The sequence below is a fragment of the Astyanax mexicanus genome, chromosome 6 (assembly GCF_023375975.1).
Source record: "Astyanax mexicanus isolate ESR-SI-001 chromosome 6, AstMex3_surface, whole genome shotgun sequence".
Taxonomy (NCBI): domain Eukaryota; kingdom Metazoa; phylum Chordata; class Actinopteri; order Characiformes; family Acestrorhamphidae; genus Astyanax; species Astyanax mexicanus.
In genome coordinates this window covers 31896078-31963519 of record NC_064413.1, presented here as the reverse complement: position 1 = coordinate 31963519, position 67442 = coordinate 31896078, and the positions used below count along the sequence as shown (strand labels likewise).

The 67442-nt window shown below is 37.0% G+C and overlaps 1 protein-coding gene and 1 long non-coding RNA gene across 2 annotated transcripts; one reads left to right on the top strand and one right to left on the bottom strand.

Annotated features, from left to right (window-relative positions):
• Positions 1–11730: 11730 nt before the first annotated feature.
• pou3f1 (POU class 3 homeobox 1) lies at positions 11731–15069 on the bottom strand. The gene has a single exon (XM_007243165.4). The coding sequence runs from the start codon at positions 14973–14975 to the stop codon at positions 13806–13808; it is 1170 nt and encodes a 389-aa protein (XP_007243227.3). The 5' UTR covers positions 14976–15069; the 3' UTR covers positions 11731–13805.
• A 634-nt stretch (positions 15070–15703) lies between these two features.
• On the top strand, positions 15704–28458 carry LOC107197683 (uncharacterized). Its single transcript, XR_001518706.3, has 3 exons — positions 15704–16195; positions 16296–16385; positions 27893–28458. It is a non-coding gene; the product is annotated as an uncharacterized LOC107197683 (long non-coding RNA).
• The last annotated feature ends 38984 nt before the right edge of the window (positions 28459–67442 follow it).

Genomic DNA, 67442 nt, shown 5'->3' with positions numbered 1-67442 from the left:
TGGGACACCCAAGCTGCAATGTATGTGTATGTATAGTTGCACAAGCAGTGGGAATGCAGCTTGGGAATGTGTCTGAGCCAAGATCTAGAGTTCCTCCAGCAGTGAGCCAGGAAACACATCCAAGTCTAAATGTAAAGCCACTTCAGCAGAGGGCCTGGGAAAACGCCCAAGCTGCGATGTACAGTCACTCCAGTGGTGGGCCAGGAAACACATCCACAATGTACTGATGATGTCCTGTATAGTCTTAGTACATATATTTCAATATATACTGTATAGGTAGGTCTGAGTACATTCAAACCAAGATGTAGAGTCACTCCAGTAAAGAGCATGAGAACAACAATGTTCATTTTACTTAAACATATACCTATAAATAGCAAAATCAGAGAAACTGAATCAGAAACTGAAGTGGTCTCTTTATTTTTTTTTTTCAGCGCTGTATTATACATGTACATTCAACAGTGCAATAGTGTATGTTCATAGTGTGAGTTAATGTGTATAGTGTAAGGTAAGTGTATTCTATTTTTATTTTACTTTGTATCATATATATATATATATATATATATATATATATATATATATATATATATATAATATTGTGTTCTTTCTTTATTCTAAGTGGAATCATGCCTTCAAGGTTTTCACTCCTCTGTACACCTGTACTCATGTGATGTGACAATAAATCTGATTTGATTTAATAATCTGATATGTGGATATGTAAAAAACAATCACATATACAGTGCATCATGTTTTTTTTAATTAAAGGTGTGCAGACCAACATATCATTTAATTAGTCTTAACTTGTCTTGAATATAAGTAGTGGATTTGTGCTATTGATCGAAAGGCTCTGAATATACCCAACACACATAACCTTCCCATTGTCTAGCAGTTTCTCTTCAGAAGCCGTGGCAGTTTTTATTTTCCTATCTTTATTCAAGAGTCAACCTTGTAATTTAAGTCTTGAAAGAGCAGTCCCCCAAGCTGGCCATGATACAAAGGCAAGGTTTGAAGGTGAAGTACTGGGCAGCCTATGGCATTGACTTCACATTACCTTTAAGATGTAGGCCTTCTGGGTGAGCTATTAACTCTGCAACCTTGAGCATCTTCCTGGAAAAGGCCTTCAGTGCTGGAGAATGGTGCAGGAGAGATCAGAAAGAAAGCAGGCACACACACACACACACAGCAATGACAGAGAAAAAAAACAAAAGATTGGCAACAGGGATGTGAGAAGAAAACAGGAAAAGATTTTAGCAGATTTATCTATTGGACACTAACTTGGTGTTAGTAGGTTAAAATAAACAATACTTCAAAACACTTGAGAAAAAAAAATAAAAGACCACTTCAGTTTCTAAATCAGTTTCTCTGATTTTGCTATTTATAGGTATCTGTTTGAGTAAAATGAATATTGTTGTTATATTCTGTAAACTACGGAGAACATTTCTACCAAATTCCAAATAAAAATATTGTTATTTAGAGCATTTATTTGCATTTATATAAGAAATGTCTGAAATAACTTTCAGACCTCAAATAATGCAAAGAAAACAAGTTCATATTCATAAAGTTGTAAGAGTTCAGGAATCAATATTTTATGAAATAACCCTGGTTTTTAATTTCAGTTTTTATGCATCTTGGCATGTTTCTTCTCCACCAGTCTTACACACTGCTTTTGGATAACTTTCTGCCACTCCTGGTGCAAAAATTCAAGGAGTTCAGCTTGGTTTGTTGGCTTGTGATCATCCATCTTCCTCTTGATTATTTTCCAGAGGTTTTCAAAGTAACTAATAGTTTTTTAAGTGGTCTCTTATTTTACTCTAGAGCTGTATATTCCCCTAATATATTTTTTAATCGTAAAAAGATAATGAAATTTGTGCTTTGTGTTTTTAAAACTGTAATATTATTACCCATTCATTTGGTTGAAATATACTAAATAGGGTGCAAACAAATGTAATTAGAAGGTTCGTTTTTGAGGTTATTTTTATCAGCATTTCTTTCAAAGATTTTCTTGGAAGACGTCTTATTTTACTTATTTTTATTTTTTCTGTATTTAAAGGTACCAGTTTAGCCTGTATTTCTTAATTCAACACAGGGAATTTGGTTACTGACAAATGTGTGAATGAAACATTAAAATCCATAAATATTGAGACTTGTTATTAATGAGCTTATGGAATAACCTTAAAATCACTGTAATATATTTTGGTTTGTTTGGTTATTGTATTGTGCAAAAAAATACACAAGATACTTATTTGCTTAAATGTACAGCAGCATTAGACTTGTGTAGATGTTCTGTAAACTTCTTTTAAACGTTTTGTATACTTACATATCTTATTTGAACAATTGTTCTTTATGGAACATCCATTGAAATTGGTTCTTGTATGACAAGGGTCTTTAATTCAATTCCTCAAAAGCTCTTGATGACTTTCTTGCTGAAAAAAGCCTACTTACAGTGTCACTTAATGAGTTTTTTTTAGACTTATTGATCAGTGATTGATTAATGACTACTATACATAGTTTAGTATTACTGTGCAGCTTATGTTGTTTAAGGTCAAGGATTTGAAGTATGAACACACACAACTTAAGTGTTAAGAGTTCATTAAAGCAGTTCTATTCTATTCTATTCTATTCTATTCTATTTAAGAGCATTTTGTCACTGTCCAATGAAAAACAAGTATCTCCTTTTTTGTTGATTAGTTTATGTAGTGTATTACATAATCTGAACACAAAACTGTACCTTATAAGGTCTCAACAACTCTTTCTAGATTGACTTAATTTTTTTTTCATTCAGTGTAGACTTCTCCATCAAATGATGATACCAGTGATGAAAGCTAGCATGTTGTTGCTGTCACACAAAAAATTCTAATCTCTAAAACATGGACTTTACAGGAGCAGAAAAAATCTTCTTAATTTTTAATCGAAGTCAAAGTACAAGCATTTTATTACAGGTCATTTAATGTTCATATTTATATTGATTCATTAAATGTGAAAGGTTCATACAGTGTAACTGCTACATTTAAATTATGTCAAAATGACATAATTTACAAAATGAGATACAAGAATTTGGCAAGACAGAGACAATGTGCTATGCCACATGAAGAGACACCACTTTTTATCAAACTGCCTTTTGACTCAACTGCATTGAACGGCTGAGCATGACTGGAGGAGAGAGCTAGCTTCCAGTTCTAACTGGTAATTAGCTAGCATCACACTGAGTGAATGCTTTCTGAAAGAGCAGAGTTGCCAGGTTCACAGTTTTTTCCGCCAAATTGGGATTGTTTGAATAATCAGGGCTGGCGGGTGCGTTTTATTGTGCTACTTTTTTAAAAATTACTCTGGCCACCAGAAAAACAAAAAAGTCACAAAAAACAACAACAAAAAATATCACAATGTAACCAGAAATCACCAGGCGATGAAAGAAAAAAGTTAAAGAGGAGAGAAGAGAGTTCAGAAGGGACAAGAACAGAAAATATTAAATAAACATCTTTTTTTGAAACTATTAAATGTTCCTCACTGGAATATACAACTGCTTTAAAATAACCAATAAAAACATTAATATTACAATATTATTTACTTTAAGGTAAATAGCAATATAGATACTAAATCCTGTATAAACAAAACACTAAGTCGTACACTCAGTTGTTTTGCCATTTGCTTTAAAAGTGAGACAGACATATATTTTGGGCTATTTTAAGCTTCTGAAGGGCAGCTTTTAAACTGATTTTGGGATAGATATTTTTGTTGGACCTGGCAACCCTGTGAAAAAGACTGAATAGGCTAATAATGCTTCTGTAGAAGTCACTAGATCTCCTGATGATATGGCTAGTGCTTATCAGCTGCACCACTTGCTGGGGAAATGCGACAGAACTGTTTTGGACATGTAACATTTGTATTCTGTGTGTATTTAAATAGGACATGTTTATATATTTGAGCCAGTTGTTCAGGGCTTCCAGAGTACTTGATCTCAGATGTTCTGGGTGGAATAAAACAACCTACATATGTATTTTCTGGAGGTTCCTCGGTTCTATACACAAAACACTGCACAAATATTAATAGGCTTCATGGTAGTAGCTTTTGTCATTTTGAAATGTTATTTTTCAAGAGTATAAGGTGGTGACTGCTTCCCACCACATTCAAAAGCCAGAAACAGAAGAAAGAACTGGGGGAAGTTTCCAAACCTGCACTTCTAACCTGTATATTTAGGTCCACACCTTAGAGTGTACTTGAAGGAGAAGGCATATACCTACAGTGCCCTGTATCATAAATAACACAGCATTCTCCCCTTCCTGTTCTCTGTTGAAGCTTTTCATATGGTAAATAGCTGATCACTGTGTGGCCACATTGTTGCCTATCTTTCATGTAGCTCTGAGGGAAACCTTGAGGTGTGGAAGAGAAGGAATTTTTGATGAAAAAAGAAAAATCTTTTTCTCTTCCTTCTCCTCCAACCCCCCACTCTGCCCTTCGCTGTTGGGGTCAGGTATTTACTACATAAATGAGAGAGGCAGAGAGAGAGAGGTTGAGTGAGTGGGCGTGAAGGAAGCAGTAAGAAAAGACCTGAAGATAGAGAGTGCTTACCCACCTGCTGATGACCATGTTAATGGCAAACTGGCATTGCTGCCTCAGCCTCCCTAACTCAGAGAGTAACCCTAGTATTGGAGTATGCAGCATTCAGAATTGAGATTTTCCATTGAAAGGAAAGGATAGTCTATGGCTAGGCTTAACCCCTGTCCAGCAAACTGCCCCTCTGTCTATTTTATATCTTACAGAATTCCAAGCAAATACTGATAACTTTTTTTATTCATACTATGAGTTATTAAACCACTCTTTCCTTACTTTAATGAACATGTATTTTGCAACAACACCATTAATGAGTCTAAACATAGTATCAAACATGTTACATTTGAGTTAGGATAGTTCTTATATAGTGGAATATTGATGTGAGGAGCTTATGTCTGATTAAATTCAGACATAAGAGCATCGCTGAAATCAGGTACTGATGTTGGATGTTTAGTTCTGGAAGGTTAAATCAGTGATTCATATTTATAGGTATATCTTTTAAAATATGAACATAGTTGTTTCATTCTAACAACTATGGACAACATTTCTCCCAAATTTCAAATATTTCTTTTGTCATTTAGAGCATTTATTTGCAGAAATAATGGCTGAAATTACAAAAAAATACAGAGCTTTTAGACTTTAATTAATGCAAAGAAAATATATTTATAAAGTTCCCCCAGTTCTTTCTTCTATTGAGTTTAGAAATCAATATTTGGTGGAAAACCCCTGGTTTTTAATCACAGTTTTAATCACAATCATCTTGGCATGTTCTCCCCCACCAGTCTTACACACTGCTTTTACATAACGTTATGCCTCTCCTGGTGCAAGAATTCAAGCAGTTCAGTTTGGTTTGATGGTTTGAGATCATCCATCTTCTTCTTGATTATATTCCAGATGTTTTCAATTTGGTAAAATCAAAGAAACCCATCATTTTTAGGTGGTCTTATATTTTTTAGAGCTGTATGGTGGGGGTGGGATTTTGACCTCTGGTTTAAACCTGGCATTGGACATGGTAACCTTAGACCCACATTTTTTGCAATGTTTTTCTGTGGAAATTACACAAGCTGTGTGAGGTATTACTGCACTTCATTGCAGAGGGTTCTGGAGGACCAACTGTAGGACCCCCTGCCCTGTAGAATGCAATAGTGGTTTCCTATTCAAATACACTACATTTACTCAGGAAGGGCTTGATAATTAGCTGATTAGCTGGATTAGGTGTGTTGGGAACAGTGTAATGACTAAACTTTGGGAGCATTGGAAACACATGCTCTACAGAATGTAAACTACTCAATATGCAGTATTGCATATGTCTACAAACCTTTGAAAAAATAGAGCATGATGTACAGTAGTTAATTTGATGTTGGATTCTAGATCCGGCTAAATACCATTGCTTTATGATGAGTAGTTTAATTATCTAAAACAGTTTCCTTATTTTGAATGCTTTCTGTATTGCTTATGATTATTGACTGGCTATAGATATTGCTACTGCACTTAAGTGATGAATGGCATCTCTGAGAGTTTAGGGCCATATGGCGAATGCAGTTCTCATGAGCAGTAATCTTTATATGGCTTTGTATGTGAATTGGATCTAATAATAAAATCCATAATCCATCTAATGGAGTGCACCAGAGTGGTGCTACCAGCTGTAAATCTAAATGATCTCAATCTTGATCTTGTCTATGAGGCCTTGATTTCGAGCAGTTGATTACTGATTACTAGGCCTGGGTCTGAATGATGGTTGACTCTTAAAAAAGGCTTTAGGAAATGTGTTTGTTGATAACACTCTTTCTAGTGTTGAACTATTTTAACACATTTGTGTCAGACCAGGAGTTAAAAAGTACTTACCTTTGTTGAGTAGCCCAGTATTTTGTGCACTTTGCCCAGACAGGCTTTTAGAATGAGTGAGATGGGGCATATTTTGCCCCTACAGATAAATCACTTTTTCCACAGTTACTCAGACTCAAAGTAGCTTCACACTTTGTTGGTAGAATCTGGAAAGACCTGACATTTAAAACGAGGCATTTAGAACTTTACTACTGCACAAGAAGTTTATTAAAAGCCACTGTTTACATCCCATAGCATAGGTAAATCTCTGGGCACCACTATCTTAAATTTAAGTCACAATATGTCAACCATTGGGCACGAATAGTAAAACATTTTAAGCAATGTCTATCTAATTTGTTGTTGGTTCTTTGGGATCTAATATCGACAGTGACTGCGGGAATTCATTAATTTCCAAGAAATTAATTTTGCAATCTGCTCAACTATCCTACCTTATTGTGACTTAAATTTAAGGTGGCGGCGCCCAGATATTTATCTATGCTACTTTTTGTAAACAGTGGCTTTTAATAAACTGCTTGTGCAGTTTTAAAGTTCTTAAATGCCTCCTTTTAAATGTCAGGGCTCTCCAGATTCTACCAATGAAGTGTTGAGCTATTTTGAGCCTGAATAACAGTGGAAAAAGCGAATTATCTGCAGGGTCAAAATATGCCCCATCTCACTCATTTTAAAAGCCTGTTTGGGCAAAGTGCACAAAATACTGGCTCTCAGAAAGTTGTGGGAGAACAGAGGTGGGCTATTCAACAAAGCTAAGCATTTTCATCATGTTTTAATACACCCAAAGTCCATTTTACTTTAAGTAGACACTGGACACACAACTGTACCACAAAGAACACACTAGAAATTGTTTTCAACATTTTAACATTTGTATAGTACAGCATATTTGAGAGATACAGATGCTAATAACTGCTATTGAGGAGTCTTACAGTGCGTTTCAGTGGTGTGATTTCATCAGGCTCCTCAGCATCATTGCGCACAGTTAAAAGAAAAGTACAAGAGTTTAAAAATAGCAATAAATGCATTATTCAGGCATAATTACCAGCATTGTTGTAGTGTTTGTAATGTCATTAATAACAGCTCGTGCCCAAATAATGCGCTTAATGTTATTTATCTGTTGGCAGATAGATGTGGCTAATCCTCATTCATTTGCTGTGGATCAATGCAAATCCGCTAGCGTGAGCGAAATCCCACCCCCCCTTGAGCCTGTGGCTTCTAATGTATTTTCCCACCATTAACCAGCTATAATCCCTGCTAATCATCACTAATCCACATCTCCTGTGTTTGATGATACTCTCCTGATGAAGGAGGTGGTGTCGGGGCCCGAACGCCCGAGTGCAGCACAGAGCCGTGGCTGTGCAGGCAGGCAGGCGCTGGCAGGGGCTGGCCGTGGATAATGTGGCGAAGAGGGAAAGCTAAAGCAGCCCGGCTCCTGCTTCTCATGCAAGCCTGATGGCACCAGCCTCCTCTGAACGGCTCTCCCTGTGGCTGAGCGTAATTATGCATAGATAACCAATCTGCAGTTATCACACATGCACATCTGCTTTATGCTTTCCGTGGAGAATCAATGAGCCATCCCATGCTCTGTTGTTCACCTTTTCATCTTTATTATATCCATACAGTCTCCCATAAGGCATTCTATATTAACCTTAGTCTTGTCCTTTTGCAGAAAAGCTTACTGAATCTCTGCAAGCAATTCAAGCAGATCTAAAGTACCCCCTCCCACACCACCCTTAAGAAAGGCTGTCGAATATTCGAGGATGCTTGGAGTGACTATTGCTGTATTATGGATGCATAAATGGATAGTGCTTGTTTTCTATCGTTTTTCTGTTTTTTATAAAGTTTAACGTCTATTTTGTAGCATTTTATAAAATAGAGACTGTGTTATAAGATACAATGAGGTTTGAGAAATTGTTTAAAGGTTACAACATGGTTATAATGTTCTTTAATTTAATATTGTTCTGACTTAAACCAAAATGAACCAAAAACTGATAGCTTAAAGTGCAGAAGGTCAGCTGTAATTGAAGGCTATTGAAACTAAGTAAAATGATTAAACAAACAAAAAATAATTCATGAATTTTCTCTGCACTACAAGTTATACATTGGAGAGCTCATTGTCATTGTGTTTTTAGTTCATGCACAAGAACTGATGCTGCTGATTTTAGCAGATGTAAACTTTATGCGAGACTACAGAAGGCAAAAGTAATGATAGAATGAAGATCATTTAGATCAAATAAAGATAACAGGCCCAACATATATGCACACTTGTCTCAAGAGTGTCATTCACCAATATCTTCCTATAAGAAAAAAAAATGTTTTTAATAATAGTCCTGAATTGCTGAATTGTTCACAATGCTGCTCCTGTGATGAATCACAGTGTCCTTGTAAAATAAACAAACGCGAATAAGAAAACTTTGTTGAATATTAGATTTTAGGAAGATTTTAGGAAGACATTTAATTTCCTATTAAGAGGGTTGTACAGGGGGTGTACAGACTAGTGAATATATCCCTTGCATGAGGAAAGTATTGTATGTTATATACTGTTCTTTACTATTTTCCTGTAGTCCAACATTGTGCTTGTAGAAGTTTCTAGAAAGAGCTGCCTTTTCTGCTCTTCGGGTCAAGAAATCTAGGCACAAATCCCACGTTTCCTGCCCTTTTATATGTCCGTACTTGCAGGCATTGCTCAGGCTCTGCTGTCCGGCGTCCTGCTCTCCTGCTGTGTGTGCGTGCTGTGAGAAAACCTGTCAGGTAATTGCTGGCTTTCATGCAAATAGCTCAGCACAGCAGTGGCTTGTATGATTTACTCTCGAGGTAATTGGTAAATGGATATAAGAGGTTTACTCTAGAGGTGTCCCTCTATTACTCTTTTTCATGCACGCCAGCAACAGAGGCTTTAGGGTTACCCTAAATTCATATTGTTTCCTTTTTGTACAATATTGTATCTCACATCCCAAACTTCCAGGCCTGCTGGGCTAGTACTGGTTCCCTTATGGGTAATAGGATAGTAAAAAGGCAAATTTAAGCTTTAATTCAGATCACATTCATCTACATCCTTGCCCCAAATGTAAAGGATTCCCATGATGATGTTAAAAATATATACTGTTTTTTTTCTTGTGTAAACGTCATATATCTAGAGTAATATACAAAGGCGGTTTGAGTCAGGGGATCAATAAACCATGTTATCATCAGAGATTAAATTAAGTAATTGAGATAAATTTCACATTTAAAGGCTGATTTAACATTTTAATTGTGAAATACAGTAACTGGGCATCTGACTACAGAACTTATTGGGAACTAAATACCAGGAATTACATTTAGTTGAACACAGGGAATTGAATTCAGTCAGAAATTCAAAAGTTTAGACGTATAATTATAGAAAAGAGAGAGAGAGAGAGAGAGAGAGAGAGAGAGAGAGAGAGAGAGAGAGAGAGAGAGAGAGAGAGAGAGAGAGAGAGAGAGAGAAAGATAGAGGGCTTATTTTGCATTAACTATAACCGCCGTTGGGGGGCGCTAAAGACTTGCTGTTCTTCTTTAGACTCGAGAAGATTTTTGACTCTTTAACGCTTTTGTGATGCTTTACGTTCATCAAAGATTTTTTGTAATAGTTTGAAAATACAAACACGTTTTTCATATTTGTTTTAGTAGTGTACATTAATTTATTATGTGTTGAGAACATCTTTCTATGATTTATATTTTGATTTTAATTAAATAAAGAGGAGCATTTATACCCATTGTTGTGTACACCTATCTGTCTTAGCCCTACCACCTGTAATATGGTGAACTTTATATATTTTGTAATGAAAAGAAAAGTGTTGCGTTAATTTAATTCTGTTTAATTCTGATACCACGTCTTGGTCTAATCACACAGAATGCAGTTAAAGTCACAAGTAAAGTCGCAACGTAGTGTTTAATACATTCACTTTTAGACAGCTTCATTAAAATGTTTCTAATGTAACTGTTTATTTAAATATTTAGTCATATTTTTTACGTGTAAAAAAATAAGAGCTCTTGCCTTTTTTAAAGTATTGAGAAGTGTTCCTCTTTATATCCTGAAGCTGTATTTCATACACACTGGTGCTGAAGGTGTATTATTTTGTTTACCGTGTTCAGGGTTCAAGCTATAGGCCAATAATGTCGCATAGTTTTTTTTTGTTGTTGTTGTTTAACATACTTTACAAGGCTAAATGAAAGAAAATACATATATCTTTTTAATTCACACGGTAACGACCCTGAAATAATCCGTCTGAAAAAAAGTGTGCAAAGGGTTTACTGTTTACCAAGCCGCTGTTTAAGAAAACTCCAGAATCGAATAATATCAGTTCGGTGTCAAAACGTGACAAAGATTTAAATCAAATCACGTTTAGAACATTTTATTTTCATTTATAAACTCATGTTTTGAAACGTTCTTGTCGTGTTTGTATGTTAACACGTCATTTGTTAATGTACGCTCATTCACATTTTAATAACTACTAAATTAAACGTAATTGTTGTGCTCAATATAATGAAATGTCATGTTTGATATGAATAGCATTAAACTAACCGTGCGAAATATTTTTAATTTTTATGAAAGTTTTAGAAAAACAGCTTTTGGGAAATCGTCAGAAACTAGCGGACGAACCTCCTGCAGGAGAATAGTGTTCATTTAGACGCTTTTCAGTAATGCTGTAAATAAATTATATTAACAGTAAATACTTAAAGTTATAATGTTCAACGACAAACTTGAGCAGAATCAGTCAAATAATTAGTAAACTAATATAAAAATATAATGTAAGATCGGTTAAAGAACAGAAATGTGCTGTATTTGATTTTTATTTTCCAACTTTACAGCCAATGCTTTAAGAAAAATACTTTTAAACTATAGAACCACTTATTTAAGTCTATCATACAACAGTTAATTTTTCATCAGCTGATATTTGTTTCAAAACGGTGAGAAGAGATTATTCACACAAAGAAATGTTTATGTGATGTATTTTTTTATCATATGTATTCAATTCCCTGACTGTATGTTTTGTACTTGTGCACAATTAAGCGGTAAAGCAAGAATTTGCGATATTTTATGCATATAGAATAAAGAACAAACTAAGGATTATTTAACCAAGTAAAGCGTTTGAGATCAAATCTTATCTCATGCTAAACCTGAACGAATAAAGTTGTTTATCAGAGGCAGAGACATTATAAACTGTTGGGAATGCTGCAAACATACGGTGCCTGCTGAATTATTTTGCATTGATTATTATGGTTAAAATTAGTTTATTTTTTCTTTCCGTGATGACTAAATGGATTGAAAAATGAAAGCAGGATAGAGATAGAGAGTAAATGTGTGTTTTAAAAAAGACAGAAGGCAAGTTCTTGTATATACGTTTTATGTAAGTAATAAAATATTACTATAACATAAATATAAATGTGACTTTGCAGTCTACATTTCGCAATCAACATACAACCAAATGTAGTAAACAAAACATTTGTAATCCACTGCAACATAATTAACAGAGCCCAACAAAAAAGCTCCAAACACATTTAAGAAATAAATATATAGATATATAAACGGTCAAATTCATAAATGAAATATTAAAATATCTTCTTGGAATTAGTAAGTGTACAAAACTGCTCGGAATAAACAAGAAAAGAAACAAAAGAAAAAAACCAAAACAAACTTAGAACAAATACATATGTTTACATATTGGACATATTTACACATTGGAAATAATCATGACAACTATTTATTTAAAATCTTTTCATTTTTTTCTGTTTTTTGGAAAAGTTGTATATCCACACCGTTTCAAATAACAGGATTGCAAAAGAAAAGAAAAGAAAGAAAAAAGAGAACACCTGCTCCAAGCTGCTCACACACAGATGCCTTTTTGAGGAAAGACACGAAACGCATGAGTCAATCCGGATCTCTCGGTTTATGTGCTGCTCACAGACAGATAAAGAAAGAACAAAAAAAGAAATGACAGAAAAGAAAGGAATAAAAGAAATGGAAATAGTCCCACAGCAGCTGCTTTCCCCCCATGATATCTCCCTTTATCCGGCGGGGGTGAGTCAGGAGGACAGTGGGACAGTTAGGGGCTCAGTAGAGAGTGGAGGTCCACAGTGGGCTGGAGAGGAGTGGAGCTGGACAGGCGCTGGGATTTTACCTGAGATTGAGCACTTCTGCATTTTAGCCCTCTCACCCTCAGCACGCTTTAAACCGGGGAGATAAACCTACCCAGTAGAGATAGAGCTCCGCCGTTTGGGGTAATATCTGGAGAATGTAAACAAGAAGAATAAGAAGAAGAAGAAGAAGAAGAAGAAGAAGAAGAAGAAGAAGAAGAAGAAGAAGAAGAAGAAGAAGAAAAGACATTTCCCAAGGCCTGACTTTAAACAAGCACGCTTTCCCTCAGCATGGACACGATCTCACAGCCACATTACAACGCCAGATTAAGTGCTCGTGAAAACAAGATGACAAGTAAAAAAGAACAGAATTCAGGAACAAAATAAAGTCCAAATTAAAGTCTAAAATAAACGTACAAAATAAGATGCTCGTGCGTGTGCAATGGCTGTTACTCGTGTGTGCTGTATTTCTGCCCCATGGCTGGTGTGTCTGTGTGTGTGTTGTGTTGTGTGGAGACAAAGCTCGTGCTCCACTTCTTCACATCATGGCTCAGCGGCTCGGACACAGACACGGTGCTCGAGCTATTGTTTCCTCGAAAGACAAATGAAGAGTGACAAGAAGTGCACATCAAAACCCCCAGAGGCGAATAAACACCTACAGCTCTTACAATTCACTCTTACAGCGTGCCATCTGAAACTGATTCACACTTTGCAGGTGGTCATTCAGCACTGGAGACTTTGCTGTGTGTAGAATTGAGATACAAACACAAAATGTTCAACAAAAGCCAGAAAAATCCCTGAAATGTCCCCACATCCCAAAGATAAGGTTAACTAAATCTAAAGAATAGATCAAGTAAAACAGCACAGGTGATCGAGGAGAAGCAGTGTGAGAGTGGATGATGGCCAATGTATGATCCATCCAGCTTCTGTTCATCTAAAATAAGACTAACACCAGCCACACAGACACACTTTCTTCTTTGTGGATTATGGGCTCGATTAAAAACAACCAGACTTCTTTTCTCCACACGCACCCCAACTAATTAAGAATTTAGTGAAAACATGTATTTGTTTTTTTGTCTGAACGCATAAGAAACCGACTCTTTCAGTCACTCCACTCACACCCAACTTCTGCTCTAAAGTGAGTGTGTGAGTGTGTTGCCTCTCGGGGTAAACAACGCAAAGGAAGAGATGAAACACCAATCCATTTAGTCCTTTTCTAAACGCTCATTTTGCTGCTGTTGCTGGTCTGTTTCTCTCTGTCTTTTTCACTGTGACTCTCAGTAGTTTGGAAATGAGTGCACGTAGCAGTCAGTCAGTCGGTCAGTCGGTCATGGAACGGGACTCTGAAGTGTGTGGTGCAGCGGGGGCGTCTCGGCCTGCGCGTAAACGTCCTCCATGCTGGGGTGCGGGACCCCCACAGGCGTCATCCTCTTCTCTTTCTGCCTGCGGTTGCAGAACCACACGCGCACCACCTCCTTCTCCAGCTGCAGCGTGCCGGCTAGCGTGGTGATCTCGTGCGCCGAGGGTTTTGGGCACTTGAGGAAGTGGTTCTCCAGCGCGCCTTTCACGCCCACCTCGATGCTCGTGCGCTTCTTGCGCTTGCGGCCTTGCGCCGCGATCTTGTCCAGGTTGGTGGGGCTGCCGCTGTTCGAGTCCGTCTCCTCGAGCCACTTGTTCAGCAGCGGCTTGAGCTTGCACATGTTCTTGAAGCTCAGCTGCAGCGCCTCGAAGCGGCAGATGGTGGTCTGCGAGAAAACGTTGCCATACAGCGTGCCGAGCGCGAGGCCCACGTCCGCCTGCGTGAAGCCCAGTTTGATGCGCCGCTGCTTGAACTGCTTGGCGAACTGCTCGAGGTCGTCCGAGCTGGGCGCATCCTCGTCCGAGTGCAGCTCGTGCTGCTGCTGCTGGTGGCCGTAAGGCCCGTGTGGGGACGCCTCGAGTGCGCCTTCGCTGCCCGTCCCGGCTCCCGTTCCACCTCCTCCGCCACCTCCACCGCCACCTCCACCGCCCGCGTCCTCGTGCAGCGGCGCGCTCAACATGCCGTAGCCCGTCTGCGAGTAGAGGAGTGATGGTTGGTGCGCGCCCGTGCCCGGCGACAAAGGGGGCAGGTGGTGCGCTGTGGCCGCCGCCCACGAGGCGCCGTGGTGGTGCTGGTGATGCTGGTGGTGGTGGTTGTGGTGGTGATGGTGCGGATGGTGGGCGCTCTGGCTCGGCTGGTGCGCGAGGTGCGCGCGCTGGTACGCCGCAGGCAGGTCCTCGCGGCCGCTCTTGTGCTCCGTCTGGCCGGTCCACTCACTGGGCAGCCACTGGTTCTGCGTGACGCTCATGGGGTGACCCGCGTTGGACGCCGCAAGCCCCTGCAGGTAGTCGTGGTGCATGATCATCTTCTGCATCTCGCGGTACGTGGTGCCCTGGTGCATGCGGTCCGAGTCTGGGTGCACGAGCGGGGTGGAGGGCAGCGCGTTAGTCCGCGGGATGTACTGTGCCGTCGTGGCCATGGCCGCTCAGGCTGTAAAGGCTTCTAATGTTGTTGCTGCTTCTCTCACTTTCGGGAAAACACTGACGGCCCCTCGGAAGGCGCTGATGGGCTTTAGAGCGAAGGAAGGCGACGACCTGCCGAAGGGAGGGGCGAGGGGCAGGAGGACACGCCCCCGGAGCGCGATGATTGGTCGAGACGCACGACGGGCCTCCAGTGATTCCCTCCGGTCAGAGTCCGTGATCGCACTCACTGGCAATTGGCCGTCCCTCCCTCCCTCTCTCTCTCTCTCTCTCTCACTTCGTTTTCTACCAAACGAGGCGTTGTGGGTTGTTTTGCACCTAAACCACGTGGGGGAGTGCGGTCCTCTTAGCTGGGGTAGAAGAAAAAAAGCCCCCTCCCTTTCACCTTTCTTTAAATTAGTATGGTTAGTAACTGTATCCCTCCCTTTTCAAGTACATTACTACTCTAAAATATGCCACACACCCACCCACCTCCACATCACTTGACTCTATTAACGCACAGTAGTTTTAATATTGCTACAGGAGCCACACAATCCGACTTTCCAGGTACAAATGGAAGAAACACAAACGTCATGAAACACCGGCAGAAAGTGTTTGACATCACAGCAGTTATTCTGGACTTCAGTATTGGCACTGCAGTTAATATACACGTTCCTGACGTAATAGCTCAGTTTGTCAAACGTGCCCCCCAAAACACACAGAAAGACATCCTGCCACGTTCCAACGCCCTTTCTTTTTTTGTGTTTGAATTTCTCCGCCTTTGAATTTGGGCTTTCACTCGAGCGCAGAGAGTTCAGCCTATTTCCATAAAAAATCCTTTCCATGCATTTTTTTTCTCTTTTTTTCTCTCCCTCTCTCTCTTTCTCTCTTTTTCTAAACAGCAACTTGGAGAAATCCTGCGTTTTTCCCTCCTGGTTTCTCCTCGCGCTGCTTTCCCGGCTGATCTGATTATTTTTCCCTTCACGTTTTGTCCCAATAGCAAATTACCAATTCTATGAATTGCAAAGCAGCCTCGGAGACGCTGAGGGCTGGAGAGGGGGAGATGCCAAGATTGAAAGGGATCTTTGCAAACACAATCACGTTCTTAAATGGAAATGTGGGGCTTTAAACAAATCTTACATCTCTCCTGTTTCAGTCGTGTAAAAGTCTGCAATCAGGCGCGCGCGCTCCTTCCAACCACCACAGCTGTTTACAGGACTTTTTCCGTTCTCTTTTTTGGGTAGCAGTCCTATTTCAATTATTTATTCTAATGCATTTTTATTTGGCCACCCCTCGTGTTTGTGCATTTGTCTTGCTCTCATTTCGGGCTGTTTCCGCAGGCTTTTGGAAGAGGAAAAAACAAACAAAAAAGAAACCAATGTGATGCTGTGGGAAAGAAGTCGGGCGCGAGAGCGAAAGACTTCCCATTGGTGAGTTTGCACTCTTCCTATTCCATCTGTCTTTCTGTGGTAGTGAATGAAGGAGTGGACGGGGATGCTCTCAGGGTCACAGGTGCTCGTCACCACTCTGTCAAAGGCGTGGTTATGTCCAGCAATCATTTATTTATTTAACTCAGTCGCACGAGGAGATAAAAACCCTGGATCCTGATGCGCGGCTATATATTGTTTTAAGGTGGCTAATAACGGTTGAGGGAAAACGTTTTTAAAATGTATTTATATATTTTAATTCATTTTAACATGCATCATTGTACTCATGCTTATATAGATGTTCGCCTATAGTGTGTAACATATTTTGCTTTATAAACCTGTATTCATTTGTATTTAAGCGTTTACTACGTTTTGTCTTAATCAAAATACGAAAAATAGAGGTGTTCGCCGGTCACACATATTATTAACATTTTAATTCTAATTCCTAACCTCAATCCTAATAATAACGCTGGTGATATGAATTACATTATATAATTTTGTGTTGTTACGTCGCTGATCAATATCATATTTATTATCGTTTGATATTAAACCATTAGTGGGGCTATTATGTACAAAATCAGTGGCAATGTATGGATGAATATGTTGGCTATAAAGCACAAGTGTATGTGTGTGTGTGTGTGTGTCTATGTGTGTGATGAGGGCTGAGTGCGATGTACCCGTTTTTCCGAGACGGACTTAATGAGGATGTTGCTTTACTGTACACTTTCTCTCTCTCTCTCTCTCTCTCTCTCTCTCTCTCTCTCTCTCTCTCTCTCTCTCTCTCTCTCTCGTGTGAGAGGGAATAAAGAGTAGAGGGAGGCAAAATCCCGACAGAACACACACACACTAGCTCTTGTACTTGGGACAGAGGGGGCTACAAAGCAGCCAGATGCTCGTGCTGCCTCCTCTTCCAGTCCCACTGCCCTGTGTTGTGGGGGGCGAGAGGGGGGATTTTTGCCGGGATGCACGAGGTTGCTATGGAGAGAGAAGTGAAAGGAGCGCACTGATCTTCCTCATGAATGATCGTCCATACAGGAAAAGACGAATAACAGGCCTTCTTCTGTATGGTCTTAGTAGGACAGTAGAGGACAAGTGTGGTCTTTGACCACTGAGGACGCACTAAATTTGGCTGCAGCCTTTTTGACAACGTACAGTTTTTTAAGGGACTTTATGGTGTTTAATGGTCATTTATCTTTAATTTGCTGTTTCTCTTCACTGTGCATGATTTCAGCTCGTTTTCATATTTCGATTCGTTTTAATATTAGCCGCAGTTTTAACAGCGTGAATCTTTCCCTCACCACAATTAAAACAGATTAATCAAAACGGCTATGTTTAATGCTAATTCCAGAGTGCAGTGTTTTACTTTTTATGAAGCAGTTTATAAAGTTTTTAATTACGATGTTACAGGATGTGCTATTACCAGGCGTTTTCGTTCATCTAGTCCCTTTAAGTTATCTGAATGTAATTAGACACAAACGCGCTTCAGCTGCTCTGACAAATCTGCAGCTCATCAACACAGGGCAGAAATGAACGCCGCGGCCAGTTACAACTACAGCATATTATCTCAGTTGTTTAAGTTGTGCAAAAACTAAAAAATAAACAAAACTAAAAAATACAAAGTATTTAAATAATGTCGATTATTTTCAATATGTAAAAGAAAACTTATTTAAAAATCTAATAAACTAGATCTAAAAGTTTTTCTACAATTTTTCTGAAATATTTCCCTTCAAAATACCGATGCATTTATACAGTTTGCGAGCATTTCTATTCTGCAAAATCATACTTTTACAGTTTCTCAAACAGCCCAACATTTTAAACGAAAAAAAAAGTCATTAAAGCTTGTGTTTCTAAATAGCCGCTTAAAAAAATCATATTTTAGTATATTTATAATGACCTTCGTCAGTAATAATAAGCTTTAACTACACACGGTAACGTTTAATTTAACATTAAACTGTCGTGATAAAACAGTCAAATGCATTTACAGGCATTATTCAATCCGCTGAGCGCTAAGGTACATGATCTGAAATTAACATTTTATTAAAATGTTAAATATGTAATGAGATTTTAACAGGACAAACAAGACGAAACAGCAACGAATATTGAAGAAGAAAAAAGAAAAAACACTTTAAAACAGGGATGAGGTTTAATGTATGGAGAGAGAGAAAGAGAGTGAGTGAGAGTGAAGAAAGTGAAGTATTGGATTAGTTTTGTCGCGGTGCCAGACACACACTCACACTTCACATGTGTTTATGTAGCGTTTCTCTAGACACTCTAGTCTTAATGAAAAGCTTCACCTCCCTGAAGTTAAGGGAAAGTCTGTTGTGTTTTTGGAGCATTCCTTTCCGTGTGGCCGTTTGTTTTTTTGCAGCCCTGTTTGACAGGCATGGGGCATGTCCTCTCTCTCTCTCTCTCTCTCTCTCTCTCTCTCTCTCTCTCTCTCTCTCTTTCTATGTCTCTCGCTCTCTTTTGCATAACGAACTGAGCCCAGTCGGCCGGTCTCCCGGTCCCGGGGGAGACGCGCAGGGGAACGGCTCTCTTTCGGAGGAAAAAGAAGAAGAGAGAGAAAAAAGAAAGGTGTGAGCCATCTTTCTCCATCTTTCTCCATCTCTCCACTTATCTTTGGGCTAATTAGGCGGGGCTCTGAAGGCGCCCGCATGAATATTCATGACGGGCAGCAGCGCGCAATTAACCATGGGAAGAGGATGAGAGAGCGCGCGCAAAAGAGAAGAGTGTGTTTCAGTGTGTGGGAAACGACATTTATACTCACTTCACTCCCTTCACAATAAGGAAGGGTGTACTTTTACCCTCCTCTTTCTTGCTATAGTATATAAATGTTGCCCAAGTTCCATTTTAATTGCCAGTGTGTGTGAGTGTATCTGTGTGCACTCTGGACACAATTTCTGAGAGAAAACTTTTTAAATTGCCATACTGACATGAAGAATATTTTTTATTAGAAATGGAAATTATTCAAATTGCCTAAAAAGGTCAAAAGAACATGTAGCCCTAGGTATAACCTCAATTTCAATTTGCACTCCAAAAATGTGTGCTAAGGCTTTGTGGCAGTTTCTACACATATGAAACAGAGTAGCTTATTTGAATGCAAGAAGTGGAAAAAATAAAAGGTTTAACACTTCAGGCTGCAGTTACTTAAAACCCATAAAACAAACACAAACAATACAATATAACTTATCGTTTTATTAATAGTATTTAAAATGAATAATATAAAATGTTAAAAACATATCACTGTCAGATAAACGCATTTTTTTAAATATAACCTTATGTTGCATTTCTATTAGTTAATGTATCTCATCATTATCACAATGCAAATACAAATTTCTAGATTCCACACTTTAAAAAAGGTGCTACATAGGGCTTTTTCAGTAGTGCCATCAACGAAAGTGCCTTTTGGCTGTCTGAACTTGGTGTAATAGTTCTTTACCAATTTCTATCTATTTAAAAAAAAAAACATATTTTAAGTGTGCAAAAATAATTATCTGGACAGCTATGCAAATTAGACTTTAGCACTAAATGACTAAAATTAGAACCTGACTCATACATTTGTATTATTGATGTAAACATAAAAAAGAGAACTTTATTTTAAACAGGCCCTCATGTCAATTACAATCATAGCTGAGCAAGTTGGAATAACATTAAATTTACACAGTAAACTCAATTATAAAACTGACTACATATTTATAAAACTAAGAAAACCAGAATAAGACTAAAATTAGTGACTAAGCTCAATTTATAAATAAAAAAATGCAAAAATAGACAAATTAAGATGATATGACATTTTAACTGGACTTATGTGTCTCTCAATATATAGTCTAGTCTAGCCACATATAATAGGACTATGTTTCTTCAGGTCAAAAGACAACCCGACACACACACACACACACACACACACACACACACACACACAGACACTTTGTTTGGTGCCCTAACCTGTGTGGCTGCTGCTCTGTCCACTGAGGCCTCAATCCTCTACTTTGAATTCAAGGTGATCTTTATCCTGTCCCCCCTCCTGGGTGTGCACTTGCCACTGGCTTCCATAAAGATGCGTTTATGTATGTATGTATGTGCGGAGGGGAACACGGGGAGCTTTTGGAGAGGGCTGCTGCGATAAGCAGTGGAATTTGTGCCGCCTGAATATGGATGGCGGGCCGGCTCTTAGTAAGCAGCTGATAGAGAGGTAAACAGCTTGTGGGCTGAAGGGGTTAGAAGCATGCACCTGAATACATTGGGCCTCTCTCCTCTGTCTATCACCTCAATAGCTGATCAAGTCTAAGTCACTATTATGTCTTTCCCTTCCCATAATGTAGTTTGCTTGCAAACGTTGCAGGGACAATGACCACAGAGACCAACTTGCTCTGATGCCAATTGAGATACACTCAAACCAGGCTCAAGGGAAGACTGCGTTTGCAAACATTTTCACAACACTTTTACCAGATACAAAATTTGTCAGCTTTCAAGACTGAAACTATGGATGGATTGTGTTGCATCAGTATGCATTCACATCGAGTGTAATCAGTCAGAAAGGTGCCCCCCACCACACTTCTTTAATCCTTCAAATGCTTCAGCAGTGCTTTTTGAATGCTAATTTTGGGTGTGTATCTGCTCTGTGGTAATCACAGCCCAGGTAGAAACAATGCAGGATGCTGTACTTTTTAGAGTTTTTTCTTTAGATTTGAATCAAAATCTTTGCATCCTAGGTTTTTATTTGTGATAATAAAATCAACTCTGTTTGTTGAAGTTTATGTTTAACATTTCTAATAAGTTAATAACAGAATCTTAATGGTTAATGCTCACTTGTACAACCTGAGACAACAGCCAAGAAAACAATATACATTTTGCTATTAACATTGTTATTTCCTGGGCTGCTCTCAAGAAATACATTTTTATTTTGTTATTCAAAAACTACATTACAACACAGCATATCTTTGATTTGTTCACTGTGCATGACAGCATTTAATTTAGCACAGAGAAAGCCTGATTGGGGAAAGAAAACATAACCAAAAGACGGAACAATAAATTTGTTTTATTAGGGGAGCTGTTCTACCTCATTCATGCACATTTATTTAAAAATAACAACAACAACAAAAAAAGGAAATTCAAAAATGATACTTTTTGGGGTCAGTGTCAATAAGCTCTATTTGGTAGCGTTTTGAAAAGGTTGCTTTTGTTATTTAAAATGTGAAATTGTTGCTTTTTTAAAAATTATTGGTTAATATTACCCGTAATAACGTTATTACTATGTAATTAACCTCTAATTACAAGCACAACGTATATGAAACTGCATTGCACTGCATCTTTGCTCTTCAGCCAAGAAGTAATGAGATGATTTACTATGTAGGCAGTCAGCTGGGCTACTTTAAATATTTAACTACTGATGTCGAACACCTCTGTGGATTAACATGTTTCTTTTTGAGCCACATAGAAAGAGCTATGAAGACTCATAGCATAGCATTCCACTCATTACCATACACACATCCGCGTAAGATGTCCAGAGGCCTTCTCCAAAGTTATTAATGAGGTGCTTCCTTTTAATTAGATAGTAATTCATGTTAATGCATGCTTAATGGAGCCCTGTTGTCCCCTTCGGTCACACCGTGTGCCTCTGTAACGTATACCGAGATGTATCTTTTTCTTACTTTTGTGTTCTCATTATGTTTCCAAAGGCCTTAAGGACTGGGTGGCTGGCTTTTGCTCTTGTGTAAACTGGAGCTGACCAGTCAGGGAGCTGGATGGTGTAAGTTTGTAGAGGTCTTAGAGTTTAGTGTATTGTATTTAGCAGAGGACAGATAGGTCAGTTGTGCTGATTGGCTGATTGACCGGAAGAAAACACCCTGACCCCATCATAATAAGCCATTAGCAATGTCAGTGGTCAGTCATGCTGCTTACTTACAGGAATTACCAGCGGAAGGGTCCATATTGTTCCTGTCTGCTCAGGCCGTGCACATATGTGACCCGGTCTTTTACACAAGACAGTGACCATGGCGAAGCAGATTTTTTCCCGAAGAGAGGTCACGACCAGACGCTGACCGCCTGTGTCTTAGCGCTGTCTGCAGTCAAGCACTTGCAAGGCAGACGCAATTGAGTTAGACTGCTTTTAATTGTGCATTGACCGGTCTGAGAGCTGCTCGGGCTTGGGTCACTCGCCAGAGCAGAGGTGGAGTCCCCAAAGCCCAGCAGCAATTTCAACCAACCAGCCAGAAGCAGGCTGGAGGAGAGTGGGCAGTGCATGAATGATGATTATAGGCTAAGAGTTTATAAGGGTTGAGTGGTATTGGAGGGGTTAGATAAGATTTACTTTCTTAGCTTGTTTGAGTGAGTGAGATAGTATTGAAACACAAAAGAAGAAAAAAAATGTATCACTTCAATTTCGGATGGTCCTTTAAAGATGCCTTAACTATAACATTAATCTTAGACTCAATTGCATGTCTAATAAATGCAACTAAACTCTAAGGTGGATGTGAATGATTCTCTGTTGAATGTAACCCGTCACCCAACTTTAACCCAAGCTTTAATGATAACATTTTATGGTTAGGTTTAGAGTGATTCAAAGCTTAGGTTAAGGTTTGGGTTAGGGCTGGGTTTTAGGGTTGATTCATGGTTGAGGTTAGGTTTAGGGTTAGGGTTAGATGTAGGTTTAGGTTATGTAGATAATACTTTTGATTTAACTAAGAGTTAAATTGCATTTAATAAGACTAAAATAGTTAGTTGAAGGGTTGTTGAGTATCTAGGAGTTGTCTTTTATGGACCATCCAAATAAAAATAAAAATCCAAGTGTTAGGAAAAAAAATATTTCACACACACTCTACACACACACACACACACACACGCTGAGGGAGCAAGCAGTGTGTAAAGTCTGGAGCAAATCGGCTTAGACTTTGCACCTCACTGACAACATCCTTACGCAGCCGGTCACGAAAATTAATCGCTTCATTTGCTAACGATCACTGTGTCAATACTTCAATACTACATCCGGGCAAAATGACTGACTTACTTTTTTTTTAACAAGCCGTTTTTTAACTAGTCTTCCTGTATCCTATACTTTCCATCCCTTTTTTTACCTTCTCTACCTAAAAGCTCTTTTTTTTTATCTCTTCTTCTTCTTTTCCTCCTCCCGCTCTTTTTTATTCATCCTCTCGTAACCGTCACATAAGCTCACTGCTGTTATAGTGGATGGTGCGCGCGCTCCAGAAAGTGAGCGACAAGAAGCGCGCGCACCTTTTACTCTCGGCAAGCAGGTCAGAGCTCCGCACTAACATTTGTTATCTGTAATCCTGCAGCTTCCTCACGCAAAACGAGCATAGTAAACTCCCTCTCACACCTAATCCCTCCATAGCTCTCTCTCTCTCTCTCTCTCTCTCTCGTTCTATATTGGCAGGCCAGTCTGAGATGATGGTGAGAGTAAGGAGGAGAGGCATGCATGCATCTCTGATTGCGCTAGACTTATCTTATTCAGCCCTTATGAATCACGAGGGCCTTCTTGCCTTCTTTTACCCCAGACCCCCCACTCCCCCTCCACACAACCCCCCCCCCCACCCCCCCCCCCCCCCCCACACACACACACCTCCTCTCCTATCCTATCGTTTACACTCATTTTCTGGCAATTAAAAAGCAGCGGTGCTGCAGGTTCTTTCGCCCGCAGTGCAACACTCCAGCGCTGATGAATAATTTCTGCTCTCAGCCGAGGAGCTGGCCTCGCTTTCATGTTCCTGCTTTGTTGATTTGCCATTAAAAAAGCTCGCTGTGTGGTTTGGCTGTAGTCAGAAAATATGGAAACACGCGCATCACTTTCGCTCGCTGGCACGCGCGCTCGCGCGGCTCTCCGTCACTTTGTATCGCGCGGGCTTCAGCTGATTCATCTCGCCGAGAGACGGTCACGTGACACATCCACCCTCCTCTCCATATCATTCGAAATGATCAGCGCTGATTTGGGAGTGGGCTGATGCCGCTCATGCTAACGCGCACTCCTAGAGTCAATACGCATATACAGCCCTGGAAAAAAATTAAGATACCACCTCAGTTTCTGATTCAGTTTCTCTGATTTTGCTATTTATAGGTATATGAGTAAAATAAACATTGTTGTTTTATTCTATAAACTACAGAAAACAATTCTCCCAAGTTCCAATAAAATATTGTCAGTTAGAGCATTTGTTTACAAAACAGATGCAGTGCTTTCCGACCTCAAATAATGCCAAGAAAACAAGTTTATGCTTATAAAGTTTAAAAAATGCAGTTATCAATATTTGGTGGAATAACCCTGTTTTTTTTTCACAGTTTTCATGCATCTTGGCATGTTCTCCTCCACCAGTCTTACACACTGCTTTTGGATAATTGTATGCCACTCCTGGTGCAACAATTCAAGCAGTTTAGCTTGGTTTGATGCATTGTGATCACCCATCTTTCTCTTGATTATATTCGAAGAGTTTTCAATTTGATAAATTCAAAGAAATGCATTACTTATTCCAGAGCTTGAGTATATACATTATAAACAGTTACACTCTGCTGAAGGATGCAACAGTCCTCTGGAATGCATATGCTGTAGGCCTGGATAAGTTGAATTTACTTCAGAAATTTGAGCAAACCGGTTGCCTTAATGAAGTTTAGTAACGGGTAATGAACCCTTAAGTTAGCATAACTTAAAACATCAAGTTATTACAACTAAGGGAAAGTTAATTTAACATTTTTTAAAATTTTGTTATACCAATTAATTTGCCCATAAATTATACTTCGTATTGTGTGTTCCAAATAAATAAATATGTAGATTTCTTCTTACTACTTTTCTTTTGAATTTCCTTTTTGCTTAAACATGTATTTTATAAATATTCACAATGTTAGCCTAGAAAAAGTGAATTAGAGACCAGACAGTTAAATGTAGCCCCGAGGGGAATGGCTCTACACTGATGGTGAGTATCAGAAACTGGAAGACACACCCAAAATGCAAATAGTTTGTCCCAACAGGCGTAACTCAGTTATGTATATAAGTTGACTCAACTCAAAGGTCTCCATTTAAATGTATATGTGCACAAAAATGTTCACCTAATTCATAATAGTTGAGTAATGTTTGGAAATATCCAATTTTACATAAAACAGACTTAATTTGTTTGAGTTCAAACTAATTGTGCGTTTACAGGGTAATAACAGGATGGCAGATATCACACACAAACATGGCATGCTGTTGATGATTTTCTAGGGGGATATAAGTAACAAGAGTAAAAAGTCTACAGGAAACAAGGCTGAACATTTATATTTTTCAAACATATTAGACCCAATTTTATGCTTTTAACAGACTGGAAAAATTAAACACATCATATTAAATTTGGCACATTTTGTACACACCATGTTTAATGTTTTTTTGTACAATATATTTTACATTCAAGCTAAAAAACAACTTGAAACAAAACATATGCTTCAGAACAAGTAGACGCATGTGTCTGTATAGAGGATTTATACTTATTTGCACTTATAAATCCGGACATGTACATTGACTTGGGACATACAGAAAGTAAAGGAGTAAAGGATTATGCTATAAGAATAAATATTTGGTTGAAGTTGTTCTATAGCATGTTCTGAACTTTTCTTTACAGAAACACACTTTTTATATTTTATACGTTTTGTATTTTATTTGATATTAATTATATTAAAGCAGGTGTGTTTCTTATGATTTCAATTCCTACAGTAGCTGGGGTCTCTGAAAAGAGAAATCTGGAGGAAGCCACACCTTCCTTACTATTTATCTTAAAGAAAAAAGATACAGTTTTCAGTTTGATTTTTTGCATTTATTTTTGATATCATATTTAATATTAATATTTATAATCAACAAGAACAACGCACTTAAACACACAAGATAAATAGTTGCTTAGATTTTGCTTATATGCCAACAACTGCATTAAACTACATAAATTGTATAAAACAGCTGTTACTTTTGTTCTGTACACTATATAACACTACATAACAATAAAATGTAATAAAGACCCACACAAACACATAGGAAAGTAACAGGACTGTCTCGATTGTCAGTTAAAGTTTTGATAATTTGTTTATAGGTGAACCAGGGTTTAGTTAGACTACTCTTTGAACTTACACACACTTACACATACATACACTTAATTAGTTCAGCTCTACCTGCAGCATGCCTGATTTACTTTAATGAAGCTTTGATTTGATAACTAGGTATCAGATGATAAGTTTAAATGCTGGATGCCCCTGAGGAGAAGTTTTTAAATTGATGATCTTCATTCTTTATATTTTGTTATAAATCATCGGTTTCACACAATAAACCTTGTACACCCATTGCTATAGTTTTTCTTTCATGTGCTAATATAATGTTAGTATGGGAGTATTTTTTTTTTTACATTGTATGAAATTTCTTGATTAATTCATCAATAGAAATGCTCAGAAATGTATTGAAAATCTGTTTACAATGACATACAACTCTAGGAAAAAATAAAAGACCACTTAAAATGATGAGTTTCAAGTTTCTTTGACTTTACCAAACTGAAAACCTCTGGAAAATAATCAAAAGGAAGATGGATGATCAAAAGCCATCAAATAAATCTGAATTCCTTAAATATTTGCACCAGGAGTGACATAAAGTTATCCAAAAGCAGTGTGTAAGACTGGTGGAGGAGAACATGCCAAGATGCATGAAAAAGCAGGGTTATTCCACCAAATATTGATTTCTAAACTTTTAAAACATTTTAAAATATGAACTTGTTTTCTTTGCATTATTTGAGGTCTGAAACTCTGCATCGTTTTTTGGTTATTTCAGCCATTTCTAAATGTTCAAAATTTTTGTTTGGAATTTGTGAGAAATGTTGTCTGTAGTTTATAGAATTAAACAACAATGTTCATTTTACTCAAACATATACCTATGAATAGCAAAATCAGAGAAACTGATTCAGAAACTGAAGTGGTCTCTTATTTTTTTCCAGAGCTGTATATTGAAAATTATTATTTTTTTATTAAATTCTAAAAATGATATGATTTTTTGTATTTATTATAATGCTGGTTGATTTAAGCACCACTGTATAAATAAGTATAATAGGTATTGTACGTTTCAATGTATAACAATATTCGAAAACCTGAAAACCAAAAAATGCAACACCCACACACACACCTGTAACCTTGTGCCTATAACACACATGGATGTGTTTCCCTTTCTAGTGTGAGTAAGCAAGCAAGAATATCCTGAAAAAGCCTGATCTTCCTCAAAAAGAAAGCCTGGTCTTCCTGTCCAGCTGCTTGTGCTGTATGATGTGTGTTCTGTTTAACTCAATAAGGAAAGAAAAATGCAGAGGGAATGCCCCTGAATGCGCATTAGTGTGTTCACTGAAGTATCGTCCAGTGATCAGTTTTACTTCATGTTTCTCAGCTCTGCGATCACTGAAATGTCATAACACATTACTTATGCACCCACTCAGTCATAAATCATTAAACACCCACATGTATGTGCACTCACACACTCACACACACTCTTCCTCTGTTTCTGTTGCTCACAGGGCAGACTGTGTGTGAAGAAGACGTGTGTATTGCAGGTGTGATGCCTAAGGCACACTGCAGGAGCAGGCGTACCCAGGTAGGAAGGGCTCTTACCAAGGAAACCATCACCCTCGTGTGTGTGTGTGTGTGTGTGTGTGTGTGTGTGTGTGTGTGTGTGTGTCATTTTTTCCAAACAGAAACATACTCTACTTTTAAGTATAATTCAGCAGTTTTGAGCTTTGTGTTTAATGTGCTGTATTCAGGAGCCTACTTTATCTGTTCATCTTTTCTCAATTGCTATGTCTATGTAGTAGCTGCTTTTAAAAATGTTGGTCACTTAAAGCATTTAACCCTCCTGTTATGTTAATTTGTCAGGAACAGCAATGGTGTTTCTGGGTCATATGACCTGGTGCATGTTTTACTATCCAAAAGATGTCTGAAACCCCCCCAAAAATCCTTACAAGCAGTTTAAATATTTCAGTACTAACTCCATTACTAATTATTCTATCAATGTTTAGTACAATGCTGTTCCTTACCTCTAACAGGTAATGGTTCAATTAGAATTATTCTCTCGTTTTTCATAAAACTACATAACATTGAAACATAACATTGCAATTTTGTTTTAGTTTCAGTTTTTGCAGGGGGTGTTTGCAAATATGTGAGACGAACCATTTTCAAATTATATATTGATCACACTAATTCAAGCAAGCAGAAGACGTTTCAAACTGAAAAAATACTTTTAACTATTTTCCCTAGATCTTCAAACCTTAAAACGAGTCAAATTGACCCAGAACATAACAGGAGGGTTAAATTATCACAAAATATAATCTCCAAATTGTCACTGTTGGACAAAAACATTCTGTCTCAATTTATTTTATTTTGGCATAGTGTGATTCAGGAAGTTTTTCTTTATACTGTGTCAGAATTTCATCTGAATGAACCGACAGTTTAAAATGTTAAAAATGTTTAAATGGTTAAAATGTTTAAAATGTTTAAAATGTTTTAACAGTGACAACATTTAAACACAATTTTACTGATTACAAAACAGCAGACTGGTAATTGCAGCCTGAATTTTTAGTTTTAGCAAATATGATGAGCTGTATTTTTAGAGTTTCTTAATTTTTGTTTAAAAAAAAGTTTGTTTTAATGGTGTAAGTTTATTTTTTATTAAATTATTTTTTATGTTTGATCTACATTTAACGGCTTAAATCAAAGTAAATAATCATTGTCTCATTGTTTTGTGTAAATTTGAAAAAAGGTAATTATAATAATTCTGAATGATAACAGGATAGCTAGCTTTAATATTTGGTAATATTTCAGTATGTTGGGTTGCCTTTCAGTCAACTGCAAGGCCATAGTGGATCATGGTTAAGTATGATTGTTGCATATATATATATATATATATATATATATATATATATATATAATTATACAAATGACTTATGCCTTGCGTTCCTCTATGATATTATGTAATGTTAATCACATATGCTGAAAACAACTACAACAATAAAGAAAATGTAGCAATGTTTCACATCATCTCATTTGTTGAGTCTTTTTTGTGTGTGTATGTGGGTATGGGTAGGGGCAGTTGTGTGGGGGTGCTTGTGTGTCTGTCTATGTTTGTAAGTGTGTGTCTCAACCCTAATATATTAAAGCCCGCTTTAACTATGCTGAATCAGTTTAACACTGGGCTGGAGGAGGGAGGTCTCAGTAGTGCTCCATTCCTGAAAAAAGAAACAGGCTCTTGCAGTCCGTGTTTATGATGAATTTTTTTTTTTTGGTTTCAAATAACATTTTTGCTTTTGTTTGTGTCAGAAGCGCACAAACCTGATTTCCAAGGTGAAGGGAGGCTGTGTAACATGGAAATTTTTGAAAAATCATGTCGGATGTTATATAACATTTTACTCTTTTGCACAAGGATTAGAACAGCTACAGAATTAACAATTTGCAGTTGACTCACATGACCGAGGATTGAAAAACTTAGAGAAGCTAAAAAAAAGAAAACAGACACCTTTAGTTAAGCACAGTCTTTCCAAAAGAAAGTTCATCAATCTGTAAAAACTGTTTCTAAAAGTTATGGAGCAACTTGTTTTTAAATGTAAAATTACCTAAGTCTTTAAGTCTTAGTTTTGAATATCTCATCATCTGTAATACATATTATCCCTGTGCACAAAAGACAAGACTCACACTCTCAGTATTGGATGCTGGAGATCTTCTGGCCCTCAGGCGACACTGCATTTCAACAGGCATGATTCTGTACTAGAAATCACTGCATGTGCTCAGAAACACATACAGAAATCATTGTCAATCCAAAAATGTAAGTTAATTAGTTAACACTGTACCATGCAAATAAGAAGCCATATATGTCTTATTAGTACCACTTACTTTCCCAGGCTTTTGTTGCCCTGTCCCAATTTTTTGAAATGTGTTGCTGCTATCAAGCTCAAAATTAGGTGTTTTTTTTATTAAATGTTAAAATAACTCAACAACTGATTTTACATAATATATGAGAAAATGATTTACAAATCACAGATTTCTGTTTTTATTTAAATTTATTAACATTTTACATAGCATCCCAAATTTACTACTTCTAAACTATACACATTTAGTTTTTAATTACCTATTTTTTATATTTACAGTATAGTTCTTGGTAAACTCACCCACACTGGTTTGTGACTAGTGGCTCCTCTGACTTATTTTAGACTGAGAATGAAACAAAATGATTTAATAGAGTCAGTTGCACGAGTGTAAATAGCAGATGGAAATAGCAGCAATCCAAAAAATACAATTACATTTATCTTATTACACATGTAGAAACACTTAGGAATGAATATCCTGCTGCAGCTAATAAGATGCACTGGCATAATTACACAAATGTAACATAAAATTGATACATATAGTTACATAACTACTGTAATTTAGCTGTAGAAACAAAATTAACCCCTAAAATTACACTTATGTTGAATTAAATATTAATATATAACTAAGTTGTTATAAAAAGTCATAAAATATAAAGTAAGGCCAAAATGTCAGACACGTAGGTGGACGCAAATGATAGTATATTTATTAACAAATGAAGAAAACAAACAATAAACCAAAAATATGAACAAAAAGGAAACCCTGAGTACAAAAGGAAATAAACACAACCTGAACTGACATATAGAGAAACTGGAATATAAAGTATAAATACACACACAAGGGAAAAGAAACAGGGAACACCTGTGGAAAGGTAACGAGGGGGCGGAGCTATAGATGAAACACAAGTGAAGGCACTAGAAGAACACACAGCAGAGCACATGGAGGAGATAAACAAAGAGGAGGGCAGTAAAAACACGGAAATAGAACAGGACAGAAACGGAACAGGGCTGGGACATGACAAAAAGTTTTTGTCATTTAACTTTTTGTTTAATTATTTTTTAACTATTTTGGAGCGCCTTTACTTTTAATAGTGCCTTTTACTAGAATGACTGTTTGAAATTAGTTTACCTTACACAGAACAATAGCCTTCAGTCTACTCCCAATACAAAATGACACCATCCCAAAACTACTAATAATATTTACTACAGGATAATAATGTGTGGTAACTGGAGATTTCTGAAATGATCTGTGGCAATCTTTAAATCATGAATCTTAATTCAGCCCCCTTTAATTCAGGCATGTTCTGCAGGTGGCACACACACACACACACACACATATGCGCACACACATATGCCCCCCCACCCCACACACACACACTCTGTTGTCTGTTTACTTTGTTAGACGGTCTGGCACAGCAGCAGTGTTGGCACAAGCGTGTGCCACACATTTCTGTCTGGCTGCCATGCTCCGAGCTAATTATGCTGCCCCAGTCATTCCAGTGCACAGTCAACTTCTGCCGAGTGCCCACGTCACATGTTTCAACAGAAAATGCAGGAAATTTGTGATTTGCAATCAGTGCTTTCAGTGGGAGTCACGGTAAAACAACAACCCCAAATCAGAAAACGCTGAGACTATATGAAAAAAAGGACCAATAAAAATCAAGGATTTCTTACATTTTCTTTAACTTTTATTTTGTGGCAAGATGGACCCAAGATTTTTCATGTTTTCTTTTTTTCAGACACAACAATTTCTACATCTCAGGCCAGCAACACATTCAAAATTGGGAAAAGCGCAAATTAGGGGTAGTAATGAGGCAACAAAAAAGTGAATGTAATTTCAAACAGGTGAAATCAACAGGTGATTGTAATCATTATTTGGTACTAAAGCAGTTTTTGAGGAGCAAAAATAGGCAGAAGATCTCCAGTTTGTCAACAAATTACTCAAGGAATTACTTAAAGTGATTTTCATGTTTCTCCCTCTGTAGTTCATGAAATTATTTAAGGAATCTGACGGAATTTTAACGTGTAAAGGCTCAATGGACTCTGGGATGCACCATCACACAATATATATTGTGGTCAAATGAATCAGGATTTCATTATTTAATCTGTAAAAAATATGCAATATTTGGATGTAAAGCTGTTTGAAAATGTCAAAGCTAATATAAGAACCACTGCATTTTTTTTACATAATACGTCATTTTAAAACCTTTATTTTTCTCCATTCATTAAATCAGACACAATGCAAATCAAAACTGTCAGATTTTCATTATGTCAAAAATGCCAGGTAAAAAAAAGAAATAGACCACTAGAATTATGTGAAATGGACTAAAACTATTCAGATGTTTTCATCCTAAACATCATACAGAAAGAATTAACTCACATTATAAAATAGTATCTTATATATATATGAGGGTTTTGTAATGGTGATACTGATGCTGAACATATAGAGCTCCATCTATAGGACACACTTTACACCTATATTTCTTGACAAATTCAGAGATACAAAACTATCACTGCGTAAAAGTGAAAGAAGCATGTGGACTGTTGCAGTAGTGAAATCATAGATGATTTGAGATGAATATGATTCAGAGATTACTCAGCGTTATTCATTTCTTTTTAGTGTGGTCCTGTCTGCTTCAGTAAAGTTATATAATGCAGTTTTCAGTGTACTGGGCAAAAACAGGAAGAATAGAGAATCTAGCAGAGCATCAACATGATTTCCAAGCTTTTAGTTTTAAGGTCAAAAAATGCTACATAATGTTGCTTTATATGACACACGATCAGTGTTGGGAAGTAACGGATTACATGTAACGGCGTTACGTAATCAGATTACAAATTATAAGTAACTGTAATCCGTTACAGTTACTGCTTCAGTAAGTGGTAATCAGATTACAGTTACTCTGCTAAAATAAAAGGGTTACATTGCGGTACTTTCCTATTTTTGCTCTTCCAATCCAACACTGACAAAACGCAAATAACATTTTGCGGTGAAATCGCTCTGATATGACAGGGAACTGTCTGCCAGACAGCGGCTCCGCACACACAACGATACGAAATTAACTAACATTTGGTCAACGAATAAAAACGAGACGAAAATGTTTGGCAGGGACGAAATCCAATCAGAACTGATTTAGTTTTGTGAAAGGTAGGGTCCAGTTAGGAAGAGATCCAATCACTGCTACTTTAGCGAAGGTGGAGAGGCGGGACAAGCGGGGTAGTCATCCAATCAGTACCCGCCTCTCCTGCAGTAGCGCCGCGCGCTCAGTTACAAACCCGGGAATTAACCTGTCGTTACGGAGCTCGACTGGAAGTTAACTCGACAGTGTTCAGCAGGGAGATAGAGAGAGGAGAGGAGAGGCGATATATTTCTCCTTTGACGTCGCGAAAAACAAGATAATGTGTAAACCGTGTGGAGCGACTCCATCTCCGGTAAAAACACCACAAATCTTTCAGCTTCTGCAGAGCAGAGTCCCACAGATCTCCATGCAGAGATCAGCGTTTTAATACTGATGTTATTTCATGAGCTGATGTGTTTAACTCGGCAGTGCACTAAAACACAGAACTGGTACAGAACTCACTCATTAAGATCAGATCATCTGTTTAGTCTCACAGTGGGAAAGATATAGCTAGTGTTAAAGCAGGAACAGCTCAGAAAGGAACTCGATAATATATCCAAAATAAAACAATAAAATAAGTCAATCTATGAACCCAAAAGTCTGTGTAAAGTTCCTTACAGCACTTTCTCATAAGTTTCTCACTTTAACTCATGAAGTCTCTCAGTACATCCTGAGAGCATCTCTACAGGACAGTGAGTGAATGTGTGTTTTTGATCTCATTTACAGACTGTAGCTCCAGTAGGTGTGCTGGGTTACTGCTGGAGATAAAACTAGATCATTTAAAAGCTGTTTTTGCATTTACAGCTCTGTTTAAACTATAATTTAACTATTCAGTTGTTTTTGACCTGATTTCTAGAGCAAAATTTTAAATGTAAAATATGTAAAGTCACACACCTACAATAATAATAATAATATACATTAAACATATATAAATATATTTCACATTCAAACATTAACAGTATTACTCAAGTGGTTATTAAACGTTTAATTTCGTGTAAGTGTTAATAATAGTTAATAATTCAAGGGAACTGATGAAAAAAGCATTTACATTTACACCCTTTACATTTTAGTTGACTAAATTACTGTAATTTTAGTAGACTATATTCTTATGACATTAAGTCGACTAAAACTAAAAACATTTCAGATGACTAAATTGTGACTAAAACTAAATGCTATTTTCATCACAAAACTATAACTAAGACTAAATCAAAATTTGTTGTCAAAATTAACACTGGTGGCAAACCTGCAAATAGATAGTTTACAGTTGTTGTTACATTGTTTGTTTTTTTTATGTTTTTTAATGGTTTTATCATCAATTTATAGAAGTGTTTCATAAAATTGTTTGATGAAATGTTTTCATGAGTATTTTTATAGAGTGATTAAAAAGGCTGTTTTATTTGTTTATCTAATTGTTAACTGGAAAGAAAAATAAAAGAATAATATGCAATATGTGGTTGCTACATTTATTCAGGCTTAAAAAATGACAATATTTAAAGTAATCCAAAGTAATCAGATTACGTTACTCACTTGAAGTAATGTAACTGATTACGTTACAAATTACATTTTAAGTGATGTAATCAGTAATCTGTAAGGGATTACATTTTAAAAGTAACCTTCCCAACACTGCACACGATACATATGTCCCCTCCTTCTTTTTTGGGGGGTTTTGGGAGAAGTCCTTGGATGGACACTCTCTATCCATCTCTCTCTCTCTCTCTCTCTCTCTCTCTCTCTCTTTCTCTCTCTCTCCTTACCAAAATGGAAAAGAGCAGAAACTGCTCCCTCTCTGATGAAAGGGTCCCTGTGATCGCTAGGACAACAAAGGGCCGAGCCGTCTGTGTTTGGAAGAGCTTCTGCCTTTCTTCTCTCCTTCCCACTCCTCCATGTCCTCTTCTCTCCTCTCTGATCTCTGTAGCTCTCTCCATCTCTCACTCGTTCTCCCTCTCTCTCTCTCTATCTATCTCTAACTGCCTGCTGCCGCTCTCTGGCAGCGGCCTGCGCTGGTCTTCGTTAGGCTGCTGATACAATCAGGGGAACAGAATTAAAAATCAGCGAGCGTCCTTGTCGAAGGCACCCAGGATGGTGCACTTTGATGTCTCCCAGCAAATTTGAAATTCATATGTTGTCACACTTCATTTTATTCTGCTTCTTCTTCTTCTTCTTCTTCTTCTTCTTTTTTCTCGTTCCTGGATTGCGATTGCAGTCATGTACTATTCAGTCTAGAACACGGAGCAAACGCATCGCACGGAATGTCCTCACCCGTGCCTTTCGTTAATGTTTTATGGTTGTACATCATTAGGTGGGAGGGGAGAAATAATGAATCATTTAATTTGCTTTTGATTGGAGGTGGTCTGGTGGGGCTGCTGGGTTTTGAAGAGAAAGTGGAAGATGCAGCAGATCACAGAGAGAGAGAGAGAGATAGCGAGAGAGAGAGAGATAGCGAGAGAGAGAGAGAGAGAGAGAGAGAAAGCTTTTACTTTGATGGCACTTCTGAACCCTGTACAGAAGTGTAAACGATCAGACAAACCTCAGAGAAGTGACTTCCACACATGTGCTGCTTCTCTCTAACCCCCTGACAAGCACCTTATGAAAACAAATAAATGCACAGTGCCGCACTCCAAAGCATCCTGTTTCATCAGCCACACAGAATAAGAAACAGCAGGGAGAGGTAAACATTTGAACCCAAAGGGAGAGAGCATTTAACCTGAACACTAGACTGACTCTTTAAAGTTACAACAGAAAATGTATTCAGCTGAATCAGTGCAACATAAAGAGTTGCTTTACTGAGCCATTGTTTATTAAATGTTTATTTGAGTTGAACAAACACACATAGTTTTAGGTTTCCTTTTTTACAATGCCCTATCAATGTCTCAGAAACTCAAAAAAGTAAATGATCTGGGGTTGATGCTGCAGTTGGTCAGGTCTAGGTTCAGCAACAGTATGTGCTGAAAGAATGAGGTCAGCTGACTACCTGAATATACTGAATATACCAGGTTATTCCAGCAATGGGTTTTTTCTTCCCTGATGAAACGGGCATATTTCAAAGATGACAATGCCAGTATTAATGGGGCTGGAATTGTGAAAGAGTGATTCAGGAAGCATGAGATCATCATTTTTACACATGGATTACTTAGACCTTAACCTCATTGAGAATCTTTGGGATGTGCTGGATGGAGAAGGTTTTGTGCAGTGGTCAGACTCTACCATCATCAATGCTGCTGCAAGATCTTGGTAAAAAATCAATGAAACACTGGATTGAAATAAATTTTGTGACATTGCAGAAGCTTACTGAAACAATGATGCAGTGAATGCATGCAGCAATCAAAGTTAAAGGCGATCCAATTATTATATAAATATTAGAGTGTGTGACCTTTTTTTGGTGGCGACTTTTTTTTGGCCAGTCAGTGTACAAACACATCCCTAAAAATAAAGAAAAATGTACTAAAGTTATATGACAACATTTTTAATGCTAATTTAGTGAGTTTAGTGAGTCAAGGCAGACATACATAACGGTCAGTATTTGCTCCATTGTCTCCTTACCTTAAATCATCAAGGCAGAGACAGCACTTCAACTCCACAGCAGAGTAATATTTGCTCACGAAACTAATTCTGCATTTTTAAAGTGTGTTAAAGTGTTCTAAAAATATATACAAAGATATGGAATATAATCAAGAGGAAGATGGATGATCACAGGCCATCAAACCAAGCTGAACTGCTTGAATTTTGGCATAAAGTTATCCAAAAGCACTGTGTAAGACTGGTGGAGGAGAACATGCCAAGATGCATGAAAACTGTGATAAAAACCAGGGTTATTTCAGCAAATATTGATTTCTAAACTCTTAAAACTTTATGAATATGAACTTGTTTTCTTTGCATTATTTGAGCTCCGAAAGCTCTGTATATTTCTCATTTTCTGCAAATAAATGCTCTAAATTACAATATTTTTTTATTTGGAATCTGGGAGAAATGTTGTCTGTAGTTTATAGAATACAATGTTTATTTTACTCAAACATGTACCCATAAATAGCAAAATCAGAGAAACTGATTCTGTAGAATGTATAGAATTGGTTTTCTTTTGTTTCTCATGGAAAGTCTATGTTCTAAACATCTTTCACACTCTACACACATCTCATTTACAAACAAATGTTCCGTTGAAATATTTATTAGTGAACCACCATTGTTTTTCTATCTCATATCTCTGGAACACTGTTTTTAGTTTATATATTGTACTCTACATGTGCTTGTAAATAAGCTAAGATCTAAAATAGAGAAATGGCGACTCACGTCTCGTCCATATTTCTGGACTGTTCTGTGTAAAAACAGGAGCAGTGCATCCCCCAGCCTACGTGACCTCCCCAGACAGTTACAGATGGGGCTGGGGTTGGGGTTGGGTGGGTATTTGGGGGAGGGTGAGACGTCCCAACGGTCCCATGAAGCCCGACTCCGCCATCAATCTCTCAACGTGAGCCTCTCTCCTCTTGATCCTCGCTGCCCCAGGTGACGGCAGCACACCCGTCCTCGCGCACCCTGCCAATTCCTCTCGCGCCCCCTGTTCGTTCCTCTCGTGCCGTCTCTGCTGGGCAGGGCTTCCCTCCTCTCTCCCGGCCTCCCCTCTTCCCTCTATTGCTGATGAATGGGTTTTAATAAACGCTGACAGAGTGATGAAATTAAAAGTGCATCCCATGGCCTGTGATTGCTTCAGATGCTCTATTATAGGACATATTTCAATACTGTGTTCCTCAAATTACAGACAAGTGTCTTACATCACTGTTGTGCTGATATTATTGGACTCATCATCACTTGGCTTAATTGGTGATGTTAAAGCCATTGTTCCAGCAGACTTTAGAGGAGGCCTGATGTTCTCGCGCCGTTATGTAGGCCTGTAAACTCTGCTCTTCTCTGCCCTATTACTAAATATCACGTCCATTTCCCATGCCACCTCATTATAGGCGAGCTTCCCAGAGCTGGGCCGAGGCTGGGTGAGGGGTGTGAAGGAGGTGGGGAAAAGAAGCGAATGTGCGTCTTTCTGAGGGAAAAGTCCCATAAGGACTAACCGACGCAGGCCAAAGCTGCCCCTTCTCCCTATTCAGAAAAGGAGATCTTTGTTTTGGTGGATTATGAGGGACTTAATCCCCCCAAATGTATAATCGGCCTGCTTTGTGCTGGATGCTGGAGTGTAAGGAGGGGTCGAGACAGTCCTTGTGCTCTGGGAGCGACAGTGTCGGCACAGACGCTGTGTTTTGTAACAAACAGACTATGACACTATTGGACATAAATGACACAATTAAGTAATAAGGGTCCAAGAAAGTGGAAGTTCCCAAGATTTCCCAAGTCCCCAAGTTCCCAAGTCCTGCCTGACAACACTTTATACACTTTATACACTAGTCACTTGGTTTACAGTGTTTTTCCACTTAGAATTGTTGAATATTTTGTGCAGAAAACTAATCATCTAATCTAATCATTTACAGCTAACAGATTTATATTGTTTTTGTCTGTTTTATATTTCTATCCATATTAACAAATTTAACACACTACAGTAATCCATGAGAACGGCAGTGCGTGAAAGCAGTGTGTATAGTGTCAGGGGCTGGGAAAATTGGAAGACGCTGCAGCCATTGATGAAATAACCTTGGAAGGGTTCCACAGTGAAAGAGTGACAGGAGCTTGGAGTGGACCCAGATGGGACCTTTGTGCTTCTCACCACCACATTCCAATCAGGCACAGATATTTATACCCTTTTGGTAATTGAAAAATTTACTTGCGTGCCAACTGCATTCACAACCGCCGCTATCCTGTTGCATTAGGGGGCAGGACTAGCAAGAGGAAGACTAATATTTAAGGGTTGCCACATACTGTATTTAGCCTCCCTTGCTTATACGTACAGTCATGGCCAAAAGTGCTGGCATACCTAAAATTTTTTCCATAAAAATAATTATTTCTCTCAGAAAAGGATTAAGTATCCACCTGTTTATCTGCGTTGTGTGTATTAGAACAAAACAAACAAGCAGAAAAAAAAAGTTTCTCTCAAACAAATTTTACATAATTTCACTCGAAACTCCAAAAATGGACTGGACACAATTATTGTTTTTAAAATTGTTGGTAAATAAAACAGGTGTGGGCAATGTATAATCTAAAAAAATCATACCTGAAACAAGAGAAAAAGAAAAGAAGTTGACTCAATCTTTAAATGGAAAATAGAAAAAGGAGAAGAGAGCTCTCTGAGGAATTAAGGACCCAGTGTCAGAAAGCTGCGTTTACATCCTAGGTTATGGGTCTTCCATTAGGACAGTGGCCCCAAATATATATATTTTTTTGAGTTGTTCCAATACAGACAAAGAAAAAAACAAGTGTATAACAAATATTCGGGGGGAAATGCTTTCGGGGGGAAATGCTTTCGGGGGGAAATTTCAGCGATGACTTTCAGCACATAGACACTTTTTATGATTTTGTTAAATTTCAAAGTGACACAAAAAAATCTACAAATATTGATCTTTACAGAATTTAACTCTTTAGCTTCTTGATGATGCTAGAAATGAATTCACTAAAAGAAGAGCGAGAGTTCATTAAACAAACCAGCCAAAATACAAAATCATTGACATCACATATCTTCTTTGACTTCTGTCTGACAGGGCTATTGAAAGTGGAAAACTCCAGCAAATCTACTCACAATAAAGTGCTACAAAGTTTATTTATGTATTTATTTATTTAGTTATTTAGTTAGTTACTTAGTTAGTTATTTAGCAGTGCCACATGAAGAAAATTGCCCAAACATTTTTGGTTATTTAAAGAACCATTTTTTGTAAAAGATATATAAAGTGTGAAGAACATTTGAAAGCTTCAAAACAGAAATGGAAAGGTACTAATTAAAACATTTTCTAACTCAAAGCTCTTAACAAGTAACAAATATGGTTATTTATGAAATCTAAAATGGTTCTTTTATGGTGTTAATTAAGATCATTTATAGAATGAGTGTAAGGTATAAACAATAGGCTTAAGAGCAGAAAGACTATAACCTTATTAGCCATACTTTTCTCTATTAAAGGGGAAAGGGTGTAAGTAAATGACTTCTTAAATATAAAAATAAGTATTCATTTTTCATTTCTAACACTTATCAATAGCCATTACATGTTCTTATTTAAAAAAAAATAATAAATATATATATATATATATATATATATATATATATATATATATATATATATATTTTTTTTTTTTTTATTATTATTTTTTTTACTCACGGAAATGCAAAGGTATTCAATAATAGTAAAGCAGTCACAAGACAAATGTTGATGATGTCAGATGTCAGTTTCTCATTGGGCTGAAACAGACAGGGCACTCCTTAAACTGAAACCAGCTCACAGTCGAAGAAACTTTTCCAAAATAAATTTCAGGTGAAGAAGTTTGTATGATGCAGCTGGTTGCTAAAATAAATATAAAAACTTCCTCTTGTCCAGTGCATGGAGTAGTGCAGTAGGTATTTCAGGTTTTGGTTGGGCACAGTTATTGATTTAACTCTTTTCAACTGAAAAAGAAAAAGAAAGTAGTTTCTCTGTTTTAATGTGTCTTAATATTTGTTTATAAAAGGCTTTATCAGTTAGTTTTCTCAGTAGGCAGTGAAATTGAGGGTGAAACTCTCAGTAGAGTATCTACTGAGAGTTACTAATGAGTAAAATAAAGAAAACAATACAAATTTTGTATTATTCATTATAAATTACTCCAAATAATGACGTTATTGCTAAGCCACAGTGCTACATTTTACAGCATACACTACACTGTAGCTTTTATTTTACTATTCTATATGTCACAAATAGTTGGCTGGGCACAGTTGTTGATTTAATAACTGTCTCTAATCTGATTTAATGTGTCTACTGGACAATACTAAACCTGTAATTCTTAATATGGGTTTATAAAAGGCTTTATCAGTTAGTTTTCTCAGTAGGCAGGGTATTTGAGGGTTACTAGTGAGTAAAATGAAGGATACAATACAATTATTGTATTATTTATCATACAATTACTCAAAATAATGAACTTATTGCTAAACCACAGTGCCACATTTTACAGTATACACTACACTTTAGCTTTTATTGTAGTATTCTTTATGTTACAAACAAGAAAATGAAAAAAAAAATAAAAAACTGGATGCTGAATCCAGCTGATATGTACCCTTTCAGACCCTGTATCCATAACAATGGGCATCATGTTTTTTTTTTTTTTATGTTTTGTTGCACATTACACTATTTTAGAGCTGTTGTCCATCAGAATAGACTCTGATCCAGCCAATGAAGAAGTTTATAAACCAATGAAACAGTAGCTTAGTCCCATCCTCCTCAAAAACACTGCAAAAACTGGAAAAACAGTAGCACTAGAGCCATTGAGGCAATGTATCAGATAATTTTAACTAATTTCATTTTTTAATTTAGAGCACATTATAATACTAAATACTAAATTTTAATACTTTAATACTAAACACTAAGGTGAGTGTAAAATACAAATTATTACAAAATATTACACACAGGCTTCAAATGCAATAAAAGCTATTCAATATTAAATGGATTTGTTTGCTATATAGATTTTATAATAGACTATTAGAGTCTTCGTTTCTGTGCATTACAGAAAGAAAACAGCATTCTTACATTTTCTTTCCATCACTGGAGTTAATTCAGGTTTATTCAGAAGACATTAGATTTATTGGATGATCTAATCTACAGTATCTGGTTCTTGTTAGGTTATATTTCTTCTTAAATTCTGCTTTCAATTTCAGAACTGCTTGGGTTTCTTTGCCAACTGGCACATGAAAGGAGTCTTGCAGTAGTAGCTTGTCAGTTCATGTATGGCACCCTCCATAACTAATTTGGACAGTGGCATTTAAAAAAAATCATATCTGTACTCAGTTTGCAATGCACATGTAATTAGAGTGTATATTCTCAGATTTTAAGAAATGTGTAGATTTTTTATATTTCATGAAAGCTTCTGTGGGATATGCACATGGACCAGTCTAGCCAGACACAGCCAGTCATGATCATTACCACCCACTGCACTGTCCACTGCGGGTGGTAATGCTTTCTATGACATATTCCACTTCTAGGACATGTGGGACTGTGCATCAAGGAATGTGAAATGCCTGCACAACTTTAGAAACAGAATTTCCCCTCCATCTGTCACCCGGTCTCAGTGTAGAGCTTCACACGGTTATGATTTCCTGTCCAAAGCACATTCCTTCTTGCACACTTCCAATGAAATCAAACTTCTCTTTTTGATATGCAAACTCTTTCTGATGGTAGATGCTGGTACTTTGACTTTTGCTGTGGCAGGAGATACCTGTAAATCCTGTAATGACTGGCATGTCCATGCTGGTAGTAAAAGTTTACTATGCTAGTAAAATCATTTTCTGGACAGTGGAAAGACTTTTTTATGGCTGTAATATCTTTTAAAATTTCTTCTATATGCTCAGACTCTATGTGCATCTATACTGTTCTTTCTGAAGGTCTCAGAGCTCTTTGGATTAGGCCACATACTTCAATAATCAACAGCAAACCAAACAAATTGCCTAATATGCCCTGGTAAAAAGATATATATATACTTTATTGTACTTTAAACATATTGAGAAATGTCTAAATATATTGTAAATACACTAACAGATTATGTACTTACTTAAAATATATTAAATATATATTGAATATATAAAATATATTAAACGTACATTAATATTATGCTTTCATCAAATATTTTAAAGTAAAATTACTGATCATACACTGTAAAACAATCCTTGTAAAATTACAGTAAAATACTGGCAGCAGGGTTTCCAGCTCTTTACCGTAATTTTTACGATTTCTGTCCTGTATTCTGATTTACAGTTTCTTCCTGTTTTATTCAACACATGCAAAGACCGTGAATTTAACAAAATACAGTAAAATAATGGCAGCAAGGCTCCCAGGTTTTACCAAATGTTTTACAGTTTTTTGCTGTATTCTAAATGACAAATTAAGCTAAATTGAATAAACACAAAAACTGCATGTTATAGTACATTTTTATTAAACAAAATGACAATATAATAACCTCAGAGCAGATACGCTCAGTGAGTTATTTGAACAATCTGGCCATCAAACCCCTCTCATTCTCAAGCTCAAAAAAAGTAAGAATAAAAAAATTAGTTGTTTTATGGTAGAGGCCAGTTAAAATAAACTAAAATGTTTCTTTGAAAACAAAAATGCAAAAAAAAAATCATTATTACTATCAGAGAGAGCATAGTGTGAGTGTGTGAACATTTAAATGAAGTCCCACTGAAAGTCCATGAGATTTTTTAGAAGTGTGGAGACACAAGGATTGACTGCCTGAGATTTCTTGTAGACGATTTTTTTTCTTCTTTGAGACCACCTTGCCCCGGATCGTCTTTGAACCCCTCTCTAGGTTTATCCCAATAAAGCGTCTGGAGATACAGCAGTATAAAATAGCAATCAGTTGGTGACTTTTAGAGTGATTCAGGAAATTAAGCATGCACAAGAAGATGACAGATATAAGAAACGTAATGTGTCTTACCTCTAAATGAACTCCAAAGTACAAGAGGCCTCCTCCTGGTACTGCAAATTGAACACGTAGTACATTGCAAACAAAGTTGCAAACCCGGTCAAGAATGTAGGTAGGATGCCCTCACAAATGACACGACCCTCAAGACTAAGCTCCTTTCCTTGTTTGTATTTGCCAAGAGTGGCATTTCCTTTGTTCTCCTTCCTTTTAAGATCATTTATTTTTCCACCTGTTTTCCAGTCAAACAAGTTCCACAAGCAGACCCTTTTATTTCACTAAAAGAAAGTGCAATCTAAATAATAGTAAAGCACATTCATAATGATTAATCAAATAAACAACTAAATATAAACATATCTGCATAAACAAATATAAATAAAATATCCAACTCTTCCCTCTGCCGTAACATTTACACCACATTTTGTATTTAAATAAAATTAGTAAAACTTTTTTAGTAAAAAATTTTTTTCATTTTTTTTTGGACAGTTTTGATTAATTTGATAATTTACACAAACAGCTTGTCTCCTGTAGATAATTTATTTTTAATTATTTAAACAAACAACTACTGAATTACTTTGCACTGGAACAGAACTTCACCAATCTTAATTGATCCTGCAAACCCTTAATTTGTTTTTAATCATACTATATCTGTACTTAGTATACAGTTAATTAGGACTAACCTAACATCTGTACATGTTGACTATTTTATCTAGTATAACAATAGTATTGGTGCACATTGTTAACAGTCATTATTAGGTTTACATTAATCATCGGCCAGGCATTGCCATTTTATTGACACTGACCTACTAGTGATATACCATGAGACCTACGAAAAATACTATTTTAGAAGACCGTATGTCCAGGCTGAATTTTAGCTTGCTAAAGTACTGATAAAAGACATGTAGTTAGTGTAAATTATTTTCCTTAATGTTGTTTCAAAATTAGTCAAACTAGCTACCTGGTAGCTATAAAGCTAAGTAGAACTTAATGAACTAAGGCACATCATTGCTAGCCAGATTCATCCTTTATGATGAACATTATGATATTATAAAAATTACCTTCAGACATTACAAGCTATCATATATTGTTGTTGCTTACAAACATCTCTTTCCTTAGTCTTCTCCCACGACATACCAAAACAGTATCTATATTACATGTTACATTCCAAGCCCCTTGGCTGCGCACATCTATAACTACGGCACGTCTAGAACTGCAGGTCTAGATAGGTCTTTTAGGGAAAATACTGTTCTTTACTGTAAAATGTTTTACTTGTTCCTTATGCCGGCAAAATACGGTATTACTGTGAATAAAGCGTTACTATTGACAGTATTACCGTATTTAAAAAAAAAAACAGTATTGTACTGTGGCAATTTGGCTGTATTTTACAGCAATTTTTTACAGTGTACTTTTTTTAAAGGTCAGTATAGTGTATTTAAAAAAAAACAGACTCCTTACACTGCAGTACACTTTAAGTTTAATGTAATTCAGTATACTTCTACAGTACTTACTTAAAAACATACTTTTGTACATTTTAAGCAAAGTGTGTTAAAAACAACTGTTACAGTACTTCACTCGTTACATGTATCTTGTAACATTTTTAGAAAGTAAATTAAAATACTACATTGGTAGAATGTTTTAAATATATATTTAGCTATTACATTAATATAAAACTTAAATTGTATTTCAATGCTCTGTATTCATAATTAAATAAAAAAGTAAATGATAGGATACAGTGTTAAATAATGTTTAAATGTCAAATAAAAAAAAATGTAAAGTAAATTTGAAACACGCTAAAAACTGTGGTAAAGTATATTAAAATGTATTTTTATAGCCAATGAAGTATACTAGAAGTGTGCTATGTACAAAAAAAACAGGAATAAGAAGCATATTTATAAATATATTTAACATCAATTCTTAGTACAATCCTAATATCCCTGGTGTGTAATAGTGATACTCATTAAACATATTATAATTTTAACTGTGAGCATATTTAAAATATGGGGTTACATACATGAAGTAGTATGTTTAATATACTTTCATTTTAGTACAGTTAAGCACAATTTAAGTAAGACATTTGTACTATTATTATACAATTAATGTATAATAAATACAAAAAAGCACTCCTTAAATATACTGATTAATAATGTGACTACAAGAAAACTTTAGTGCACTATAGCATAGTAATGCTTAGTATACTTTAATCTACTTTTTTTCACTAGGGTGTAAAGCCCCATGGAAAACTAAATCTGAATTTTCCTTCTGTTTGGCTTAATTTGGCTACTACGGTCATCCTGTGTAAATGTACAAATCATTTTTATTACTATTTTCCTAAAATCTAAGAAATTTCTGCTGCATTATATTTGTGAAGAGCATTTTATCTTTTTTTGTTAGTGTTTTTTTATTTAAACTTTGCTGAGTGCTTCACATAACACCCAAGTTTAGTATTACCCCAAAAAATCACATGTAAAATATAAACATGTGTTCCCAGATATGATCCTCTTCTCTAAAATCCTCTCTACTGATGTTCTAATCATCTACAGCTGAGGTGGTGCACCTGATTCTAGTCTAGAGATTTTAAGTAGTTATAAAGGTCAAGAGGAAAGAGGGTTTTTTATTGTCATTTTGTATGACTAAAAGTACACAGTGCTAAGAAATTACGTTACTCCTGAAACAAGGTGCAACATGGAACAAACAGTATAATATATAAACATAAAACAACATAAAACATAAAAAGTGCAAACGTGCAACATAAAACTACATAGAACTCTACAATAAATCAAATAAATACAGCAAACATGAGACATTAACAATCTAAGGCTGCGTTCACATTACAAGCCACATTGCTGAAATCCGATTTTGTCTCAGATCTTGTCGGTTCACATTCACAAATGTAAGTGACCTATATCTGTGTGTAATGTGAACGAATCTGTAGCTGATACGTGTCTAAACGTTGCCTTCTTCACCAACAACAAAAAAAAATGTTTTTGAGAGACGACTCGTAGCTTTATAAAGGTACATAGATGCATTAGCAGCTCATATGTGGAGCATCTTTTGCTGGAGTGGAAAGTAATCAGCTGGTCTGAAGTTCATGTTCAGGTCGAGGAGGATAAAAAAGGACAGGCGGTTTGCTTTTGCTGTTTTTGCAGCTATAGCTGCACAGCTGCACCAAGAGACGTGTGGGTGAAAGAGAGAAGCACTGCGTGCAAAAAAAACGCATGAATTCTGGTTTGACTGTTCATATTGTTCACATATGAAAGTGACTCAAATCTGATTTGAATAAATCGGATTTGGCACGTTCACACAGCCGTGAAAAAAATCAGATCTGAGCCACATTGAGCAAAAAATCGCGTTTGAGTCACTTCAGTCTGGTAATGTGAACGTAGCCTTAAAGTTCTTGGTGAGGAAAGGGTGCAGAGATATGTAACATGCTATGATATATAGACCATAGAACTTTTATTTTTTATCACAATAATTGCATTTCTATTAATGACATTATTATTTTTTTTTATTTATGAGCTTAGTTGTATTATCTAGTTCTCAATATTGTTAAATTGAAGATCAATTGTCCATGTTTTTAAATATGGTAATCAATCAATCTGTCGACCTGGCCCATTTTTTCATTAACCTTCTTTTAGATGATTAAAGATTTCAATTACTAGACTTTAAGGAAATATCTTCAGTATTAGACCAGTGTCTACTTTCATAGCTAGAACATTACCCATTCGTATTTTAAATATACAGTATAATCTAAACTGAATAAAATGGTGAATCTATCCAGGATATATGGTGTAGCTCACTAAAAGGTGCTCTATGAAGATTACATAAAATAAAATGCTTCCTTTTTATAGTCCATTAAAGGAACATATTTTATATATTTTCTCTGTCCATCAGTGTATAGCAAAGAGACCACACTTGAAGTTAATATAACATCAAAATTTGGCTAGAAAGTTTCTCAAGACACACAACCTGGACACACAGTGATAGTAATAGTATTATTTGTTTTTGTCCACTTTATAAAATCCACATTATAAAATCCATAGCCAGACTATAAAAATACTGCAGCCCTTAAAAAAAGAGACTTTTTCCAGTCTTACACTTCCGGACAAAGCGAATAAAAGCAAATACTGCATCCAAAGCTCTATAATAAACTCATGCCAGAAAACTACTGTATATTTGCACCCAAACTCACACCACACACAAATCTAATGAACAGCTCTTTCTACACCACAACTACACACTGATTGAATAAACTGAAAACACTACCAGCTTGTGTTTTTGAGTGTTGAGTGTCCTGCTCTCTCATAACACCTATACGCTACATATAATTTTTCTTACAAATTTTAAGGCACATAATAAGACACATAATTACAAGGGTATTTTTTTTTTTTTTGGGCTTGGACAGCACTTAATGCCCTTAATCTCATTAATGTTGGTTGCCTGTTATTTTCCTCACCTTGTACTTTTATTATACTTTTACTATCTGCTTCTCAATATTTCTAAATATTATCCAGAACAGTTTCCACCTGGTACAGCTGGGTTTGGGTAATGGGTACATGATTTTTTTTTTTAAAGAATCACAGTGTGTTGTATTTGTATTGATGTGTGTAATGTAGGGATCTGTGGGGATCCTAGAGCTTGGGTAAAATTTAGTTTTAGGATTGCTAAATAAGGCTAAGGCATTTAGATATCATTTGTGTACCAGATCTATAAATTGGCCATTTGAGTTAGTCATTAGTTTTTTTCTTAACACCTCTAACATACTAACTAGTTCTAACCTATTTTCCTTCTTCCCCTCCTTTCCTCCTTTATCCCTCTATTTCCCTTTGGCATCCTGTAGGCCCTATTTTTTGTTTGTTTTTGCCTTGAACTTCTATGTAATTTATTGCTAAAAGTACATCATTATTTGTAAGATGCTTTGGATTACAGCGTCTGCAAAATGTAACATAATGTAAAAGAAACTCTATTGTCTGGTGTGCATGCATCCACTGTGTTAAAGCAAAGCTGCACCAAGAGTGACGCTTTATTTTTAGCAAAAATTTGCATTTAAGAAAAACATGAATGACCCATAGCGATCTATGTGATTTTTTTATATTATTATTTTAATTAACTTGATACATTACCACCATAATATGGACAGCATAAGTTTTACCTCAGCTAAGTATGAAGACGGTATGCAAATGTGTTTAGTGGAATTATTATTATTCAATTTTTAACCTGCAACAAGAGTATTCAGTCCTTCGATAATAAAATAGTGTGAAGGTTGTGATGTTACTGATGTCAATGCTTATATTTTTAAAGAGGCAGTTATTTCAAGATGACAGGTTGGACTGGGAATTTCTGGGCATGTATTAAATTAAATAGCTTGATAATTTTAGGAATTTATCTAAATTCATTTCAATGATCTCATAATCATTTAAATGCCTAAAAGTAAAAAAAAAAAAAAACTTTTCTTCTAAAACAGGCAGCACTGAACACATGGCAAAAAAAATTAATCTGTAACATAAAAGAAAATTGAATAAAATGGACAAAAAATACTCTAAAGTAAATATTAACATTCCAGTATTTTAGTAATAATGTGTTAATTTATATTAAATATTGATTAATGTATTGATACACTGTGTTTGTATGAAATTACAACAACCATCCTGCATACACAAAAGCAATGGTATACAGATATTGGCCCTTGATGTGAATTTATGGGCTGACCTATGGAATTAATATTAATGAAGCTTATATATATAGCATACAACGTAATAAGAAAACAAGCAAAGTAGCATGAGTATAAGTGACTGGAGCAATGCAGCATCTCTTCCTATGATGACCTTTGAAGTTCTTCCTACTCCTGAGTGGCATATGATAAAGGGTTTTATATTGGGGAGGATGATTCACGATTATGAAAGATGGGAGAGAGAGAGAGAGAGAGAGAGAGAGAGAGAGAGAGAGCAAAATGCTGAAAAATCTGAAAAAAGGAATGAGCTTTTAGACGTAAGGTGCTCAATCTCACTCTTCAAAAGGACTAAAAGCCCAAATGCACTTTGGCTCCATTTCATCTTGCATTTTGTTGAGCTAAGTTTGTTTTGCCGTCCTTACTCATAGATAGGCCAGGAGCCGCGTGGACTGAGAATCTGAGCTTTTGTGAAAGGAAGTGCCGTCAGTCAGAATCAGTCCGTGGGATCAAAGTGATTGGCTCTGAGCTGTGTGGCATTCCCACCAGACTAGCAATGATGAGGTGTGGGTCTGGCCATGCACACAAGGCAGCTTCAGCACACGCTGAATCTATGAGGAGCTATGAACCGCCTCCATCACCTGAGGGGATACAAACAAACCCAGCACGAGAGTAAGAGAGAGAGACAGCGAGAGAGCCGAAGCCCTGAACCGGCAGCCCACCGAGGATCCTCGCCGTCTTCAAGAGTGTGAGGGAGGGATCAGTTTAGGGTGTTTTTAATAATTAACCGCCTGCATTTGTTTATTAGTCTCCATTACTTCCACACCCTGGTGGACTGAGAGCCTCTGGGGTGCGGGGCAGCTCTGTGGAGAACAGGCGTGGAGGCAAGCTGAGAGGGAGATGTGTTATTCTCCAATTAAAAGCGAGTGTTCCTGGCCTGAAGCTTAGGAAGTGTGCTCCCGTCTCACTCTGGCCTATGTCCACTCTTCCTGCTGAAAAGCCTCCTTATCAGCATAATGCTCCTACAGGCACAGCCAGTATGAAGCAACAACTGAAAACACCTAGACTAGTGTTAGTCTAGTATTTCTGTCTAGTACTCATATTTATAAATACATAAATATATATATAAACCCTCAAATCAGAAAAGTTGGAACATTGTGGAAAATGCTAATAATAAGTAGTGTTTCTCAAATTTACTTTTTGAAATTGCATTTCAAACAGTTTAAATGTAAGATAGCTCATGTTTTGTCTTGTAAACTTTGCTTCATTTAATAATAAAACTAATCACTTTCTACAATTCAGGCCAGCTGCACATTTCGAAAAAGTTGGGACAGTGGTGAATTAGGGCTAATGAGGTAAAAAAGTAATTCACAAAACTTATTTTTTTGGTCTTTGAGGAGAAAAATGGGCACAGAAGCTCCATTTAGTCATAAAATGTGTGAAAAGACTAGTAAAATGTCTAGAATCATCATTCAACAATAGCTCATTAAACCACATGGGCAAGGAATTAGTTTGACCAACCTTTGATAAGCTCTGCATTATAGAGTTTAACATTTAAAAATGCAGCTAAAATTGGAAGTCTTATGTCTTATTAACCATGTCCAGAACCGATGTCAACTTCTCTGGGTTTGGAGGCATCTGAGATGGACCCTCAAGCAGTGGACTAATACTTTTACAAGAATCTTGAAATCAGGATTTCAAGTTTTTTGTGAAAAAAATGAATAACATGTGCCCCAAACGAAAACTGAAAAGGACCATCCAGACTGTTATCAGCAACTCAAAGCCATGGTCTGTCATGTTAAGTGGTTGTGTTAGTACACTTTTGTAATGACAGCATTCATAGAGGAATAGTGCATTGAGATCTTAGAGCAACATATGCTTCCTTCAGGTTGCCATGCTTTCCAGAGATGTCCATGCATTTTTTTTCGATAAGGCAGTGCACAACCACATGCTGTACAATTACACAGGCATTTATTTTAATTTTTTTAAGAAAAATTAACAAAAATGACGCCTTAATTGTTGCAAATCATCATATGTGTTTGCAGAAATAGTAGAAAAAATTATAAATTTCTTGGTGGCAATCATATTGTAATAATTGTAATAATTAATGCTTTATGGTCCTAACTTTTTTCTTAGAATGCCTGAAGTGCAGGAATAGATGAAATGAAGTTAGCCAGGCAAAAAATAAAACATATTGGGTTCATTCTGCCTGCAATCAAATAAAAGTAAAGGAAATGTAAGAAACACTGCATTTTTTTTTCAGAATTTCCATAGTGTCCCAACTTTTTCTGATTCGGGGTTGTACATCTATGAACTTCTTTTCAGATTGTGGGAGATTTTGAACTGCGGATGTCAAAGATAAGAGCAAGGAGGAGTCTTTTGAGGAAATGTTCTTTTGAGGACTCAAGTTAAAACAGCCTATGATGTGGTTGGTGTATAAGAATGTATATATACATATATATATATATATATATATGTATGTATAACCTCATAGTAAAGTCATTTAACCTGGTCAAAGACGTCGGCATTGTGTTCACAGGTCAGGATGCTGACGCCTTTCCCAAAAGGGACAAACAACTTACAGCACAATCGCGCAATGTTTTCCTTTCCTTTCTTTTTTCTTCGGCGAAGACACACACTCGTTACGCCGCGGCAAAACAAGCCGTAAGGCCCTTTTTTCTGCCACGGAAGCCACATGGGGATGAGCAAATAAAAGAACGAGGGATGGAACATGAAGCGAGAGCAGGAGAAAGGAGTGGGAAAGAAAAGGGCTGCATGAGTGCGGGAGAGAAAGGAGCTGGAGAACAGAGGCGGTTTGATATGATTTCAATGGAATGTTTGTTGACACTGATTCGTGGCCCGGGGCCTTGGGATAAATGATTGAACAGCGCTGGCTGTCAAAGCCAGAGGATTTCTGTAGGCTTGTGTTTCACTGTGCGCTTTTCGCTGGAGGGAAGGTAGCAGTCAACTAATTGACACAGAATTAACCATGAAACACACTAAGCACTCCCCCTCCTCTACCACTAACGCTCCCTAAAAAGCAAGAGTGCTCCATGACAGAGACTGAACTTACCCCTCACCCACACACACACACTGGCACACTAACACATGCTCACTGAGATACACACACAGGGAGAGAAACACATGCACACACACACAGACACATAGAGTCCACACACACTCACAACCCTCATGGGATTTCTGCTGTAAAATACAACTAGCTTACATGCTGCAAGGAGCCTTAAACAGGGGTGTATGTAGTTTTTAATCAATTTGTAGTTCGAAGTCGAAAGCCGGATCGAACCTCAACGGTCCTCAAACTCCTCCAGCACTAAAGCCCACCCACCCTCTACACAGCAAATTCTGCCTTCTGGAATGAACTCCCTGTGAGTTTAATCAACTGATTTTGAGTGTATACAGCAAGTGACCATTGAATAGAAACACCACTCTGATTCTTAAATGTGATTAAAGGTAAATTTACACAAGATGTACATCTTTCCTATAGGCTTGTAGCATCATTATGTGCATAATCGGCCCCTATCGAGTGCCCCTAGCCCTAACTCATCATCTATGTGTAGCCTTGCCAACTATGGCTACCTTCCTCAGGATATTCAGTTAATACCAAGATGAGGATAAGTTAAGAGCATGATTGCCAACAGGCCATTTCTATATTTTTGTAAATGTCATATTTTTGTTATTCACTCAATATGACTAACTATTGCCTATTCAGGGGAAGGTTGGCTTATGTTTTCATTTCTAAATACAAGGTAAAATGGTCACAATGGGCACAATTCCCTACTGCCGGCCTATTTATTTATTTTATTACATTATTAAATTAATTCAGCCCAGAGATACAGAAGAAAGTTACTTTTGCAGTAAAAAAAAAAAAAAACAACAACAGCAACTTGCTCTTATGACAGACTACACTGTGGCCAGGCAGTTAAACCATTATATAAAAAAAAACTGTGAATACCCAAGAAAAGAGAAATTAGCTCTTATAGGCAAGACTACACACTGATTGTGAGTGAGGTGTGGGGAACATGCCTGTTATGTAAAAAAAAAATGATGCCAGATCTTAATAGGAAAAATACGCCTTCTGTATAATGTACTAAGAACTGTTAAGTAGACAGTATCTTATTTAGTGTGTATCAACAGTTCAGAATGATAGATAGATAGAGATAGATAGATAGATAGATAGATAGATAGATAGATAGATAGATAGATAGATAGATAGATAGATAGATAGATAGATAGATAGATAGATAGATAGATAGATAGATAGATAGATAGATAGATAGATACTTTATTGATCCCGAAGGACATTTAGCAGCCAGTAGCAGTTACACAACATGGATGAAGTTACTGAAATAAATAAAATATGGGGTGAACTTAGCAAATTGTTGCTTTAAATTTCAACAAAGCTTTAAAGGAAAATCAACACTATGACAAAATAAATTCTGAAATACTACTGTAGCAGCCCTTCGCATCGAATAATAAGACGCAAAGAGTCTCTAACGGGTGCTTGTATTTATTTCGAGTCTTTAGATCCAGTAGCTGGACTTCAAGTAAATATTTATCACTGAAAAACACCGTAAAGAGCAGCATGAAAATTATAAAATATACAACAGAAACAAAAAAAATAGTTTGCACATAAATGCAAGCTACATAACCAACAACAATTTAGGATCGGTACAAAATAAACACTTAAAAAAGATACATTTACATCAATCTTGCGTACATTTGTGAAATAAAGTGCTGCTATTTCATTAAAACTTAGGATTGTGGAATCTGACTGGATTAAGCTAAATATAAGCAACAATATCACCCTAAAATACACATATAACACACTTTTGGAATGCAACATACCTGCAATATTTGAGGAGGCTTGAAATCTAAAGACTTAAAACGAATACAAGCACCCGTTAGAGACTCTTTGTATCTTATTATTTGATGCCAAGGACTGCTACAGTAGTATTTCAGAACTTATATTGTCTTAGTGATGATTTTCCTTTAATGCTTTGTTGAAATTTAAAGCAACATTTTGTTTAGTTCACCCTATATTTTATACATTTCTGTAACTTTACCCATTCTGAACTTTTGATACACACTAAATAAGATACTGTATACCTAACATTTCGGCTATGTTTAGCCGTGCTTCTAATGGCTAGTGAAGCTACATAAATGAGTTTAGGGCAAGGTCCAAACTCCTGTGCAACCATCCAGAAAGTGCAGCACAAAGACAAAAAATGACTCAGTAAGAAAAAATGTTCAGTAAAATGAGTCTAAAGACACACAAGGAACTGTTTTTAAGTGGAAATCAAAGTCTGAGCAGCAGCAGCAGCAGCTCTTCACAAATTCTTTCTTAAAGGGGCAGCACCAAATTAGGCAGTAATGAACTACACAGAGGGGGTCATTTACAACTACACTGCCGAAGAGTCCCCCAGAACTCAAACTGCAGTCTAACTTAGTTAGTAAGTCAAATAAACAAAAAAAATCCAGTTTTTCCAACTCTAGAACTTTGCTGTGTAAAACAAACATTACACACATACATACACAACTCTCCACTATAGCCAACATTCACAAAAGATTCGCATCAAGAAAAAAAAGTCCTCTCCATAATCACAAATAAGCAATGAGTGCCCTGGTGAATAAAAAGGTGAATCTATTTGATTTAATATTTTCATAGCAGAATCTGAGAATGAGCACACGCCTGCAGTGATGCTTCGTGTTTTTCTCACTGTAGGATTGGATTGAATTCCATTTCACCTTAGTCTATTTAGGAGATGGATTGAATTCACAGAGGAATTCATTTCATAATTAGAAAGGGGGCGCGCAGATATAGTATAAAATGATTACATTTAACCCAGAGAATTTACTGTGGTGTACTATGGTGTCGGGAATAAGGCGCTAACCCCGGGAGGAACTGGCCGCACATGACTATGCAGGTGAATAAAAGTTCAGCACCCCAAATCCTTAACAGTAAACAAACAGCCGCACCTGCTGTAGCACGTTCCAGGAGTGCTGCCCCCAACAAGATGCCCCCAGTTAATTAAAACCTGGACCAGGCACAACAATAATAAATGACTAAGCCTGGCACTTTTTTGTGTTTGTGTGTTTTTGTGTGTGTGTGTGTGTGTGAATGTGTTTTGTAGGAGGACTATGCAGAAGACAGTGGCGAGGAAAAAGCCCTCCTGTTTTGACCACCTCAGCTTCTGGACGTCCTTGTGAAGGAGCTGGGGAGGGGGGGTACTCCGGGTCAGGGGCCGGTCATTTATTGCTGACTACTAACCAATCAGAGGGTCCCAGACTGTCAAGGACTGTAGTAGGAGGGGAAAGGGGGCTGTGCCTCTGAGGCGGACCCCCCGGGTCAATTATTTCCAGCAAGGAGACAGTGCCGGCGAAGCTCCAAATCTCATTTGCACGCCCGCAGCCCCAAAAACACACACCTGAGCGGTGTGCTGCTGCCACACAGCAAAGGCAATTAACGTCTCCCCTCAATGACACGCACACACTCGCAGTGACAGCTGTCTTACTGTAGAGGTGCAGTGAGGACCAGGCCGGAACCACCCACCAGGTGAAGACACGGAGAGAGCAGTGTGTGTGTGTGTGTGTGTGTGTGTAGTCTTTCCCAGAGAGCCTAATTTCAGTGCAGGATGCTTCACTTTGCCTTGTAGTTATGGGTGAGGTGGAGGAGATCCACACCTGTTGAGGAAGAACACAGGTATGGGCTGCTGGTACACACCTTTATAGACCCTCACATTAACACTTTAGGGTACCTAAATATACCTTAACCCAAGTTTTACAACAATAGCTTCAATCGTTTAATCGTAATGTTGATAATAAAGAGTTTCATCAGATATTTGGTTTATATAAACTCATAAACTGTCAAAGAGATAAGCTACCCAGAACTAATCAACTGACAGGATTAAAATGTTAATACTTAACAATAATTGTCACACAAATGAACATTACTTACAGCACAACAGCAATAAACAGTGTTAAATGGTAAAATAATGTTTCAACTAATTATTAACTGATACTAACATGACTTTACCATGACTGATTTTAATGCTGATTTTAATAGGAATGTTGTAAACGATGTGTGATGATAAATAATGACTAAGTGTGACTAGTGTGAATAATAATTAGTTAAGATTCATACGTTCATAAGTTATAAGTATTGTTATTTAATGTACCCTTACTCTAAAATGTTACCCATTGCTCAGTTTACATACAGTTTACATTACATAAAACATAGTCTTAGTATGCAAGTGCAATTCTTTAGACTAAAATTAAATTAAATTAAATCAATTCATAACCCAATATATTCTTTTTTTTTCAAAATATATTTTTCAGTTTAGGGAATTAATATTGCTCCATAAATAAAAGTAAAACTACAACTTTTTGTGTCATTTGTTAAACTAGGGTCTCTATTATGTTAGAGATTAAATACATTTTAAGGAAAACATTGTTGTTTTGATTATTTTCTCAAACACACTTTCTAACAATATATATATATATATATATATATATATATATATATATATATGCACTATATATTATAGTACTTTGTTTCAATAGTTGTATAAAAAGCACAATGATTGTTTCTAAATATGTCCTCACATTAGAATGTTATTCAAACCTAGTTTTGTCATGATAACTGTTTTATTTTTTTTTTTTCTAGGAGGATACATTGTCTCAGAAATTATTGTGATAAATGATATTGTTGTCAGTGGCAGTTGGCATTTCATGCCAGTGATATGTTGTTAATGAATGAATTAAATAGTGTATATCTACTTCACTTCTCTTGTAAACTTTTATTTTTTCTAAAGCAGTTAAACATTTACAATTTAAAAAAATGCACAAAACATTTACCTCAGCCGGGCAATTTTAGTCATGAATTTTCCCCAAAACTGCAATTCTAATCATATTCTAATCATTTACCTCAGCAGTGCTACTCAAGTCACATCTGAGTGAAGTTTACACAGTCAGATGCTAGGGCTAAATTACCGTAGCTAAAAATTACTCTCTTACTATCCAACCCTGTTCTGCTTGGTTGCCAAATATTAAGTCTAATATTTAGTCTGCTTTTTTTTTAAAGCAGTTACAAATCTACAATTTAAACAAAGCACAATACATGTACCTCAGTAGTGCAATTTTAATCATGAATTTTCTTCAGCAGTGCTACTCAAGTCACATCTGAGTGAAGTTTACACAGAGGAAGCAGTCAGTTGCTAGGGCTAAATTACCTTAGCTAACATTACTATCTTATTATTGAGCCCTTTACTGTTTGGTTGCCAAATATTTGGTCATTCCCTACTAAAAGTTGTTAAATGTAAAGTACAGTTTTTTCCTCTGCATCAGGTGTTTGTTTGAAAATATATATAAAAAAGTACTATTCTGTTTAGATTTGACATTTCATTGTCTTTTTACTGCAATAAATAGTTCATAGAAATTGTTACAGTTTGTGCAGGCATTAAAGTTTAAATCTAAATGTTAATCTAATCTAGCTTTAATGGCACAGTCTATATAGAGTTCTTCCACATGATCCACTGCACACAGGGTTTATATGCTTCTGTGGGACTGAGCTCATGTGTGAATTTCATGAGTGAGCAGAATGTGTTTATATGTCTGTGATTTTGTGGAGATCATGTGAGCGGATTTGGCTCTGAGACGGAATCACAGAGAGAGATTCCATTCTTCCAGTCATTGCCTCCCGTGGTTTGCAGAGCATGAGATGCTCACCAGTTTTAGTGTGTGTCCCTACTGCACACACACACACACACACACATATATGAAAAAAAAAGTTAAAATGAAATATGGAAGGAAGAGAAAGTAACTTCACCTGGATTTGGAGTGCTATTTATCCATGACAGATATCAAAGAGCCCATCGCCCACCCAGAAACACACACACACACACATTCATCTGAACCCACCGAGCGCTCCCTCTCTCTCCTCTCCTCACTCCTCACTCCTACCTCTTTCTTTCTCTCCCTCTCTTTCCCTCCGTCTCTTTTATGCGCACGTGTGGGCCAGCGCAGGCTTTTTGACAGATGAGAATTAAACAAATGTATCTGCTGGAGCTGGAGAATATTACACCCCTGGGACTTCATTTACCTCCCGCATATTCAGGGGAGTTCTTCTGTGTTTTACTGCCCCACATAATCTACAGCAGCTATACTCGCCCAGCAAACCTGCTCCGGCTCCCCGCTACCGCTACAGCCACTGTTATTACTGACATCATTATGTGCTGCAGGGAGAATTCCAATGGTCTTCTTCACACTTTTTTTCCCTTCTTTCTGGCACCTGAATTCCTGTCCATCCCTCACGAAAGGGTAGCATCTATTTTTCTTCTTCACCTCCACCTGCGTTCATCGATAAAGCCAGACAGAGCCATTTGTTACCGTTGTGACTTTTTTTTTTTTGGTCTAATTGTTAGCCGGTGTTCCGCTAATCCATGGTAGAAAGGTCATGGATAGCGCCTCCTTTTGTTGTTTTATTTGGGGTTCGACTCCATCAGCCATTGTGTTAACAAGTCATTAAAAATTGAAGGAAATAACGCTGGAAGAGAGAAAATGCATATGTTTGGGGCATTATTATTATTAAATAATCATGTTTGTCTCCTAAATTGAGAGTGACTCGCACCACAATATCAGTAATTAGATGAATTATTGATGGCGGAAGGATGGGCGAGTGGTCGAGAGAATAAATGGAATTGCCAGACCCAATTACGCTCTCTCTCTCTCTCTCTCTCTCTCTCTCTCTCGCTTTATTTTTTTCTTCAGAGTGGCCCCATTAGGAGTGTCACTTAGACGTCCAAATGGTGGCACTAATAAAACCGCAACTAGCACTTAACCAGCTTAATTAATAGTAACATGATTAATATTTTAATTGCTGGGCTTTAAACAACAGTCTGAGCTCAGGAACTCTTGACAGAGGCAGTGCAGTGAGCTGGCCCTAGAATGAGATGGGGCACATTCCAGTAAAGTATTGCGGATATCAATAAGTATAATGCATTTTTTAGTTCTTTGAGTACTATTCTTTGTTAAAAAAAGGCCATGTCAATTTAAATGCACTGATTTTCAACATCTTGACCAAAGAAGTACTTTATATGTCTATGATTACATTTTGTAACAAATTATTCTTCTTCTTTTACCTTGTTCTTTAATGGTCAGGACCTCACAGGGCCTCCGTAGAGCAGCTATGTGAGTATTTAGATGGTGGGTCACTCTCAGCACTGTAATGAAACTGAATGAGATGTTGGTGTATGAGGTGATAATGTGTGTTGTTCTGGTATGAGTGTTTTAGACACAGCAGTGCTGCTGGAGTTTTTAAACACTTCATAATTACGGCTGGACTGAGAATAGACCACCAACCAGAAGTATCCAGCCAACAGCTTTCTGTGAGGAGTGTCTTCCTGGGACCACTGAGGAAGGACTAGAGGATGAACAACACAAACTGTGCAGCAACAGATTCAGAGCTTCTGTCTTTGACTTTGCTTTATCTACAAGATGGTCCTCTAATAGGTAGTGGACTATTAAATAGAGTGGACAGTGAGAGGACACAGTGTATAAAAACACACCACCCATATAATACCTGCTCTGTGGTGATCTATCCTCTGGGGTCCAAATCATTGAAGAACAGGGTGAGAGGAAGATAATAAAGTATGCAGAGAAACAGATAAACAGATAAGTCTTTGATTATAGAGTTACAAAGTGTTCCTCTATGCTCATTGTAGATGATATGATAGATAATGAGGGTAGAAACATAGAGGTCATGATAATGTGATGTCTGATTGGTGTACAACCTGCATTTATGGTTTTATTTAGATTCTACTCTGAAGTCTAGGACACACCAACAAGAACCATTTCTGTATGTGGTGTTTGAACAGTACATGGACAAAAGTATTGAGGCAACAGCTTATTGATTGTTTTTCTTCTAAAATAAAAAAAAAAATCAAGGGAATTAAAACATTTAATTTGCTTTTGTTTTTCTGTACTGTCTGTACTGTCCAGGAAAGATTTTTACTACACTCTAAAAAACAGAGATACAATATACTCAAAGGTACACTCTTCAAAATTGTACCCTCAAAGGTACAATATAGGTATTTACAGGGTCAGATATGTTCCCTCTGTACAAAGTCATTCCTAACAGCAATAAGCACAGATTTGTACCATTTAACCAGCCAAAAGGTACATTCAGTATTCTGTATCACTGTACTAATAAATAATATATATTTTAATCGCACATTTTTCATTTAAAAGCCAGACAATTTTGGATCATCAAGTTCTTGACACATATTCAATTGATGATAATGTTTATGATCTTTATAATCTTCACTGGCACAAAAAACATGGGTACAAACAAGGACTTTCACTGAAAGGTACTTTTTTGTATCTCAATATAAAGGTACAGCCCCAGTGAAAAGCTTTGTACTCTTTTTGGTACAAATCTGTTCTTGTTTTTTTTTTTTTTAGTGTGTAGATTTTAACGCATTTCTGTGAGAGATTGATTGCACTCACCTAAACAATCCTTCCAATTCCACCTTCCACAGGTTTGTATGGTGAGTGTGACTCTAAAACTCTTCACTCTCTTTGCTCAGCACACAGTATCCCTTGTGCCGGACAAATGGCTCTAAACAACATCCCAGTGCTGCATCTAATTGGATTTCATAATAATTCCCAACGAGCCGCCCACTTGCAGAAGGCCTGTGCTTTTGGAGCACTTCAGTGCAATAACTTCAGGCTGGATCTCTCTCTCTCTCTCTCTCTCTCTCTCTCTCTCTCTCTCTCTCTCTCTCTCTTCCTTCAGCTCACTAAGTGTCTTACCATCTCGCTCTCCCAGGGCCGGAGCAAACACAGTCTCCAGCACTGCGTTAAATAAATCCTTCTCTCTGGAGATGAAGAAGCTCAAAGCATGTGGAAATAGAGCTGAGTAGTCTGGAGGAGCTGGGTTTCCCCCAAAGCAAGAGCAGGCCAGTGGAGAGGAGGTCCCAGGACACACAGTGGCCTGTGGGCCCAGTACCTCTTCATTCAGCACTGTCTGGCTGGCCAGAGGCTGAGGAAGACACAGACAAATCCACAGCACTGCATGCCTAGAGAGAGCTGCCATTACACACTAGAAAACATGACTAATTTGCTAATTTTCGTGTCCTGCGATTTTTTAATGAAAATAAAAGCACCCTTGCTGTTTTATATCCTGTTAGATAAGTGGCAACTTTCCATGAATCGTTCCACACCACTGAAGGAAGCACTGTACGTTCAGTGGAATAAATCATAGAAATGTCAATGCCAGTGAGAAAAAAAAAGAAACACAGTGGCCTAGATTGCGCAAAGTGGCAAGAACATGGGGGGGGGGGGGCGTCCGGTAAAAGCGTCCGTGGAAAGAGCAAGGTTAACTGCAGTAAAATGAGGAAGAAAGCAGTGGACAAATTGAGAAATTAGCGACGCACAGCGAAGAGTCTCGGAGGACCAGCCAGCGCACTGAGACCTAGTTCAACACATGGCACCAGACAGCTGTGCTGGTAATTATCATCTACTGTATGTGTTTAGCAGAACATGTTATGCAGGGCAACATGTATGTATGGCTTCTGCTGCTGCTGTTTTGGTGGCCTTCTCCCATTTCTTTAAAGAGATCACAGATACAGATAGACAGAGGTATGAACCAATAAGTCTCATTATTTTTTCACATAAAGAAAAAAAAAATACACTATTGGATTCGTTTTTCCACACTGACCTGTCAACGGCAAATTATTCACAGCAATTCTTTCACAGTTACTATTGGATGTTATATATATAAAAAAAAAATCCCATTCAACCTAATGAGAAACCCCAGCACATTCCAAATACAGGCATTTAGAGCACATCATCGATTGCAAATGATATTTATTTTGTTAAAGGTCACACTGTCACACTGATACCAAAGCAAGCTCATGTTAGCATGGTGGTAAATGTGCTGTTTCCAGCTTGGCTCAGTTTACTACAGTGTGACCTAACTATGTTGAGGTGATGGCAGTCAAGAAATTAAACATTTAAATTGGTAAACAATCATCCTCTTTTTTGTCATGAAAAAAAATGCATGAAAAAGTCGCCACCAAAAAAAAAAAAGTTATTTTTTTTGGACTGCCTTTAGCTTCGATTGCTGCACGTCTGCGCTGTGGCATTGTTTCAATAAGCTTCTGCAACGTCACAAGATTTATTTCTATCCAGTGTTGCGTTCATTTTTCACCAAGGTCTTGCAGCATTGATGATGGTAGAGTCTGACCACTGCACAAAGCCTTATCCAGCACATCCCAAAGATTCTCAATGAGGTTAAGCTCTGAACTCTGTAGTGAACTCTCAATCCATGTGTGAAAATGATGATCTCATGCTCTCTGAATCACAATTCCAGCCCCATGAATCCTGACAATGTTATCTTGGAATGTGCCCGTAAAATCAGGGAAGAAAAAAAATCTATTGATGAAATAACCTGATCTATATTTAGTATATTCAGGTAGTCAGCTAACCTCATTCTTTCAGCACATACTGCTGCTGAACCTAGACCTAACCAACTGCAGCAGCAACACCACATCATTTGCTTAGTTAAATCCAGGTGGTGTCTTATTTTTGGCCAGTCACCAGAAATCTCTGTGTCTCTTTAATCCTGCTTTTTCACCATGATTGGTTGTGTTAAAGGAAAATCCATAGTCATTGGCTCAAACTCAATTTTAGTCTGCTGGTGATGTTTAAGTACCAATCTTGGTAACCAATGGTTTAATCTCACCATAGCCTCATTGCTAAATGGTTTTCACTTGTGGGCCAATAAGAGCTCATAAAATATGTACATATACTTCTAATATGCACTCAAAGAAATAACGAGTAACGTTTCACAAATCCCATAGGGGTCCAGGCCATTTTCTCAATAACAATGCTAAATTCTAATTGAATTGCTCATTCTGTGAGCAGCTCATTCATCTTTTTATTACTTCCTGTGGGCACATGACTGTAAATATTTAAAGGTTAAAATCCTGATGTAACTCAAATGACACATCAACAATTTCACCATGGGCTTGTTTGGGGTTCTCTTGAGACTAGGGTCTAGATAGGGTTCTTGAAAATTCATAATTCAAGACTTTAATGTCATAGTTTTAGGATTTTAAAATTAGAATCAATTTATAGGTGAATTTGCATATAGACACATCAGTAGTGCGTTTTTTCACACACTACGGTTTCACAAAAAAAAAATGACTATAAAAATTTGATTGGCAAAAAAGGCCAAAATGCGTAAAAACTCCTACATTTAAAAAAAGTGTATATTTTTTTACACTTGAAAAAGTTAAACAAATAAACAATGATATATCACATTTAGTTTATACATAATGATGAACTTCTGTTTTAATTAATATGATTATTACTGCAAATCTAACCTAAACTACCCTAAAATCCATGTTCTGCCTTATACTCCACATACAAGTGTCTAGCTTGTAAGAAGCAAATGGCAAAAAAAAATCTGATAAAAAAAACTCTGCTCTGACAGATTTATCTGGTGTATAGTGAATGTCATCAGAATGGAACAGAAATTTAGCTAGTAGCCTACAGAATTGAACATATATTAGCAAAACTGCAGAGAACAGAAATTTGAGTTATTGTCATGTTGAAGCGAGGGATCAAGGGGCGTATATTTACGTACTGTACATGCGTACTGTACATGCAGGTAAAAAGGCAAACACCAAATAAACAAGGCTAAAAAACTAAACTACAAATACGAGACAAAAGAAAAAAGATTTATAAAAGTAGTCTGAAATAAATATGACTAAGAAGGCAAAACAACAGGATAACAAAAAACAAACAATGAAAAATGAAACTGACAGACCTTAAATTGTGACAAGGAACACTCAAACAAGGGGCTCTATTTTCACAAAGAGGATGGAAACCCTTGGAGAAGGAAACGAGGGGGCGGGGTTACAAACGAGACAAATGGCAGGGCGGGGCTAAGGCCGGGATAAGACTATAACAACACAGGGCCATGTGCTTTATGAGCACATGAGAGAAGAAAACAAACAGGTTGTGAAGGACAGAAACACAGGGCATGGACAGGAGGTACAAAGAAAATAACAAAAAATATACACAAGGGCTAATGTGCGACAGGTATTCCTTTTTTTTCTTAGAAATGTTTTAACTATGCATGACTAAAACTTGAGGATGAAAACCCAGCTTATGCTTAAGGTTCCTGTTATGTCACTTTAATGGACAGAACATTTTTTAGATTTGCCTGCTATAGTTTTCTATTTATTAACACAAATATAACATATTAAATTTCAGTTAAAAATGAATGATATTAAATTAACAATAATATTAAATTAACAGAATCAAAAAAGAAAACCTTAAAGAACACTGAGAAGCATTATTCTTTAATTATATGAGCTCATGTATTAAATTTCATTTAATTAAAATGTCTGTTTTTGAAACTGCAAACAAAATGTTTAAAATGTAAAAGTTGCATATTTCTATAATATATTTACTGTCTGTCACTAAATTCATCATGGACCATAATAGTTTTTTTTTTTTTTTGTAGCAGTGTGTACTAAACAGCGTAATCTACTCAGCAGATCTAAATTCTTGTCATGAATCAGGTTGAATGTAATCTTTTGCTGACATTCTGTAAAGCTTGTCCAGCAGTGGCTGTGAGAGGAGGAGTTTGTGGATGGAACACAGAGAGGTCAGTCGACAGCTTTAGATGAAGCCCCAGAAGAGTTTTAATTATCAGCGTCAAAACTGGCATCGAATGATGGGATTTCCAGCACATGTGGTTGTAATACACACATCCTGCACGGCTCTCTACCACAGCCTGTTTTGTGTCCGGTGGCCAGATGTGGCACTGATGCTCCGCAGCATCCAGAGGTGCTTCACCAGCCCGCCTGCTGCACAACACCTGCTCTGCACCATCTGCTCTCCCTCTCCCTCTCTCTATCTCGCACACACACACACTTATGAACACACACACAGCTGGTAAAGTCACTATTCACATTCTAATACACATTCTTTTAGATTCTGCACTCAATAATAAAAATACAAAGATATAATAAAAAAGACTTTTCCTATTAAAAATGTAAATGTGTCTCAGAATAATGACAATAAAAAAATAAAAAAATAAAATAAAAAAATAATGACCAAAAAGCACCATAAATGAAAATTAATGACATATAGCTTTGGAAAAAAAGAGACCACTTCAGTTCTGATCCAGTTTCTCTTATTTTGTTATTTAGAGGTAGATTTTTTATTCTATAAACCACTGATAACATTTCTCCCAAATTCCATATAAAAATATTGTCATTTAGAGCATTTATTTGCAGAAAATGAGAAATGACTGAAATAACAAAAAATATGCCCTCAAATAATGCAAAGAAAAAAAAAATGAATAAATTCATATTCATGTTTTAAGAGTTCAATAACAACCCTGTTTTTTAATCACAGTTTTCATACATCTTGGCATAAAATCTTGGCTCCTCCACCAGTCTTACACACTGCTTTTGGATAACTTTATGCCACTTCTGGTGCAACAATTCAAGCAGTTCAGCTTGGTTTGATGTCTTATAATCATCCATCTTCTTCCTGATCATATTCCAGAGGTTTTCAATTTGGTAAAATCAAAGAAACTTATCATTTTTTAAGGGGGCTCTTATTTTTTCTAGAGCTGTATACTGTTTTCTTAACATCTCATAACAACTCATCTTCAAAGAAATAGGTACAAAAATAGCTGCACCCAGAAGGAAGTGTCTGCTTGCAATGCTATTCGGAAGTAGATAAAGGTAACCAGGAACAATAAACAGTTAAAAATGTAGTATTGTGTAATGCACGTGTAACACAACATGCCAGACATCTAGGTGAGGAGTTGTCGAGGTTCCTTATGGTGTCTTGCAATAATAGATCCGAAGCAGGTTGAATATTTATACAGTTCCACAATAAAATTACTTAGTGCATGAAGTAAGTCCCTCCTTTTCTATAAGTAAAGTCAGGAAAGAGAGATAACAAGAGATAAATGTCATGACACATTAGAGAAGTCCATGGGATTGTTAAAATGTTAGATCAGACATCAGGTCCTTGCAAAACTTAGTTATTTCATTAAAAACAACAACAACAAAAAAACACTTAAGGTCATTTTGGGCTATCCAAGCACCTGTAATGAAGAGCAAAGATCGTCTTATCCATCAAGTTAAATACAGAACTCATCAATAAAGATGACTCGCTGCTACTCACAACAGAGTCACAACTATCCACCCACCAAGTTTCATTCCTGCCAGTTGATTCCTTCTGGGTGCAACTCTACCTTTTTAATAATGAGTGTACATCAAACTGTGTAGTCAGAAGAACACTTTCTACATGAATTTCACGACATATCATAACATTACGCTATGTTGTAGCGAGCTCAGTATAGAGGGTTTATATAATGTTACACAGATGATGAACTGCAGAAACAGAAGGAGGCTTTTACTGATTCATCCCTAATGTGAAGGTGAAGATGAAGAAGAAGAAGAAGAAGAAGAAGAAGAAGAAGAAGAGGAAGAAGAAGCAGAAGAAGTGTAAACACACATATACAATGTGGGCCGTTGGGATATAGCCCACCCAAATGTGGCAAAACCTGGGGAACGAGGCGTTCACCACAGCCCCATTATTCCCTCCTCCCTCCGTCGTCCCCACTGAAGACAGGCGGGATTTTTTTTTTCTACATAAAAGTAAACAACGTTGCCTGCAGGCACAATTTTCCCGGCAACACAATAAAATGTGCAGTGAATTTATGATGGTCATCCATTAGCTCTTACCAAGGAAACATCACCCATATCTGTCGTCCATCATTATAATAGAGGGTTAATGCACCAAATTTACATAAAAAAGTCATATTGTCTGCATGAATTATTTACACCCTCTGCTGTTT

Coding starts and splice junctions, on each gene's coding strand:
- pou3f1 (XM_007243165.4), bottom strand. CDS start 14,975: ATGGCCACGACGGCACAGTACATCCCGCGGACTAACGCGCTGCCCTCC.